We start from the raw sequence: 72089 nt of genomic DNA, 5'->3' as shown, positions 1-72089 counted from the left end.
CCACAGAAAACACTAGATGGACTATAGATCTTATCCACCATATAAACAAAACTAACACCCTTCCATTTTGTCCTTGGACGCTGAGAAGGCATTTGAGCACATTGGTTGGCCCTTCATGATGAAGGCTCTTGCAATTTATGGCTTCCAGGATCACTCTAACTGGGGTCTCTACCCTATATATTACAACCCCAATGCTTTGGTCAGGTAAATGGTTGCTCCTCCTTCCCCTTTCGAATCCAAAATGGGACCCAACAGAGCTGCCCTCTGTCCCCTCTCCTCTTAGCATACGTCATAGAATCTCTAGCTTGAGAAATACACATTAACCCTGAAAACACCGGTATACAATTGCCTACTAAACACTTATAAATTTTTGCACCCTATGCAGATGATATTCTCCTCACAATCAAACCCCCTAATATCACTCCCTAACCTATTTCAGAAACTCAACACCTTTTCCATTCTCTCAAATGTTAATTTTAACACAATTAAATTAACATTCTAGATTTCCATATCCCTCTCAAACTGAAACAGCTCTTGGAACTGAATTTCCCTTTTCATTGGAACACCGACCACATCAGATATGCTCCACCTAACTATCCCCCGCTCATAACTTGTATTAAAAAGATTTGATAACCTGGGACAAACTCATAATATCCTGGGTGGGTCGGATCACATCAGTGAAGATTAATTTACTTCCCAAACTACTGTACCTCTTCCACCCTCTACTCATCAGAGTCCCACCCCCTCAACCGTCAAAATGTTGCAGACAACTCAAACACTTTGTCTGGTCAAACAAACTGTCCAAAATCTCCACCCTCATTCTCTAATGCTCCCCCATGGCAGATGGCCTCGGTACCACCAATCTCCGAAATCACTACTATGCAGCTAATCTAGCCTAATTTGTGCAATAGCATTCTAAACCTGGAACCAGAATATTGTGTTGATATAGAATCATACCCACTAGAGGGATTGCTGATTAACTCCACTCTCTGGCTTCCTACTAAACAGCGCCCAAACCCTCACAGTTGTACCCAGTGGTGGCCCTCTCAATCTGTGTCCCAATGTAACAAAATGACCTTTCTCTCCCCTGCCCACTCGATTTTAATACCACTCTGGTCCAACCGTGCCTTCATACCTGGCCTCCCCCTACCTATGTATAGCAAGTGGGCGGGTAAGAACAAAGTACTACTTCTAAACTATATCACTAGGACTGCATCATTCACACAGTTCTCTGAACTGAAAATGCTGTGGATTTTACATGGGACAGTTCCATCAATATGTGCAGATTAGGCAATTCCATCAAATGGTCAAAATCCAGCTGTCAGTTAGAGCGCCCACTGTGCTCGAGAACCTCTGTCTGAACCTTCATCTAAAAGGTCTCATCTCTATGCTATATAATGCTATGCTTCCTCTCACTGGAGGCTATGGATGGTTTCCAGACAGTGGGAAACAGATCTGGGAGAATGAATAGACCAAGACGACTGGTCGGTTATTTACGAATGGACAGCACAATGTTCCATAAATGTATGAATTAAAGGAAACCGCCAATAAATTACTCCATAGATGCTACTATGTCTCCCTCCAGGCTTCATGCTATATACCTACAGAAATTGTGGCCACATTGGAATCTTTATGCATATGGTGGGACTGCCCTAAGCTCAGAGCCGTAACTTAGAATTCTAGTGCCCTGGGCGAGAAAGACAAATGCCGCCCCCCTAGCCCTCAATTTTAACCAAATTAACCTAAAAAATTCCTAAATTGCTCCCCCCTTCAGCGTTGCGCCCTGGGCGGTCGCCCCTGTCGCACAGCCCTAGTTACGGCCCTGCCTAAGCTACATCCATTTGGGCTGTCCTTTCACTAGCCTCGTCAATTCTCGATATCCCTCTACAATCCGAACCTAATTGCCTTTGCATGTTCTTAATCTCCCCTCTCATGCTCAAACTTTTTAGACATTGTTCGTGCAGCAACCCTTTAAATAGCAGCTTCCTGGAAGAGTCCTACTCCACCAACACTACAGATAGTCTGCAGTCGGGTATGGCACACCTACCAGATGGAACATATTAGTATTCAGAGATTCCTCCGTATCCTTCTACAAAAATTCAGCCCCGTGAGCTTCCTATCATAACCAACCTCTACTCAGACACTAATAGATACCAAATCCATAGCTGGATTGCCAAATAAACCATTCCAATATTTTCCTTGCGTGAACGTCTCCCCACACTCTTATTTCCCTATATCCCCTGTACAACCCCAAGCTTTCACCTCTACATCTTATAACCCCTTCTCCGACCTTTTTGAAATGTTAAAACTATATCACTAAAATACAAGACCAGCATATAGCGGGCTTCATATTGCAAAAGTATTGTTGAGTGTTGTGTACCTTAAAATGTATTATATAATGTTATTGCTGAACCTCCCTTGGATCTTTTTAATGTTTGTTCTTGTACTTAGTTATTAATAAAAAGTATTTAAAAAAAATATACATATTTGCAGTCAAGAATGCAGTTGTGTTACAGGTGGTTGAGCTACCATTGATCAATTACTTCCATGACTATCTGGCAGCATAAGTAGTGATCTATATATAATATTTCATCAGCCATTTAGCAAAATTCCAATTTCATTGTTTGGAGGAAGTGTCAGAATACATGCATAAGATCCATGTAAAACCTAATAAAAATATTACAAACCTTTGTTACAACAGTGTTTTTGCATTTAGATTCAGTAAACCCACAAAGGCTTTAAAATGTATGCAGAACAATAGTAGGGAAAAAAAAAAACCAAAACATTCTTATCTGGTATATATATTTAAAAAAAAAAAAAAAAAAAGCAGCAGAGTTGTTTACTTTTCACCCATAATAACACCAGTTTATAAATAACTGGATTATAAACAGGAGATAAGGGTTGCACTGCTGAGTGAGTACAATAATTAATGTTTGGTACTACAGATGTTCTCTTGAAAAATCAGAAGAGGCACTGGACAACTATAGAAACATTTCAGGGATTCAGGTGACTGAGTGCCTTACATTGATCATTCAATATCTATTTAAGGCGGAATCTACATGTAACGAATCTGTTACTATTTATGTATATCTATTCACAGTAAATTGAGACTTTATTGCCATCGTCTCAATTTGGAGGTGCCTCTCTATTCATTGACTGGGTTTATTAAGTGTTGGCCACACTTTTTTTGGTTGCGCAATCCAATGTAAAATTGTTTATAATTTATTTCACAGCCGCGGTTGTTTATATGTTACTTCAGTCCTGGACCTTATACCCTTATATCAAATTTATGTGATGGAGTGATTTCTCACACTGTTTTAATATTGTGTAGCAGTTCTCTGGCTTATGCCAGTATCCTGTGTTGGATATATTTTTATTAAATGTTTCTATAGTTGTCCAGTGCCTCTTCTGATTTTTCAAGACAACATCTGTAGTACCAAATATTAATTATTGTACTCACTCAGCAGCGCAACCCTTATCTCCTGTTTGTTTGTGTCTATGACTGTTTCTGGTGGCTGTCAGCAATCCACCACGGGTGTGCAGCAGCCAAAGAGTACCCATATTTATATTTTTTATATTTTTATTGTCTTATTATTTATCTTTTGAATTTACATTTATACCTAGAGTCGTCCCGAGAGGCTCTCTAGTGTGCGCCAAATAACCCCTAGTGGGCTACTTGTAACAGGATTATAAAAACTACAATTTTAAATTCATTTAGCTTAGTGGTGCACACAAAGCCCTCAACAAAAAGGTTTGTAGCCCATGAGAAGCAGTAGAGGTAGAAATACTGCAGTATTTTTTTTCAGAATCCATGGGCCTTGTCCCACATTGTGCTAGGTTTACACACTCGCTGTGGCTGAGTGAATCACCACCACCCCAGGCGCAGTGAGACCCAACATTCGTCAGTGAGGTCAGTCTGCCAGCGAATCAGAATAAATGTGCTTTGTTCCGATTCGTAAGATTTGCGTGGGGGACAATGAGCTTAGAGAATCTTAGAGAGGAGAGAATGCGCTGCTATGAGGGGAGAGCAGAAAATACACTGTGCGCGCTGCTATAGAGGTGAGGGTTGATACTACAGCGGTGAAAGCGAAGTGTGTTACTACAAAAGTGACAGGTGGTTACTAGAGGTGAGAGAGGCCAAATGTGAACCTCAGACCAAAAAAGGGTACACTCCTGATTTAAACAACAATTTGCCATTTCTCTGTAATTTCACATGATAATTTTTACCAACTTTAAAATGCAATTTTAATGTTTGTTAAAATTTTGTTACCCGGCCAACCCTCTACATAATCCAAGCAGAAAGACTATAATGCTATCTGTGTATTTAACGATTGTCTTCAATAAACGGTAGCTTTTACAATAGACAACATAAAGCAAAGGGATGCTGTGTGGTTGATCAGCCTTAAAGAGTAAATAAAGTCAATATTTGATGAGATATAATAGTGTGTATTACTGAGCAAAATATACACTGAATAATTATATTGTTTTAAACAGATGTAAATCTGGCTTTTACTCCTCTGCAGCAGCAGTGGAACAGTACCTCTTTAATTGCCTAACAGCCTTAGAACCATCAGAAATGGACTTCTAGCATTAGTAGATTCATACACAGCATCAGGGATGTCAAAATTCTCAAACAACTTTCACCTCCACTTTTTGACATGTAGCCGATCTTGGCAGGACGTGATCCTAAAGATATGGAAGGGTCTACAACTGTCTAATGAAGCTGCAGTGCAATATCAGGTTAATACACTTCATGGTTCACCCAAAAAAAGTTTCAGTTTGGTCAATAGCATTTTTAGGGACCACACATGGATATTCACTTGGTGGCTTTTTGGCATGTCACAGTATCATCACTGGAAGCCAGGGAAAGTTTGGAACACAATAAAGATACTATTTTTATTCTGGTTACATGTGTCTATAAAAAATGCAAAAAAAAAAAAAAAAGTTTATAGCACCACCAAGTGGCAAATATCAGTATTTATATTCCATATTTTACCATTAGTTGCATATTACAAATAAATGCTGGGATCCGAAAAGGTGTCAAACACTTCCAATTTATGTATTGAGTCTTTCTGCCGTAAATCAAACTGATTTAGTACAGGACAAAATATCAGAATTAAAGCTTAGCAAACAAAAACAAACAGGTGGAAGAAAGTACACTTCAAACAATAAAATTAGATTTACTTGCTTCTAGCAATAACTTTCCCTTTGTGTACAAAGCAATAACTTCAGATAGTACACAGGCAAGAAAAGTAATGGTATGGAGTCATATAAATATACTACCGACTTACACACCTAGTGTGACTTGTTTTTGCTGCCTACCAGCTCTGTGCACAGATCATACCCTGTGCATAACAGAGAGCATTATATGGGCTGGCTATGTCACTGTGGCTGATATATACCCGAGGTGTACTACTTTTTCCTGTAAGAGTCCTATTGAAAAGACTGGCTGTCGTTGAGATAAGCACTGCTCTTTGCTCTGTATACACTACCTCAAATTTGCATTACCACTCATACTATACCATCTCACGGGACATTCTGTAATATGGCTATAAAAAAATGCTGTAAACCCATCCCTTGGTCTGGTGGGTGGACCTTCCGCCCTTGTAACATTACCTGTACAACAATCTCATTCTACACACCCTCACTCTACTTCCATATTGTACAAAAATGCCCAAGAACAAAAACAACAACAACTCACAATCCTTGGTCAAATATTTGACTTCAAGTCATCCGACTCTGTCTAGGAGGGCATCTTCAACATTTGCCCCCAGCAGTGACTCAGAATTGGAATCTGTACTGGATGATCCCTCTGCTTACTCTACTAAAGTGGACATTGTCTGTCATTTCAAAAGGAGGGTAGCAAAGAAACCATTAAGGAGGTCACCAAGGCCATGTCTAATTTATCCTCAGAATTCACAGATCTTGGCACTCGGGTTGACACACTAGAGCGATCTCAAGAGATCATCAACAATCAACTGTACAAGAGTTTGCACATATATGCAATAGTCTCCTAACTCACGCGGATAAACAAGAGGACGCCAAAAACAGAGGCTGAGGTAACAACCTTAGAATCAGAAACATCCCAGAAACCATTGAAGGGTCCCAAATGGAGTATTATTTTCTACGCTTCTTCCATATGTTGCTTCCCTCCATATCGGAAAAAATATGTTTATTCTCGACAGAGCGCATGGGGTTCTTCATCCCCTCTCAAGATCCCAACACTCCTAGAGATGTCCATTTGCATTACTACAAGACAAAGGATCAAAATCTTTGGGAGGCAAGGTGACGCCCTGAGATTACGATTGATGGCATCAAAACTCTCATCTTCCAAGATCTAGCTTCCACCACCCTCGCTACACAGAGAACTGAAAAAAGTGACCCAAACCCTATGTGAAAACAACATTAAATATAGCTGGGGAATGCCCTTCTCCCACCAAGTCCAAAAAGATGGCCGGGTGCTGTCTGTTAAATCCCTTGACGATGCTCGGCCACTTCTGCAGAAATTGAACCTACAAATACCTACCTCTTCATCTCCCCCAGGGACATCTGAGGAAGGAGCCACAGCTTTACCTCAGAGGGCGCCAAGATCAGTTTGACGTGCAGTCTCATCCAAGTCAAGCAATCCTTCCATCACCTGAACAATTCTTAGTGATCCATGTTTACCCTTCTCAAGAACTCATGTTAGTGTCCAAGAAGACCCCAGACAAGCAAGCACAGCATTCTAATGGAGACATACCAGCTCACCAGAGCAAATATAGTTTTTGGACTCAATCCCCCCATGTATAATCTATGATGCGATTTTAGTCCGTTCTTTGTTTCTTGTTCTGCAGCCCCCTACCAACATGGTCGTCAACTGTTCTGACCTCCAACTTACAAGCCTACCTGACAAAGTCATCTGCTACCTGTTATTTGTTTATACTCTACCACAACTAAGTTATTTGGTGTACTTTCCTTTGTAAAACAATACACACTAAACAAAGATTGGTATTGTGTTTTCTATACTACTATATCTGTTTTGAACTAATGTTCCACCTCATACATGTATATTTGTCCTACCATGCACCTTGGACCACTGCTTTCAAACACACACATCAAACCAAGTAGTGGCTACCAGTACCATTAAGGCCAGCTGCAGCTTACTAGCCGCCCACCTACCTGGGTCCTATCCCTCAGGCTATTCACATTGATAACCCTAGCCCTCAATTTCCCACCCCACTACAGCCTCCCTCTCCCCGAGACATACCTCGTGGGGTGGCCCGAGACCTGCTTATCTACCTCATGGCAATTAAAATCTTGGCCTTAAATGTAAAGGGACTGAACTGTCCACGCAAGAGAACTACCCTGTTTCATACTATTCGACAACTAAAGGGTGACAGCGTTCTTACATGAAACTCACTTCTCTGGTTCATGCCACCCTGAACTCAAATCTAAATACTTCCCCATGTTCTTATGTTTGTGGTCAGATACGCAAAAAAAAGGGAGTTGCAATACAGTTTATGATACGCAAGTTATGCTCTGTAATGTTATCCCTTTTTATAATTGTTTGCCATTTTTTATTTGCATGTCAAATCTTTATCCAATTGTTTTTATTGTCTGTAAGCATTATACTTTTTCTATATTAAATCTAAAATGTAATAGTTCTGTCCTTATTGCTCTAAACAAATTCATTGCCTGTTTAGAAGAGACAGATTGCTCGACCAAGTTAACCCTTGAATGCCAGTGTGTGATTTGTTGATACATTTTATTAACAAACTGTGTGTGCTTGTATTTACATTTGTGTAAGTCTAGAGGTGTAATGGGGTAACCCCCTTTGTGTGCTGGTGTGGGTCCTGGTAGTCTGAATAGCTAGAAGCATGTGTGCCAGTGTATTGGGGTCCTATTGCCCGTAGTTAATAAGTGGTGGCAAACCTGAAGTGTCTGGGGGGGTGAGAGCGCTGTGTTTGGGGGAGATAGTGGGTCTATAACCTGTGTGATAGGTAGAGAGAGACTGCGGGCTGAAATCGTGTGTGACCTCATACATCGAACACCCCAAAGTCACGGCAGCTGGGAGCGTGTTCGTGACATAAACCATCTAAGGAAATCCGGGACCCAGAGGGGCACTACTTCTTGTAGTGTAACTTAATAACATCCCTTATACTTTCCTTAATGTGTATGCCTTCAACTCAAATCAGTCCCACTTTTTCTAATCTATAGGTGGTCTCCTATCCTTACATCACAAGAGCAGAGCAGTTCTGTCAGCAAATTTCAATGCCATGATAGATAACCATCTGGACAGATCCCAGCCACCCCCCTAGACCAGTGTTTCTCAACTCCAGTCCACAGGACCCCCTAGTAGTACGTTTTCCATATCTCCTTGCTGGAGCACAGGTGTATTCATTACTGACTGACAGTGTAGCAGGTGGTATAATTATTTCACTTGTCACCTGGCAATCCTGCACTGTTAGTGGGACCTGAGGACTGGAGTTGAGAAACACTGCCCTAGACCTACCATCCAAAGTGTGACTGCCAACTCCAAGGCTTTGAGAGCTCTTCTCTCCCAACACCTCCTGTTTGACACATGGAGGGTTAAAGAACCTACTGCTAGAAATTACTACTTCTCCCCAGTTCACGGGGTGTATACCCACCTGGACATGGTCTTTCTGTGTGTGGAGCTAACTCAGCATATTCTCAATGTTGACATATTCCCGAACACTACGTCAGGCCATGGCCCAGCTATGGTGGACCGTGCGGGCCCTCGGTCTGGAGAACAGCAGTTTACCTGGTACTTAAATGATAGGACACTGCTGAATCACCACTTAAAAATCACAAATTGCTAATAAAATCCAAAAATACTCCACAAACGCCAAACAATCGATTTCTCCTATGCTTCTTTGGGATGCTCATAAAGCTGCGATTCGTGGTAGCCCAATACGATCGGCCTCCATCGTAGCAGCAAAACAAAAACAAAAAAAAAAGCTCAAAAATTTCTTGGTCTCTGGGCGAGTTTACCAACTTGTTTTCCACAAATCCACAGGTCAACCAGAGGACTATGATAAAACTAGTCATGGCTAGGGGTTAGCTCAACTTTTTGCACTCTATCAAAACTGTAAACACACTCAAAAGTCTGAATCAGACCTTTTTTTTATGAAAAGGGTGATAAGACAGACGGGTTGCTGGTGTCCAGGCTGAGGGCTAAGATGTCCCATAGCAACATTACTTAAATGAAATCACACTTCAGTGTCACCACACAGGATCCTGACCAAATTACATATAGTATAGTAAATTCTATAACATTTCACTTAAGGGTAGCCCTCCCTCAGTGCCTGTGGACTCTGAGACTCCTTGTCCCAATGCCACATGCCTAGATCCCTACCTTGTGCACTTGAGGTGCTAGGTGCAGGATTCACTCCACAAGAAATTTTTAGCATCATAAAAAGCGTAAAACTAAATAAAGCCCCTGGCCTGAATGGCTTCACCACCATGCTACATTTATTGCCTGGTTTTCACCTTCTTACAGATTTGTTCAATACCATGCTAAAGGGTGGATCCTTCTCCAAAGAAGATCATGAAGCGATAATTGTTATTCCTAAGGAGGGCAAAAATCCTTCAGGTTGTGCCAATTACAGACTAATCTCACCCATGAACACAGATGTTAATATATATGTGAAAGCTCTGGCCGAGCGTGTTAATGAATTGTTACCTCAGCTAATCCATAAAGATAAAGTCTATTTTATACCAGACAGACAGGCATGTGATAATACAGTGTATAACATTGATGGTACATCTAGTATTAACACTTAAGACCCCAGCCATTGTCATCTCTTTGCATGCAGAGAAGGCCTTTGACCGAATCAGTTGGCCATTCATGCTGAAAACTCTTAAAAAGTTTGGATTTAGTGGTAATTTCTTACATGGATTTCAGGCCCTTTACGCTGGTCCCTCGGCAAGAGTCTTGGTGAATGGAGTACTCCTATCCTTAATCCCGCTCATGAACGGCACCCGCAAGGATGCCCACTATAATGACCGATTTTTGCTCGTGATAGAGCCCTGGGGGGTGAGGATCCATCTCTCTCCTCATATCATAGGTGTTGTGGGCGGTTCAGAGTATAAACTTAATTTTCAGATGATATTCTGCTCACACTGTCCTCACCTCATAGCTCATTACCAATCTTATCAGATGTCCTCGCTACTTACGTCTCTCTCTCAGGGTATAAAGAGTTAACTTTTCAAATACTGCAGCCCTTGCACTCCATCTGCCGCCTGCTACCCTTGATATAAATTGGTCTTAGCAGCGCTCCAAATTAAATATATTGGGAGTCTATATTAACTCCAATTATGGTACTCAGCAAACTTCCCACATGTTACCAACACAATTAAGCTGGATTTTCCCAAATAGCAAAAAATGATTTCCCAACTGTACAGGATTATCTCCCTTAAAATGATCATATTACCACGGTGACTACCTATTTCAAACACTCCTAGTGAAGGTACCGAAATCTATTCTGCTAGAGCTGCATTGCTAGTTCTCCCCATTTGTCTACCACAAGCCCCTACTTACCAAATATGCAAATTTACGTAGAGCTACATACAATGGAGGTAGGGGGATTTCTGGACGGTAACCTTTATTATAACACAACCCACCTGGGCCAGTCCAATAGCATTGTTCTCAGGAGGACTTTGCCCACGGTGGATAGATCTGGAATCCTCCGCTTGCAAGGTGTCTTTCTTGGGCTCGACAAAAGGGATGCCAGCAAGTGATAGCTCTAGGCCTATGAAACTTCACCATCATTTCCTTTACTCATTACATTTGGGACTATTGTATACTGGAGTTTAAGACCACCACAATACCCTCTCTTCGAGCGCCTCTGGGATATCCCTGCTTTTTCACCAGGGCAATGCCAGTGTCATTTTCAATCCTGGCACAAGGGGAAGCAAATTGATTAGAAATGTACTAGAGTCTGGTCATTGTATCCCCAATTGTAAAGTGCTACGGAATTTGCTGGCGCTATATAAATAAATGGTGGAATACCATCATCATCCTCGACGTCCCTAAAAGAAAACAGTTTGATTTCCCGGGCAGCCCTTTTGCGTACCTTAAGGTAAAACATTAAGTTGAATGACTGATGTTGAGAGCGGAACCCCCCTGGACTCTATTTGTGTCAGAGATCCAAATAGAGATCCCCTTCAAGGAGGCATTATTTCTAACTTCTATAACCTCCTTCTCACTTTTAGACATACCAACTGCTCAGCTCACGAACTTAAGTGGGAAGCCAACTTGACCAGGCCACCAGATGAGGACGCCTGGTCAACAGAAAGAGTCTTGAGGACCTCCATCTCCTCTCTTGGGAAAGAAACCTCTTATAAAATCAATTTTTTTTTTTTTTTTGGTGTTACCTTGTCCAGACTAGGTTGAAAACAATACACGGGGCCACTGATCTATGTTGGCATGTCACAAGCACCAGGTAGTCTTGTAAATATTAAGGAAAGCAACCACTGAAACTAGTTCTTTTGATTATACTAATGACAAGCAAAAGGTGCAATGTAATCTGCAATATATTTATGAATAGGTGCCATCCAAACATAATATGGCCTAAATCTGCGCCATTTTCAGAGCTTCACACAGCCTATAGCGTCTTTAATGCCTTAGATCAAACTAAATGCATTAGCCGACTGGAAGTCAAGGGAGCTATTAGAGCAAAAAAAAAAGTTGTTTGCAATGCAAAACACTTTACAAGTAATCCCTAACTCAATGCTGCTTAATACATTTGTTGGGTAAATGATGGAATTAGCATTTATTAAACATAGGAGGGTTCATTAATACAATGGTTCAAATACATAAATTATCGAAACGCTACAATATTTGAGTCACTGCTCCAAAACATAACAGATTAGTTACCGAAATGGTTTTGTTTACCCAAAAGACTTCATCTCAGCCACAACTATGGGTAGCTTCATTTTCCACATACGGTAGGGACAGGTAACAAAAACACACTGGATAGTATATAAACCCTCTTACCCTGTTGTCAGTCTTCCAAAGCTTACTTCTGAAATATATAAACACGATTTTACCACTACTACCATGGAGTCTCAAAGAAAATTAATCAGTGCTTCCAATGCGTTGTTTGGTCTTTTGGACTCCATAACTATGGTAATGATAACTATAATTAACAAACTCAGTCAGATGTGCTGCAAATTAAAAATTTATTTGGAACTGAACTATGAACAGGTCTTCCAAAGAGCGCATCTGAGGTGGAAAGGATATACAAATGATAACTACAGTATGAATAGATGACCATGCATCTGCTTTGCAACGTTCCAATGCAAATGTCTGAGCCTTGTTTGTCCACGGCGTTGCTACTACCGCTCAAGTTGAGTTGGCACCAGGGATCTACACACCATGTGTTCATTACTATTTTAGGCCTTCTTATTAACTTCTCTAATGCAATTAGAGATGGTTTGTGTAGGAGGGATCATTCCCTCTTCTGGGCCCAGCTGTGAACACAGGGAGTTTAGTCTTCCTGAATGTTTCTGTCCAAGTTGGCAGCACTACTTTCTGATTAATGTGGAATCTGAACACCAACTCTGTACTGATCCAGAATTCTTTCCCGAGTACTATTTTATCAATGTAAATGTTGAGAAAAGGTGTTTTGCACCATAGCGCTAGCAACTAACCCTTTCTGCAGGCAGATGCAATTACTATCAAGATAACATCTATTTTAATGAGACTTTCAGCAGAGGCGCAAGAGTCAGACATCAGTGCAATTAATTTGATTTTAAGATCCTCTTTACCAAATAGCAGAATCAACAAAATCTTGCAAGGCTAACTAAAGCTAGGTACACACTACAGAATTTCCCACCAACTTTTTAAGCCGATCAATTTTACATGCGATCGATGATCCGATCGCTCGGTCCATGGACTGCATACACACTAGCCCTGTTTAGGACGAGAAAGGGAAGAGTGGACGTCCCTTTAGCGACTTTTTACGGCCACGTTGTCGTGAGCAATGACTAATTTCGTACTCACGGTTGTGGATCTGTCAGAAGTTTCTACACACACTAATATTTTCGTTCCAATCTCGTTTCTGTTGTGTAAACAGTACGACCAACCAAATGAGGCGACAATCATCCATTTGGGCAGACTTTTGACCATCGTGTCACTGCACACACTGACCCGACTTTTGAACGAGTGGTCGTATGTCTGCTGATTTAGCCGATTGGATGAAAACGGTGTAGTGTGTACCTAGCTTAAGAATAAGCTTAATGTTCACACAAACTTGAGTAAATGACATGGCCTCTGCTGAAACCATCCTGGAGGAAGACAAGGATCATTGAAATTTTAGTTGCTACTGGATTCAATCTAGAGTCACACCAAGCAATAATACTTCAGATATCTATTATAGGATTTGGTAGAAGTTTACCTTATCAAAGCCAGCATCATTAGATTTGAGAGCAGAATTGGGACTAGGCCTCTTTCTCTTTGAGCATTTCCAAGGCTAATAGTAAATCTGACCAGACAGCAAGGCCAGAATGGAAGAATTGCTATCACTTCTGCCTTTTCCATACAGAACTTTTTTTAAGCTTTCGAGCGATCAGTGAAAATGGAAGAAAAAAAAAAAAAAAAGATATATATACATACACACACACACACACACACACACACACACACACACCTCCCGAGAATGTCAATGGAATAGTCAGAAGATTTGTTTTCCCAGGTTTGTATCCTCAAAACAGATTACTTTGCCATTTATTCTCGTCACCATGTCTATTTGACGGCGATACCTTCTCACCAGTATTGGAACTCCACCCAATGGAAGGACCACTTTACTTCAACCAAAAGCAGATTTACCCAGGAGTGTGCCATCATGTTTTAAAGGAAGGATGTACAATGCAGAGTTGTCACTAACCCTTACCACCAATGTAACACCAGCACATATCAAAAATATTTTTATTAATATCTCGCAATAAAAGCATACATTGCAACAATAACTGCTGTACTATGGTTAACAGATATACACACACACACACACACACATATATACACACATACATACATACACACACACACACACCATGTGCACACATACATGAGACAAAGGTCAGTTACACCTATAATACTCAGTTTTACAATGATGGAAACAGTTTTTATGTGGCTGGCTAAGCCTGCAGTACTAACAGCTGTATATTGAGCAAGTGAGATGTGTGTGGATACAAAAATCCAAGCACTTCAGAAATTTATTGTACAAACACGAACATGTATCAGCACTTGATTTGTCTGGATTGCTTATTCAACAAGAACGTTGATTGTAAGCCAGCTAATAAGTATTTATGACCGGAGATAATGGTCATGTGCATTATTAAAATTCAAGTTGGAAGGGGGGGTCTGGAAAAAATAAGGGCTGTCTTACATCTGATAATTTTTTTTATTATACCTAACCTGGAAAAACTAAGCTACCCATAGTTATGGCTGCCATGGAGTAGAAAGGAGATAAAGTATTCAATACACATCATGTTTCAGCAGGTTAGAGAGAAAATAGGTGCATGGAGTCAGATTGTTGTGAGAGCAGCCACCAATGCCACCATTACCCCAATTCTAAAAAGTTTACAATAAAATATAACAGATACATATCAATACCGAGACACTATTAGGTTTGCACTAATGGTAATTTCATCAAACACATAAAAGGGTGCTTACTTCTCAGAGACCTTGTAAAATAGTGTATAGTAGATGGACACAATACTACGTCCAACAATAAGGTTGGACATGTAATAAAATGTGATAATTGTACTTTATGTAATTTTTTTATTGGCCAAATCAAAAAAGGTGTTGATACATGTGGATTAAGGTTTTAAAAATTCTATTGTCAGTATTCAAATACTGGATGAATCACAATTTAATGAACTGTAATAGTAGGTTTTCTACTTTTACTCGTTAGCCATGTAACTTTATACAACATTCTGAATTTTGTGCAAATGAAGAGGCCGAAATTTTTACTATTTTTCTAATAAATTATTTTACAATCTCACATCTAACGATGCTGGTATCAACATGAAATTTTGCGAGTTATAATGTAAAAGGTTAATTTGTCTTTCCTTGAAGACCGATGCAATTTCAAGACTTACCTTTATTCTGTTTTACTTCTAAATGTTCCAATTCTCTTACCATCAGAAAAATCAATTTAGAATTCTCACCACCCAGTTTTAAAGAATAATTCACAGCTTAATTCCAATATATTAGTAGAGGAGGGCATTAATCCTCAAACTGGCATTTATGATTTTAATATTTAGTCCCCACACTTTTTACACTATCACCTTAATGTTTAGGGTTTAATTACAGAAAATAAAAACGTTCTCTTTCGCTGCAATTAAAAGCGGACATATTTTTAAATACAATTATAGTTCTATTGTTCACCCAACAAATTACAACTAAAGCTTCTAAGAAAAGTGGCGTTGAAGACCATAGCAACTCATCTAGTACATTCTAGAAAATGATACCTAGAATCTGATTAGTTGCTTTGGGCAACAGCTCCATTTTTACACTTTAGAAGCTTTAATAAATCTACCCCAGAAATGACTTGCAAAGAGAACAAATTTTCCTTTTGTATGTAATGTAAATCTATTTACAAAAAAAAAAAAAATAATATGACACTTGCAGCAGTAAAGAAAAATTACCCTTCTTTATTGATGCATTTCAATTGCTAAACATTTTGCCATATGATGTAGAAAATACATAAAATACAAGCTACTTTGTAAAACCAAAGACAAACATTGAATCCAATGATAAACTATGTTTTCACAATGGACCTTTATCCCATATAGTTAGTAATAAATTTTAAATATCTATTTTGTTTTCTTAAAACTGAGTTTACATAACCCTCAGAACACCGGCAACACAAACAGTACAATAAATTCCAAGGAACTACAATTCTAGCCACTTGGGGGGAAAAATAAAAATATATAAAAGCACAACCATATGAAATATGATTTGTTAGGTTCCAACACAGCAACTAGCATATCAAATACATTTAATAAAGACATTGCAATATCAATGATTAAAAGCAAAACACTAACATTACATATAATGTACTGCTACATGTAGTGATCAACATTAAGATGAATCAGAAGGAAATAAAAAATATTTTAAAAAGTTACCCAGAGTAGTAAGTTAAGCAAGACATATGCATTGCAAGAGAATGTTCATATTAGGTTTAGTGAATGCTTTATGTTGCCAATGACAATACATTTACACAGTATTTTTCTAATCCCAGACAGAAAGATGCCATCCCTTTTCTTACTTTGTTTCAGTGCTAGCCTATAAAACATTAGCAGAACACATTTCATCTTTACTACTTTATTTTGAAACAATTCAGTGTTTAATTTTAAAACTATTACTGCGAGAACAAAAATCAAATACCATTCATATACTTAAAGAAAACAAGATGCAAATAGCTTTTATAATATGATACTTTGAAATCACAATATAAATGCAATAATGATTTGATTTGTTAAACATGAAAGAAATGCGCACATTCCACTCTAAATGTTTTTTTGTATACTTCTAAGGAATGGTAAAAGCCATATATACCCACTGAATATATAAAATAAGTTTCAACATAATAAAAAGTTGCATAAAATCATACCAATCCTCCCCCTTCAAAAAAACACTAGAAACTATTCTACAGCTTTATAAGGTTAAAGTGGAGCAAAATTCAAAACAATGAGTGATATGTACAGCTTGCTAGTCTTAAAGCAGAGAGTCCATCGGTCCTGTGTTTTAAAATTACATCTCAAAAGAGCACACAAAACCCCCATTGCGTTTCACCTCTTCCTCAGACAGTGTGGAAAATGAATAGCCATGTATGATCTAAGCCTAGCTTTGTTTAAACAAGGTGGTACAGGAACTTATTGACAGTGTATAAACTTGCCAACATTGAATTCACCCCTGAACATTAAAGCTGCAGTAAACTGCAGGTGCTGGTAGACTACGGTGTGGATTAATATATATATATGCCAACATCTGCAGACTAAATTATTGTACAACAGGGAATCCACTGTGTGATACGCAAGACCTGCACACATTAGCTTATAGTTTATGTATTCTTGGTTGCCCTTTGAACACCAAGTTAGTGAAATAGTTTAAAACAAAACCACATCCAACAGTGAGTAAAAGTGAGCAGTTTGGCAAGACACTTGGGGGGGTATTCAATAGTTGCTTTTAACGCGCTAAAACAAAAAAACGAGCGCTCTAAAAATATTAGCGTTAATACGGTAATTACTCGCTGAATTTCATCTTGCAGCAAATTTAGCGAGTAATTACCATATTAACGCTAATATTTTTAGAGCGCTCGTTTTTTTTTGTTTTAGCGCGTTAACGGCAACAATTGAATACCCCCCTTGGATGTATAAACATTATACTGTGGTGTTAAAAGCTAGAATATGCGTCAACAGCACATACAGCGTAATAACTCAGAATGAATTGGTATAGGGGCAGCTCAATGTTAAGGAAAGTGAAAGGACACTGTTGTATTTGCCATTCTGAGCTAGTTTCAGCATTATGGCATTCATATGCTCTGTGAGGACATACATAACTGGTATGTTAGTATGGACCCATCGTGCCAGTCAGCACAACACAATTACTAGGTTAAGCTTTCTTTGGTATAAACTGCCTATAACTAGCTTGCATGTATTCTCACACAGACTTATTAACCAACAAGCACAAGGTCTGGTTATGAGGAGAGAAAAAACCAAACAAAAAAAACAGGTTTATTGCACAAATGAGTAAGACTGATCACTATAAAAACTTACACCAAGTCTGAAGGGATGTGAAATTGTTATCTAGAACACCTAAACAATTCATGTGCCTGTATAAGAACAGGAGAAGCAAAAAGACAGCCCGACACTTTAAAGCATCATTTTGCATTCCACTAAAAAAGGAGGATAAGAAATATATATTTGAAATTAAAAAAAAAAAAAAAAAAAAAAGTCAGCTTCAGAATATTAACCCAACAGTACATTTCACAGGCCTTATTTGACTCTTGCTTCTAGGATTAAAGGATTGCTTCTATTTAAAAAGGGGCTTGCCAGCCCTATAAGGCAAGCTTACTGTAAACTAATCACTATGTTGGCATTTAAGGCACTACATTAAGTGGACATACATGAAACAAGTAATCACCATACATACCTGTGCAAAACTCAGATTTATTTTCCTTTACTCACTACTATGCGAGTACAATTCAGACTTTATGTATAATATGTACACACACTAATTATATATACACACACCAATTATATATATTAATTAGTGCTACAGTGATAAAATTCTAACTGTTTCACACCCACAATTTAATTTTGGTTTTTAAAAAAAAAACAAAAAACCACACGAACAAAAGAAAAAACTATATATAGAAAAACCTAACTACTACATACCTCCCCATTTGCAATACCTGCGAGACAATTTACAGGTAGGTTCAAGTATCATAACTAAGTTTGAATTAAGCAAATTAATCTTTATGAATTTGGGGCGATTCAGTGATGAAAAAGCTTGACACTCGTATTCTGAATCACAAGGTACATATGTCTAACATAAGAAACCACTATACTTCTAAAATAATTTGAAGTCATTTAGGAAACTTTAAAGAGGTTCATCTTCGTGCTTGGGGAAAGCTGAAACAATTGTGACAAGAGCATGCTAAAGCGAGCAGGAGTGACTTTATACACCAATTTCGTTGACCACAGACCAAAACAAGTCATGTACACGCATGTAATCTCTTACATGTTACTCTATCTGTATTGATGGGATTTCAAATCACTGAATAGAGAAGGGATTTAATGTATGCTAGAACACTTCAAATCCCTAGACTCACTATAAAACTCATTAAATGTAGAAATAAAAAGTGGACACTTTGATCTTAAAGCATAATAGGAACACTAATATCCGAACAAACATTTTTGTAGCATGTACAATTACATGCTTACCCACTTTCTGGGATGTGCAATATTTTGGGGAGGTAATGACAGTCACAACAAACATTTAATCAACATATTACCTCATTCTGTTCAGCAATTTGCAGTTGATACAGAAAGGGTTAAAACAGATTTTAAATCATTACATTTTTGTTCAGGCATAATTTAAAGGATAACGCCACTATTAGTGGAGCTCCTCCTTAATCAAACATGCCATCCATTTATTAATAGAGGATCCCCAGCCCAGTTACCTTAATCCTAGAGCAGTGATGGAATAATCTTGTTTGTGCATAGTTCTTAAAGATATCTTTATGTAAATTTACTTGCAGGGTGCTTGCTTAACAAGCACAAAATAGAACTAGCTGGCTTTCTGATAGAGGTAATGTGGGGGACATGTTTGCATGAGGAGGGTCCTTTTTTTTTTTTAAATTATGCTATAATCATTTCAAACGTGAATCTACAATCAAGTCTATGTTTGGGGAAAAAGAAATTTGTGACATTCCAAGCATGCATCTTATAAATCTACTATAATAAATGGCAATACCTGCTAGTGAAAGGCAGCCCATTTCACCCATATACCAGTGTCACCCATAAAAAGAGAAATTTAAAAAAAAGGCTTCTGTTGCCAGCAAATCAAAGAAAAAGAAAAAGAAAAAAAAAAAAAGGAGTATTAGGGATCATAGAAGTTTAAATTTCATATCTATATATTCCATTGAGATTCTCAGCTAAGCAGCCACGTTGTTACATTTCAAGATGCCTTAGTTTTTGACCATATGGTGTTGCTTTGAGTACAAAAAAACCGAAACATCAGCCTGCTTTAAATATGGTATTAACCATATGCTGCTATATATAGTTCAGAAGATTTACACTTACAATCTGGGTTCATTTGCACACAAAGGAAACCAAAATCAAGGGCTAAAAACATACCTAATTAAAAAGATTGATTACATATTGCCCTGCCGAGAAACAGTCACATGTCCCAATGTTTCTTTGTGAAGACACAAAATAGGATTAAATTGCATAATATGCACCAGTGTCTTGTATTACCACTGAAATTAAAACTATGGATTCTGATGTGCATCGAGTCCATGAAGCAGCCATCACCTTAAAAATACTTTGTGGGAAGCAAAGGAATCAATCAGAAAAGCACAAAATAAAAAATAAAATAAAAAGTTTCCCCCTAAAATCTATTAATTGAGAGCATATAATTAAAAGCATCTTGAATACTTCATTTGTCACACTTTAAAAGATTGAGCTTATCTGTAGCAAAACACACAAGATTATTATTTTTTTTTTTTTTTTAAAAACACTCTAAAATACTAAGAAAAAAAATGCAGCAAGACAGTGGAGAATGTTATTGCAGTCCACATCTATCAGTCTTCAGCAGAAGAGAGTCCCAACTCACTAGCAATGCAGTCTTACACTAATGGAGCTATGCAAAAGGACACTACAAAACGTGTGATACACAAAACCACAGGAGGAGTTAACACTGAACAAGCTTATGTGACTACAACAATGCAGTCATTAAGGAACAGAGCCCATTTTCCTTCAAGCGTGCTTTTACTAAATCCTGTAGTTTAACAGTCAAGTCTTCAAAAAGTTTCCAGATCCTGAATTATAGGTATGAGTACTGGTTGATGTTTGTTGGGCTTAAAGGGTATCCAGTGTAGATTGCAGAACCCCTGGAGGCACCAATATATGACTGGGTGGCAAACTGGTGTGGGTACTGTGCAGGAGCCAGATTAGCAGAGGTCAGCAAGCTTGGCCCCACACTCACAGGCACCTGATGCACCAGAGTACTGGGGTGGGTAGCGTAGGTTGTGTGCCTTGAGGAGCCCTGAGGGGAGAACAGATGAGCTATAGAAGTAGTGGACCCCAGGCTTGCAGCTGTTGTGGGAGCATAGGTGTACATATGAGGCTGGCTCGTTAGGTGGCTGGTGGCTGACGCAGCTGCTGCAAGGTGCGGGTGCACAGTGGAATGTAAGGGGCTGCTGTGCTGAAAAGTGAACGGTGCCTGAGACATTGAAGGGAGAGGTGCAACATAGGCTTGTTGTCTACGAGGAACAGGATTCATACTTCTCTCTTGGGATCCCATTGAGACAGACTGCTGGTTCTGAAATAAGAAAACAGGAGAAAGTAGTCACACGGCATGTAAGAAAATATATTCATACCTAAGCAAAATCATGTCTTCACTGAGAGAATTAGTTTTATTGGTCTTACATGGGGAGAACATTTCTTTACTATGGTCAGTTATAGTATTGCGTGATAAATATGTTAGGACACCCACAAAGTGTGATCTACACTAAGCTCAGGTCAGCACTGTTGACACCTACACATGCGCAAGCTGAATAAAGTACAATATAGCTGCCATGTAGAACTTTTAAAATACTACAAGGACCAACTATCAGTGCTAGCAAAATATACTGATTTTGGCTTTTGACAGTCACCTAAAACACATTTTACCAAGCAAAACCCTTGATCAAAAATAGTAAAAGCATGAACACGGACAGCAACAAGGACATTATGGATAAGAGCGCCCAAACTATTAACATAGGAATATAGCATTAATATTGTGAAAAGATTACTACTTACCTGACTGAGGTTAAGAGGCTGTACCCCATTTACCATGCGGTGGGAGCGATAGCCTGTTTGGGAGATGCAGCTACCAGATGATTGTCCATTTAAAGTGGAATTTTTTGCCTTGCCAACACTGCCCATTATACCTGCAGGATAATTCAGAAAAAAATAAAAGCTTTACAAACAGAAATTCAATGCAGAGGCACATTTTGCTTAACAAGTTAGTTAACTTACACTTCACAGCTTACATAAAAAAACAAAAGACACACACACACACACAAAGCAGTACATTTATGGTTAGCAAATGCATGGACATGCTGGTCACCAATAGTATACCAGACTGCAGACAAAGCAGTGTTCATCTAAAATAAAAAAAAGCTCCTTTGCTAGTTTACCAACAGCAAAGGTCAGTGGTGGTGTAAGTTTAAGTACTCAAAAGGGAAAATTACAACACACTCTACTGGGACCGGCAACACTGTATATACCAGGGTGAAATAACTCGCACATAAATATAAAGCTATGAAAATCATGATCAAAATACATCATTTGTATGTCTCAACAGCAGGTCATGATTTTAGGATTTCTGTCCCACCTGTTTCCTTCTGCAGAAACAGGTGGGACAATTACTAACCCAGACAAATAGATTAACTCACCTGTGCATGATTAAATAAATCCTGAACAACATGAACCATCAATAGCTCTTGAGGATTGGGTTTGCACAATTCTGATTTAAAGTGTTAGTCCACTTAATGGACCTTATTTGTATTGGGGATAGTATATAGGTATATGTAAGCAAAGTAACTATTTTCTTGTACAAATATAGGATTGAACTATTTAAAAATATGGTTATGTTTTCCCAGCTAATTAGATGGTGTACCTCTATTCAGACTCAATTATGTAATTCACTAGCTAAGTTTGTAGCCGGAGACTCTCTGGATTGGCCCCAGCACCTCAGGGCGACGTTTCACATGGAGTTGAGAGACATCTTTGGAGTCTGGACCTGATCGTAGTTAAGACTACCGTTACGCCTGAAACTTCCACCTTCATGGGGACTGGTGTATTTACAAAACAGAGACTTTATATATGGTTTGTTCTGGTGGCCAAGTTTGGTCCTGTTCAAAATTTAGTGGCTAGTCAATTGAGCAACAAGCAGTATGGAATTTTAACATTCCTGTGAGGTCTTCATGAATTATACATAATAGATTATATTTTTGTATCACCATGACTTTGGCAAATTTTATATTATATTCACTTGCATGATTTATTATGATGTTATTCTTTAGTTTATTTTAGAATTATATACCAACATGTTCAACTCCACGGGGTGATTTCACTCTGGGATTTACCATCTTGCTGGTACATAATCTCACGTGTACGCATGTGTGTATGTCATAGAAACTTCTTTCTTAAATTACTGCTTTTATTAAACAAGTCACGAATATACAGCACACTTGTCAGGGTGGCACCAAGCAACCCTAGCTCTGGCTAGACATAGCTTTTCTGCCTAGTTGCTGGCCATCCTGCACAATACAACAAATCTGATTTAAAGACAATCAACCCCGCCCCCAAGTCCAATTACCTTATTAGACCCTGTCTTCTACCTGTGTATGTTCAACCTAGGAGTCTCACTACCAGAATTAAACCCCATCTGCTACCTTACCCCGCAGACTGTCAGTCTAATCCTTACAGTCCCTCTTGAAATAAGACAGCCTAACCTTCTCTTTGTACATGTGTCCGTAGCTCTACAAACTACCAGACATTGCTTGTCCAACCTCCTGCATTAGACAGAGTTGCACATCAACTTGCAGATTTTAGATCACAAATAAAAATCAATATTTCCTTGCCTAGATCTTTAAAATATAAACCCAAATGGCATTGCAGTTTAAAGTGAATAAGAGAAAGCCTAAACTTGGATAACAGTACAGAAATACAAGTGCTTTCAGTGGAGGGAACATACCTGACAGATGGTTATCCAGACTGCAATCATGAATTTGAGTCTTTAATGGAGGCACAATAATTGTGCGGGAGCCATGACTGTGTGTAGGAATTCCTCGGCTACCGGGAACTTCAAAAACTCCACCGACTCCATTCAGAGTAGAAAGGTGGTCTGCCAAATATGGGCTGCTGACAGAGGAGTCTGAATCCGGAGAGTCGTTCACAGTCACATAACTGATCACATTGGACCGCAGCTTCATACCACTGCTAGGGGAGGAAAACATTAAAATAAAAAAATAAAAAAAAGGAAGGAGTACATGGATATAGAACAACCCAACTTTTTCAAGTACCCAAAAGTGGTCATGGTTTAAGGATTTCCCAGTGTGACCAGGTCACATCCTGGCAAACACAAATGTACAAGTCAGTTTAAGACTATGAAAATCCTTGATTTCTGCCCTGTAGCAGTTACTTGAAGACCACATCTGAGAATTCTTGGTATAGATAATACTATATCATCAATACCGCAGGCATACCTTCCTGGCTTGTACTTGCTGTCTTCTTCCTCATCTGTGTCACTGCGAATAGTAATAACGCTCACAGGAGGGCTCGGTGTATCTGGGATCACTATGGGCTGCCGCTGCTCCTGGATTGGGAGGAGTGGGTTGTATGTAGAGGAAGCATGGAAAGGGCTGCTCCCAACTAATGAATATACTTGGGATGGGATGACATCTAAAGCAGAGAGTGTCCTGAATGATACAAAGGGACAGAATTAGTGCTCAGCAGCAAGTAAACATGTAGAAGCAACATTTTCACACAACTGTAGAATGAAATAAGCTTCAGGAAAGTGGCGAGTACATTTATGCTTGTTACCTTTGGATTTAATGGCACAGTAGCAATGCCCTAACACTTAAAGTCTTAAGAGTGCAATTACAAATCTATTGTGCTAGAACAATTCCATACAAGTACACAAGAAACAGACCCATTCATTTTTTGTCACCTGGGGGGAAAAAAAAAAGTGTTCTACAATAGAATGCATAAGGGCTCATACAGTTTAGCTGCTAGTTTAACCATGCACCCAAGGTCCAGTAATGTGTGGTAAAGTTCCTGAACTAATGTAATAGGACACAATCACCATTTTAAAAAAAGGTCAATACTCACCTGTGTTTGGATATCATCCCTTTTTCAAAGTTTGGGGAAATACACCTATACAGACAAGCCACTTTCCAATGAAGTATCAATGCCCTGTTACGACATTTATGCTATACTGGAAAATACCAAGTCTGTGTGCAGCCATTATACTCTGTTGTATATCATACTGTGACTACACAGCAGTCACTTATGCTGCTGGTAGGTACGACGACAGTGATGGTTGTCATGTATAAATTCAAACGCATGTCTGCTCTATAGCCCAAACGAACGATTCAATAAATAAAGTTGAATTAGCATTATTGACTAGATATCAGCATGCAAGCAGTTGTAATGTTTTTGACATGCTTATGTCAGGAATATAGATGATTGGCAGCTTGTTTATTAGTGCCATCCTATATTGTACATTTAATGATGGATTATTATGGGATTACTATTAGTGTAGCATGAAGCACAATGACAATGGATTTTTGGAAAGGCAGCCCTTACTTGGCATTGTTCTGTGTTTGGTGCAGCTTGTTTTTCTTTCCCGAAACGTTTCCATTTTGTTGTCGAACAACATGAGCAACCCCCACATTTAGAGGCTGAGCCGCAGCTAAAGTCACATGGTTGGCAAGTAATGACGGCTGCTGCATCAGGGCGCTATACTGGTTTCCGTGGGAATGTACATTTCTATTAGAAAAAAAGATAAGCATACTCTAAGTACAACAACTTTTCTAGTTCCGATACACTCTTTTCGATTCTATATATCTTTGTCAATAATTTTTGCAATACTATATTAAGGGCCTGCTTGAGACTATAAAAGGCTCCCCCAAACATCAATCATGCCACATCCAAACTTCTGCATTAGACAGAAATGTACATCAAGTCACGGATTTAAATTACACCATGAATAAAATCAGTATTTATTTTCTAGTTCTTCTTTACAATCTGTTTTTATCTCTACTTATTGGTGCTAATTTAGCGAGTAGAGCCACACTCACTGCACATGTACTCAAATTGTACCAGACATATGGGAGATAGAGGGACACACAAAAAATAAAAAAAAATAAAAATTATGTCACATAGCAACATGATGTTAATAAAATTAAAACACTTGACTGTTAATGACCATTAGTGGGTCCAGTGCTTGTTTAGTGTTGAGGGGAGGGAAGAGTATGGAATGCTGGACTGCAGCAAACCTAATCATATCCACACTTAAACAGTGAATATATTTCTCTTCCTCTTTTGCATTATTTTTTTCTTTTAACACCCGATACGATCCTGCCACTCGAGTGAATGAGCGTTGACCACCACAAATAGGCCTTACACTTTAGCGAGCATGGCCAAAAATGATCCGATTGATTGTGATCAGATGGTCGGGTATGGTATAAATTGTGGGGGTTTTTTTTTTGGTGGGTATGCTTGTATGGTAACTTACCTTGTAGTATCACCAAATCATACAGATTTTACACAGGGGAGATGAGGTCCCCAAACTTGTGTATAAAAGGTTATAAATCTTGTATTCATGAGAATGCAGTCACAGAAACAAAGGCGTGACATCGATGAAGTATAAAATATTAAAATCAGGAGAATTAAATATTCTCTCACATTTAGATGACTTATTATAGCACCAGTACCCCATCACATCTAAATGATAACCAGTCAACCAGGTACAGGGCATCACCTTTGCTGTGGCTTTCCCCAAGTGTCATTAGCCTGATGGAAGACTTGAAAAGGTGGCACTCTGCTCCTGGTCGACCAGCTATCATTTGGATGTGGTGGGGAGCAGCCAGAAGTGCTTAGAAATACTGTACTAAATCTAAGTGAAAATTATATATTTGCATTTTCATATTTCACCTATGGAAGCTCCTGTAATTCTGTTGCAGCATGTTTCTGAATACAAATTACACCTCCCCTGTGGGGTGGAAGCTGGAGTGGAACTAGCCTGGTGCAAGAGCCATGTGCAGAGGTAGCACAGCAATCACAGAAGATTCACTGGATAAGCAGCCAGATACAATGTATTTATCATTTATATGGTAGGGCTAATGTGCAAAGTTTCTAAATGTTGTTTGTCGACATTTTATAAACAGCAACGTGCCTGTTCCATTCTATGCTTCAGAGACACACACACCTTCTAGCAAGGAAAAGCAGTCAAGAGTTTGTGAAAATAGATTACTTCCTCCATATGCATTTCATGTAGCATTATGTGCACTTACCGCCAGTCTGTGAGCTGCTGGTTACTTCCAATGGCCTCAGGAATCACTGTGGTTGGCTGAACAGAATTGTGTAGAGCGACACCTGGGAGTTGCTGCCATGTAGATGGCAGCAAGATCTGCTGTGTTCCACCAGGCCATGCCTGCTGGAAAACACAAAGGAAGGGGGAGAAAGAAAGCAGTTTTAGTCAAAACATATGCAACTTTATTTTCTTAAAAAGACAGTGGATTGTCATCTTGCAGAGAAAGAGCTATGATTTAACAAAGCAAATCAGTTGACTGATTAAGTGCTCATGTGCTGCAGAAAAAGCTGTGACCAGAAATTCACTAATACATGCCAGCCAATAACAAAATAAAGCTAGTTAGGTTTCATACACTCTACTTGAGCCACATAAGCACCAAAATGTGCTGTATTAAACTGTATTTTAGATTTCAGCATAGAATATAAAAAAAGGACCATTCAAACTTTTGAAATGGTACACACACCGGTTACCATGTAAAAAGAAATTAGCAATGCTAAATACGCCTTCAAACATCTAGCCAAGCACAAAACACTGTCCTCAGATAGGTCTGGTACAGGACGTAACAGACCGGATGTCTGGTGTGAGCAGGATTGAGTCGTCCATTTCCCTATTTATAGTAAGGTACATAGTTCAATATACAGCGCCTCTCACAATAGTCCGCATAATAGATTGTTTCAGAGCATCTGGCTTTATCGTTTACTGTTTTGCTTGTATCGAGGTAACTAAACAGTCTTGCTTTTATAAACTTTTTCCAAATGAGCATTTAACCAAAACATGTAGTGAATGTAATCCACTAAGAGGCAATGGAGACAGACACCATTCTGAAATAAAATCCTTAGAAATCAACACTCATGCCCTGAAACATAGGCAGCAAAGGGGTTAATAGTCAAACATGCACAAGCAAGATAATTGATGGCTTTAGGGAGAGTGCCCTGGAAAAACACTTCAAAAACTATTTATGGAGTGGCACAATAAGCAATTATGCATTTGGTGTTGCTGTGAGCTCATTACCATGGCCACAATTGTGCTACCAAGAAGCTAATCTTCTCATTAAATGTATGATATCACTGCTTCTTGATTTACTTTTTAGTCAAACGTGGCAACTGTTCAAGCCTAAACAAGGTTCACAGGGCTTAATACTACAGCTACTGAAAGGGAGTGGAGGAAAATAAACTATTTACATGCTGGAACTCCGTAATGGTCTAGAACAGTGATGGGCAACATATGGCCCTAGGGCCTCCCAGCCTTCACCTGCCTCCAACTCCTTCCTGATTTATCAGATTTGTTTGCTATTGTTTGTAACACTTATTTAAAATGCAGATATGTTATAAGCGTCTTCCTTTGATAAAATGTATCACCTTTTCTTATGGAGAAGGCAATGTGTCTTGAAGGTTAGAGGGCCGCACTTTGCTGCTCCTAAAAAGTATCATGTTGCTTATCTTGGCTCTAGATTGCTTCCACTGGGAATTTAAATGAACTTATTCATACATTTTCTTTAGGCTACAGTAGCATTTTGTATGCTAGAAGACCTACCCTAGGTAGCTTGGGAATCTCAAACCTGCTCAGGTCTAATGACAGCACAAAACTCACCATCATTGGCTAAAAATACAGGGTTTTCCCATAGGCCGACTTAACGTTAATTACTACATGGGATACCTGTATAAGTTAATATATGAAGGCAGTCATTTTGAAGACTGTAGTAGTATCAATATGAATTCTAGCAAAATGATGGGTTAAATATTAGTTCACCTAACAAAAATAGTTCCATCCACTGTGTATACAGAAGGACACCATAAACATGCATGGAGGTTCCCATACACAGAACCTATGCTGATTAACCATTTTACAGAAACATCTTTCCATGTGTTAACATGTGCAGATACACAAGATGCTGAAAGGGACTAACTTACACTTGCTAAGGCAGAGAAATATTGTTTGTTTACACAGATTAAACAATAAAATGTGTGGATTAAACGTTTAATCCACACATTTTTTACAGTTCTTTCAAGACAACAGCTGAAAATACCAAATGGTTAGATCATTTCTACATGGCAGTTTTTCCGGTTGGCAACAAGTAATTCTGCAGCACAGCACATGTAAGGAGTATATTTTACAACATTAACAAGCCTTGTGAACTGTACTTCTACAAGTGACAGATCCACGTCTTATAAACCACTGGTCCTCGCAAGCACCATCAAGCAGAGAAACACAAAATGCAAACAGTGGAGAGAAAGAAAAAAAAATTAAATAATCAGGTTTAATATAAATGTGAAACCACACCATGCGTCTTTCCAAAAAGCCAACACCTGCACAAGACAAAGCATATAGTTTAATACAGAGCAAGAACGAACATCCCAAAACCTGATGCAGAGATCTGACGTTCCAAGTGACGAACTGTTTTGACAAAGGAAGGACAAAATGTGCAAAGCTTTGCAATGGAGTAATGCAAACTTAAGAAAAGCAGTAAAATAAATAAAAAAAAAGGCAGTCTAATCCATTGGCAAGCTGGCTGGTAAACTAAAGGTGAGCTGCATTTAGATTACTAGGTAGAAATAAAGTCTTTGGAATACATAATGTTCTGTCATTTTAGGAATAAGGTGTTCTAATCCTGATCTACTGTTTTGGAAAGCAAAATGACCTCATGTTCACAGTTTCTTTACAGGCTGGCCAGTAGAGCACAAAAAAAAAAAGTTTATAAAAGACTAGTGGAGTTGTGATCACTCACAATGTGCAACATGTTCTGTGTAGAACTAGACAAGACAATATCTGAAAATATTGCTGGCAACAGATCACTGATGCCTGCACATGTCTGTTTACAATATGTCTGAGTTATGCAGAAACTATACTGTCATTTTTGACCAGTGTATCACACGGTCATCTGTGTGAACAGCAAATGGTAAAAGCACTGTTATTAGTGATCTGTGCCTTTTTACATCCTTTTTCTCTCCCATAAGAAAACAAAGTGAGAGGATGCTCTGAACCAACCAACCCTTTGAATAAGTTTAGCTCAGTGGACTTTTCTACATCACCATATATATGTATCTATAGGATTGTGATGAATACATACAGTCACGGAGGGAATCGAATAATAATGGCGGTGAGATGACCAGACATCAAAAGTGAATGCAGATGGTGGGGGACAGAAATATGCCTTATTTCTATTGGTGGAAGCACATTGTATGCTGGGAGAAATGCCAGAATTAGGAGTTAACAAATCTCTTCTTACCAATTCATATAATTAGTTAATGTATTTGGAAAGGAGATTTTACCACCAGCAGAAAACATTAGATCCAAGCTGAGCGGCACAATATGCCATTTGCCCTTAAGGTGATATAAAAAAAATCAAATGTAAACACTGTTCTTTTAAAAATGGTCATGAGTTACGGTGGGTGGAGAGCCAATTAGACATGTGAAATCATTGATTTGAGACCTATGTGATACAGAAAACAGACCCACACGCAAGATGTAGGTTACTACTATTTAGGACACCAACATCTGTTACTTAACAAAAGTTCAGAGTCTATAAAACCTGACTTATCCCGAGACATTACATTCCAATTGGCTTACTAAGCCTGTGGCCATGATTACTACCGGCAAACCAAACGATCTACTGTGCAGTGTAAAGAAACAGTATGTATAATTAATAGGATTATGAGGTCAGTTTATTGATGGGAGTTTCATTTGTTTAAAAGGTTTGTACATATATAGAGTGGGTGCAAGATCAATCCAAAAAGGTTACTCTCTCAGAACCTAAATTGAGCTCACCTTTATGATTTTCAGCATCTGTGGAAAAGCAATATCATTGAGGGTACAGAACAAGCTTTGATTGGGTTAATGGCTGCACAAAGTTTTTGAGGGGTACGTTGGTTAAAGGTCTGCTGAAGGAAATAATTAGAACTCCACACAGATAAGAAGCCTTAAATGGTTTAAGCATCAGCAGTACACCAATTACTAATCTTCGGGCATTGATAAGGTTAATCTCAAAACAAGCATATTGGGGGGGGGGGGGGGGCGGCTTACAAAAGAGAGCTACTGGGATTTTACTTCTGCATGAAAAAAAAAAAGGAGGGATTTCCATTGTGGCCCAATAAGGAGCTACTAGGCATATCAGTGACAGGATCAAGACAAGGACAGCCCCTACACATCTGTCATTCTGGTTCTAACTGGAAGTTATGAAAATTGCGAGACGGAAGTTTGCAAGAAAGTCTTAGATGGGAATGACCCTACTCTCCTCAAACCAATTGTGCTTAAGAGTTTTTAGAAACTGTCAAACATTGGTTCAAACTGTTTTTAGCAGCTGTAATGGAATTGAAGTACAACAATTACGCTCCTTAGCATTGTAGCTTTCCCCATACCATGTGATCAGGCACATGTCAAAATATTAAATTGGCTACTGAGGCAATCTCCTGATCTCTTCATAGTAAACTCACTTACAGTACATGGTTTCTCAGTGCCTTGCCATAATGGGGAACAAAAAAGTGCCAATCACTCCATGGCACATTATGGCAGGTTGCACATGTAGATATTTGTATTCATCCTTGACCACAAAAAATTTAAGAGATTTATATAATTACAGGGGGGAAGGGGTGATCATTTATTCCCTGCCATGTGTCAAACATAGTGGCATTAGTTACATGAAAAATAAGTTTGCTTAATCTTCATCTAAGTGCAAGGAAAATAGAAATGCCACTAAACTAACTATAGGATACATTCATTGTGTCCTTTTAGGATTCTGTTTCCTTAAGAATGTCCTTCATTTTGGAGGGCACTACATAGCTGGAACTTTAGTGTAACAAAACAGGAGGACGAATTATCGAAAACCCATCTGAATGTCCAATGCAATAAAAACCTTAAGACAAAAGCTTAGTTGGAAGGATTAAAAAAAAGGAAAAAAGCTGCATTGTAGGAAGCAAAAACCAAAATTTAGCCCCTCATTGGAACTGCTACTTTAAAAGAAAGCCAGGCTGAAACACAAGAGGCATATAGCGCTGTGGCAATCATTTTGAAAGAGAAATGAAAAGGAAAAAATAAAATAAAAAACGACATTAAGAACGAGCCGCTTAGAATGTTGCAAGAACACAGCCACAAGATGGAGCTCATGCTTCCATGCTCTTCTGAAACGTTCTACGATCAGGAGGAAAAGAAAAACAGATACACATAAGGAGACTGTTAGTGTACACATTCAAGTGAAACAAAATTACCAGTACAGCAGCAGTCTGTTCAACTAACGCCGGCCGCCCGGCTGCGCAGTTCAAGGTAAATGGTACCGCATACTGCGGCGTGATGGTGGCTACGTGTGGATGAAGAGTTGTTACCATTAGTGGGGTACAGCTTCCCTGAAATGTAGATTAGGAGGTGAGTGAAACACTGTACTTATAGCAGTATATATGTTTTAACAGTACCGCGAGAACTGGCATGTGGAACCCTTTACTATGTGTGGAGAATAGTTTTCCTGGAAATGCATCAACATGGATTTTATTCCTGTGTATGACTACCCATGGGCATACACACTGGCATAGAATCCAAGTCATTTTCACGATGCATACAAGGATACATATAAGCACCATTGTGCTCAATGACCAAGGGTCAGCTTCCAGATGACTAAATATTTGGTGTCTTACACTTTCCGCAAGCTTTTTTTTTGTAGCATATAAACCTTTTTCCTCTCCTCTGATCTCCTCACATACAGTGAGAGGCCATAAAAAAACAAAACAAAAACAAACAATTTAATGAAGACTGAAAGTATAAATGGAAGGCTTGTTAATAAGCACATAACCGTATGAGGGACACATGCTGGATGTCCCTAACTGTTCTCTCCCATTCACGTGTATATCAAGTTAAAGTTTAATTTATTTAGGTCTTTAACAAGTCTGGCTTTACCAGTAAAGCCATTTCACGGAGCTGACGAAATCTACACATTTTCACATTTCTGTAAAACGTGAAATTCATGACTGAAGGGAAACCTGTAAATGGATGTTCATGACCCGAGAAACTTTTCATGTAGCCGTTTTTAAAGGTAGCTTAAGTTTAAACAGTGTGATTTTTGGACCAAATCGCCTTTCAGCAGAGAGCCTTCACATTTAGTGTATGGCTCATTCAACTTATAACTTGAAAATAAAAGAAAGTGTTAGTTATTCTCATTTACCTAAAGACTAGAGTGGAAGGGCCATTTTTTCACTAAACTAAATACATCCTCAAGTACATAAAATGTCTGTGCCGTATAAAATAGCTGGACTCAAAATCTGTTTAACTATTGCAAGATATTTTAATATGCTCGCGTTTAAAAAAGATCGTTAGTTCTTGCTATACGGCAGTTGTCCAAATAATAAAAGCTTATCAACGCATTTTATACGTTTACGAGTTTGTGTTAGACTAACAAATATTTCAGCCCATAAGACAAGCTAAACTACTCTATAGGAGAGGGGTGTGATTGTACTTCCTCCCTTGGTTCATGTTACTACTGGTGCAGTTTAAGGTGTTTTTTTTTTTTTTAAAGAAAAAGTATAGTGGCCAAAATAGGATATGAATAAAAACAGAAACAAATTTAAAGAGATGCCAGTGTGACCCGTTCGTGCATAATGCTTAAGGCATAACACCGAAAATGCCAGAGGAGAGGATTGACTAAAACAACCCCTGACATATGAATAGAGGGAAGATAGGAGCTCACATAAGACATGTTGGGATGCCTGCTCTCACTTTTAAAAAAAAAAAAAAAAAGCTGCACAGAGACTAGGGAAAGTAGAACATGTTAATGGTCAATTCGTCTATTAAGGCCACCTCAAGCAGCGATAGAAAAACCAAAAGCTACCACTCTACACAGACAAAATGCAGAAGATGTAATGGGCACAAGTGCCACTTTTTTTGTAATTCCAAGTATGAATTACTTGTGGCACTGTCAGGCTTTGAGGTGTGGAACTCAAAGACCCACCGGGTCAATCCAAACTTTCTTGGTGACATCTATTAAGCTATTGCTAGTATCACAAGCACCAGTCTGACCATTTAAGTAAGTTACCATAAAGCTTTACATTGATGCCAGCACCCCAACACACATCTTTTGACAACAGTCATGAACACTAAAATGCAATACAAAAAAGTTTAGTTATGTGTGGTAAGCAGCTTCATTACAGTGCCCCTGACAAGTAAATAGTAATTGGAACTGGTGCCAGTGATTAAATGTGGCAAGTCAAGCAACAGATTGGGGGGCCAAAGTATAAAAACACAAAATAAACTTAAAACCTATGTATAAAATCAAATATATACTCGGACTAAAACTGATGTACATGCAGGGTGCAATAGTAAATAAAACAACATATGCAGTTTAAAAAGCAGACTAGTTTGATATGCCATAGCTGCTTATGCAAACGTGCTATGGAGAAATATTTGTAGTGTCTATGAACCAGTCAAGTCTGGTGAATGTGTAGCTCTCAACTAAACAGACATAATAGTCACAAGACCACAGAAAGGTCCCTCAGCCACTAGTACTAATGAATCATGCTTTTATTAGGGTTTTTTGTTTTTTTTTTCCTTAAAGTATCATAACATGTACATGCTGTTAACAGGATGAAACCGGTGAAGCAACTGTCTGATCCCCCTCCCCTCCAAAAAAGGGAGGCGGCCATCTTGTGCTGAAAGCAAGATAACGACACACGGACCGTTATATTGCAGGTTTATTTTTGCCTGAGTTAAAGAGCACAGCTTGCTGTACTCTTTATCCCTTCATTATCATGGAGTCTATTGTGGCAAACTTAATAAAATTTGTGTTAATCTTTTTAAAAAGTTTTGGTTTTAAAACGAAATGTAAAAAGAAAACATTTAAAAAAACACAAATTAAAAAAATTTCAATGCGAGTCTTTTTATTCTTTGATGGTAGAAAGCCAGTTTGTGTGAATACCCTTTTACTGTACCCTAGCATGAATGTTTATTATTGGCATCCCGTATGGACAATTCATAAGGCGCACTGTTTTCAGGAGTCATTTTGCCATTATGAACTCAAAACCACTTATTCCAGGCATTTTTCCTCTCTTACAACAAAAGATGCCAGATTTATTTTTAGACAAATTACTTTGTCTACAGATCAATGGCTGGGCTAAACCATGATCAGTTTTCACATGGGCACAATTAACTTGAGGAGAGTGGATGCAGAGAATTGAAAGGACTCGTTTTCTGCAAGGACATGGTTGGAAATTGAATTTAAAAAGGATAAATGGGGTTTTCAAAAAGCAAGTCTTAATCCGTCATAGCTCTTATGGAAGTTCTTAAACAGCAGTCAGCCTGAAAAGTACTACTTAATGTAAAAATATATAAGTAATTTCTCTCATAGTGCTACATGCAGAAGAGAGAAGGATTCAGAATATTAATTATAACCATCAGGGATCGAGGCATTAAAACAGATTATCTAGTTAAACAGGTACATTATTAATAAATACATTGTTTACAATCATAGAATAAATTATATTCTGCAGTGACATCACACCTGACTTTAAAGCGGTGATTAGGCAGTTGCTTATATCAGATATTAAACGTTACACAAGTCTGCATAGTCAAAATTCTAAACAAAAAAGGTAACTCATTACAAAACCTGTATTGGGACATATTTATACTAAGCTTTTACATTTGAGTTCCACTTTAAAGAAGATTTAAATTTATAAAAGCAGATCTATTAAAACTGCTGCATTAGACTGAGGCACATCACTTGTATAATCAAACTTAATTGTAGTAAACTTTGAACATTATATAAATTGGATGACACTCATTAAGAGGGCAAAGTCTGGGCACATTTATAGTGATTTCTTAGTGACTGGAAGAATGTCATAAATGGACTGCATTAGTAGCAAAGGACAATTCTACGATTGATATACCAGTTATAGTCGGATAAGTTTATGGTTCAATACAATATTCATAAAATGATAAGAATTTGAGGCACACCCATCCTACTTTTCCAATGAGGCCATCAGAAATAAAAGGATGCCAAGAATTCTGAAGCTGTGACTCAGTGACTGGCAAGAACTTTGCAGCTTCTAAAACTTACTGCTGTAATATTGGAAAATTCAGACAAACTTAAAACCAAAAACACCTCTTAAGAAAGTAGATTGTCAACATTTAAAGACATTTATAGCATGCTGCTGCAAATACCATTACATGACATCAAAATAATTATGTCATCACCAGGGTTTTAGGCAAGCGAGACCACTGGAACACACGTTTGTTTGGGAGTAAACCAATGGTCTCTTTATTGCCCGAAGTGCAGCCTTAAAGACACATGGAGAGCAGTTTATTTGGTACATTCTGTTAATATATTTGGTAAAACAAATATATTTACTCCTAACATTCACCTTCTCATTGGTTTACCTAAAATTTGGAAAGCGTAAATTGCAGGTAACATCTCCTTTAGTACATTGGCTTCATACACAATTTAATACGAATTTACCATTAATGTATGTATTGAATTACCTGTGTCAGGACTCCTGATTGGATCTGGAGAGGTTGAGGAGCAGCCGTTTGGGGTACGATAGGGACACTGCTGTCCATTTGAACAGGAAACCCGGAATGCTTCGCAGTAGCTTGAAGCCCAGCTTGAAAAGCAAAACACTCCGTATTTATCAAATGACTGGAGAATGTCAGGTCTGAAAAAATATGCAGTTCAAAACTAAATATGTTCAAAATATAGTTAAGCTGGAGTTTAGTAAAGATTGAGAGGAACAGCAATTACCGCTTTGTTGCAAACAATGTAATTTTTATCCTATGCAAAAGTAAATGGTGTAATTCAGTTATCTAATCGTGCTTTTAATAGACTACAAACAACTTGGGAATTTGTCATTTGTGGTATCTTCTTTCTTGGAACCAAACATTTTTGAAATGGCCAGACATGTGACGTGTCCATTTCTGGAGCACATATGTACAGAAAGGCCAATATATCAGAATCTGCACTAGAATTACAAATGTATTTATGGAAAAGATAATTTACATATTATATTTAAAAGTAGTTACAGCTACCAAGTGGAACTTACTTCATCTTAAAGATAAAAAAAGCCAACAGGCTAAAAAGAATGTCTGAGAATAGCCGCAAAATATATAGGATCAGTTTCAAACACTGCACTCCTCTCCCCCCCCCCCCCCCCCCCCCTCCCCATGTGACGCAGTCACTTGCCTTAGCCTATTCTGTAAAGTTTGATCAGCCACAACCAAATTAAGAACTGGGCCTGTTATTGCAGCTGAACAGCAGGAAAGATGTGTGTGGGCAACTGCGATTCGATTCAGTACTGCCATGTGACTGAACATGGAATAGGCCACTGATGAAGAACCACACTATAGTTTGCACCAGCCCTTTCTACCAAGTGATTGGGTAACATAAGAATATCACTAAGTAGGTTACCTTGAAAAGCTGGAGGGCAAACAATAAAAGTCTGCTGGAATGGATCAGTTTGGGCGCAGAGCTGTGTTGCTCCAGGTTGTAGAGAAACTCCCTGTTGAGCAACACCGGTCACTGGTGCTGCCGACGGTGGGTAGAGCGCTGACTGGTAGTTTAGTAAAGAGACATCGGAGTTGGCCAGTGAAAGAGTAGCTGCAGCAGATGAGCTTGATGACAGTACGCTCGCCTACAAATGGGAAAGCAAGCAGCTGTATTTAACAATGTGTAGACTTTAGGAACAGTGTACAATACATTGTACGGTTTAGTTTTAACAGCTCCTTATGGAAAGAGACCTGCAAGCTGGCCTGGAAATCATTTTGTGCGAACATGGTTGAGTGCTACATACCTGATTGTGCACAGTATTCAAATGATTACTGAAACTCATAGTTAGATTTGTGCTTGTGTTAGGTGCCACGTGAGTAGTGAATGGACTTTTAATCTGGTTCACTGTATCATACATGTTGTTCCTCCGCTTACAGATCTCCATGTTCTGAAAACATGACTTCACACTGCGGAACAGGAAACAAGATATCAATAAGATAACAAAAAAAAACAACCAAAACAACTATAAATGAATCGCAGACAGGCAGTGCTGAATATAGCATCTATTACTATACAACCTCTTTTGAATATTCATTACTCATCACTTCTGGTAATACATTTAAGGATTGACTTCCAGTAAGGAAGACTGAGCAAAACCAAGTCTCAGTCAAGATTCAGCTACTACTACTGTAACATCACAAGTGCAATATGTTAAAACAAATAGAACGTGTTGACACCAATAAGAGTCAAGGAATATTAGTCAGAAAGTAAATGTGAAATCCTACTGAAATGTAATCAAGCTCAAATATGAACAGTGCAACGGTAAGGAAAATGCTATATCCCAGTTTGCCATTACTCAGTTAAATTTAAATATGTGGTATATTTTGGGACAGGCACCACCCCTCACCCAATGTGCACTCTCAGAGCTGTGCGCTTTCAATACTGGAGCCATCCTGGGGATTCAATCTGCTAGGATGGGAGCTATGCACCCAATGTGGCAGCTTACTGGAAGCAGACAGCTCCTAGCCAAATCGGTGGCCACATTTGCATTCTTTATAGGCAAATTTTCAGTGTGGAAAGCTCACTGCGCTTGTAAGCGGCATGCTGGCTCTTCTCCAAAGCCAAACTTCCTATTTGCTAAACTAGGGTTTAGAGATTTTGGACATTAACAGAATTAGGATATACATAAAGGATTTCTATACTTTTCACAGTCATTTCTTGGGGGTAGGGGGTCTTTGCGGGAGTACCTGACATTTTAAATAGATCTACCCACCAGTTTTATTCCTTAGCTGCTAGATATCAGGATAGCAATCGTTACTGTTAAATAGGTTTTGCTAGAAATAGAAGTTAGATTAAAAAGTAGCATTTTGAGAAGATTGCAGCTTGAAGTTTGCTGGAATGTCCTTCAAGAGGAGATCTGCTTGTGTCTATAAACATACTTACTGGTTGCTGTGTGGAAAATCCAGCAAGTGAGTCATGGTCACAAAAGGATGGTTTAAGGTTTTCAGTGGAGTGATCCTTTTATCTGCATCAATAGTCAACATTTTCTTCAGCAAATCTATATATTCCCTTCTGTCTGCCTTCTCAGCCAACATATCTGTGCCTTCCAGGTCTGTAGACATATTCACCTATTAAAAAGAAATGGGCAGGGGGAATAATGATACCACATACATAATGTACATATATTCTCTGGTCATAGCCCCAAGTCTGTGGCAGTTCTGGAACTTAAGTTTTGGAATAAAGCCAATCACGCAAAGGCTGATCCGGCCACGCAACCAAAAATTTGAGTGTCAGAATCATCCTATTTGAGAACTCGTGTGTTGTCAGAATGCATGAGACCCGTCACCCGTCTGGAATTTTAATAAAGTGGGAGAACAAACTGCCTCCGTTGCAGCCTGCTCATCACAATTGATCTTTCAGTCGCCTTTTCTGCCATGCCCATAGGATTATCAGTCATTGCCATTCTCACAATATTACAGCACTCATCATCATTGGTGGTGTGAACCCAGCACATTATTATGTAATACATACACAATGTTATTCTATACATTAAATTCACCACTTGTGCACTAAAGAGTGAGCTCTGTTAAAAAAAAGTTAAACCGGGTGGCAAATATTCATGTGTGCTCAAAAGTCTATAAACTGGATCGATTAGCAGTTTTGTAGCTGCAGGTTACACTAAGGGGCGTAGTCAATTGTTAAGAAGTCCTGCAGCGTTAAAACTATTACCGTTAATACGGTAATAGTAAGCTGGATTTCAGCTCGCAGCTCCCTGAGCTGCGAGCTGAAATCCAGCGAGAAAATTACCGTATTAACTGTTTTTCGCGCACTATTATCGTAATAATAGTGCAGGATTTTCTGCATTTCCGCCGAGAATTGAATATGCCCCTAAAGGTGGGTGGAGATAAACTGGTGTCAGAAAAACCTAGAAATCAGCTGATCTAGAGAAAGAACTCCAGTAAGTCAGGGGATAGCAGTACATTAGTTTCACGGCTACTAGGGAACCATTCTGACCAGAGTTATTACATCTTATGGCGCCACAATGTGGCACCTGTTCCACTTTATGTATTGCTTGTTATAGCCAATGCAATATCTGTAGATTAAAATTACTTTAATTAATGTTATTTCATGAAATGAGGAACAGACTAAATGAAAGATACAGGAATGGGATATTTTATCAGGAAGCTCACTATTTTAGATGTTAAAAATACATACAATTTTATATTTATATTCCTCAGCAACAGTCACCAACTGTCTCCTATAGTCACCACGAGGAGCACTGCTAAACAATTTAATGAAGGGTGTGCTAAGGGAAGTATGAGTAAAGACATGAGCAAATTTTATTTTCCCTCTGTTTTATATTTTAGGCGTGGTGCTTCAATTCATATGGTAAGAATAGCGCATGTGGTTTTTTTAGCAGCCTGATTATGCACATTAAAGCCACATACCCACTGGTGGGCTTTAATGCACTTTTTATATGCAGTTTAAAAATGTTAAAACTGTATATAAAAATCTAACATTAGAAATAACTTGCCGTGTAACCATATCAATTCAATAGTTTACCTGTGCTTTAATCAAGTTTGAAGGCTTGAGAAAGGATATAAATATAAACTACAAATCAACATGTTTACCAGATTTCCCTAGTATTTTTACTAGCTTTCCAAAATATAAAAAAAAAAAAAAAAAAAAAAAAACTCTAAAAAAGGTCAGTGGGTGAGAGGCCTAACTCCACTCTTCGTAATATCTCCACATTGTTGTACTCCCTCATCGCAAATGCGCTCAAGTTTAATCAATAAGGTAGATACAGTCCCAGAGAAATAAGTGCACTAAAAACGTAAAAGGTTAGATTGTGCAAGAAAAGACATTCCCAATACACTAAAGCACTTGCTATGTAGAGTGGGATCATTTATAGGAGACAATACAATGACATTATGGAACAGAGTTCTTCCTTTTAGCAACATTAAATAAAAATAGTTAAGTGCATTGTATAGGTTAAAGCAGTCATTTAGCACATATTAAAAAAAAAAAAAAAAAAAAGGATTCTCCCCATCGTCATTTAAACAAATTGGAGCATCTTTGTAAAGTTACAACATAAATGTATTTGCTGGTCCTCCCAACTATACCCAGTTTGTACATGTTTTGTATTTTTTTTTTCCCTACTTTTCTAATAATTATGTTTTGTAAGTTATAAAAGGCCTAGAAATAAATGTAGTATTTTATTTTTCTTTAATGGATTCCATCTCATTTCACTCTAATGCAGAACTGAGATTCAGAGTAAACTTTATCCAACAGCAGCTAACAGGTTAGCTACGTCAGATCCAACATCCACTGAACCAATCAGTGTTGATGGGCCACTAACTGGGCTTCTCTATGGACAGAAATCCCAGACTGCATCACAAGATAGAGGCTGTGCATTGCAGCTCACATCCACACTAGTGAGCACACTTAACAGGTGGGTCTTGGGCTTAGCGGACACAAGTGAGGACAAGAGGTCTAAGGCAAGCCAGGAAGTAGTTTTACCCTAAGCAGTTTATGAACCCCACTAGGCCTCATAGCATGTGCTTTACTGTATACAAATGTGCAGGTGACTAGTTCATAAAAAATATCCCTGTAAGTGCAGGTGGTTCAGTTAAGCTCTAAGTGAGTCATTATCATTTATACATGCACCATTAGAGATTGTCGAAGCAGGGTACACAACTCTGATCCACTTGAAGAATCCTAAAAACGTTTAGAGACAGCAATAGGGTTAGCAAGGCAATTCCCTCTTAAATTATTGAACGTCAAACAAAACAGTGGTGGAGTTTTTGCAAATACAACAAATTAAACTAAACTACAGGACAGAGCTCATGAAATCCCAAATCCACAATTTGATGACATTTAGCTTCGATTTACCTGAGCCATGTCATCCAAGCAATTGAAAATGTACTTCCGAGCCTCTTTCGATTTTATTCCAGTTTCCATTTCATGCTCGTCAGGTGTCTAGATGATGGGAAGGAAGATTGTACATATGAACAATTTATGTTTAGTGCAAAATGTCATTTAAAAACCATACTGTCTTCTTATAGTACCAACTCAATGAAGTTTAAATCAAGACCAGAGGAAGCCAACACGACAAGCTTACAAAAATGTGTATTCATGCATCATAATTGGCATGACAACCACAAAGATAGTAGTCTGCCAAATATTTGCTTCCACACATCGAAAATAAACGCAAGAAAATTAGAAACGAATTTAAATTGTATATTTGATAGACGCCTAAGGATAGGGGACATGTGTGAAAGCTCTCTACGGACTAGTTCATCTGTTTATGGCTGGTGTTATACAAGCTTCCACACACCTCTGTTCATCAGCTGAACTGCAGTGTGTGACACAGGAACCTACATAAGTCATAAGTTATGGGTATAAGGCTGCAGCTTTGATTTTTTTTAAGGTGCAAAATGCTGTTCTACGAGTGCTGTGTGTACCTGCAGCTTCTAAATCTGTTTACCAGCTAAACTCTGTTTACCAGCTAAACTCTGCACATAGCAGACATAAGTACCAATATGCTGTATAAATTAGCTTAAGGGTAATTCTGGGCTCCAAATCATTTCTAACAAATTGCATAAAGTAGCAAATCTTCCTGACATTTGTTCCATACAGTAATATAGGCCATATATTGTGTGAGGATTATTAGACCTCAAGTCAGAAAAGATCTGGGAAGAAATAATGGGAGTTTGGGGTAGACAAAAATTAAAAACCCTTCACTGTAGGATGTTGCTGGTCAGCTTACAGAGCTCATCATTCAAACTAGCTAGCCTAGTATAATCCGTATATACATTTGTCCATTGTAATCTACATTAGAGAAGGACAAAAAAAAAAAAAAAAAAGAGCTAGTGTCCCTTTTAAAATAATCACATTGTCCATTTATATAGAATTGTAAAGTTAAGAAAGTTAGTGAAGATGTAGCAGCATTATGTAAACAGCTCTCATGTGGCAGGTGAGTAGCATGTCCCCTTTATTTCAACCAGTCACCAAAGGAATGATGCAGATCTATTAACAATAGCCCTTTCCTATCCGGTGCTAGTGTTCAAACTGTCCGAGGTTGTGTGCATTGGGGTGCTGGCACAGTGTCTGGTGCCATGTAAAAGGTGGCAGGTGTCATTATGAAGAGACAAAGGCATGGGTACAGGAATTCAGTCCAACTACACCTTAGGCCCCCAGCTCCCCACAAATGTAATAAACTACCATTTAGTATGACATATGTATCAATAGTCCTGTAAAGAAAGTTGATTCACATTGTCAATGTTACAATTCCAGATTGACCTCTTCAAATACACATTGATGTAATATTGTCACGAGCTTACACAAAAAAAATGCATTACCATGTACATTTAAACTTTCCCATGGTTTAAAAATATACTGTGTAGTCAATTATATGTACACAGTAACATATCATGGGGAGAACATATCAAGCAAGCCGTAACAGACTACTCAAGCACCGTTCATTTAAGTATTCAAAATAAACATTTTTACATTTTTTTTTAAGGTTTCTTTGAAAGAAGTGACGTTTCAGTTCTATCAAATGTTACAAAATAGTTAATCCTTCAATCAGCACTACCTTTAATCTCCATAAAGGGTAGCCCAAATCTGGATCTCTATTGAAAAATCTGGAGGTCTTTGTTCCCGCACTGAGGAGATACTCTGCAGGAAGACCCTGGGTCTGTGAGATGTACCTTATCTGAAAGACAAAACAGAAACAATGCATCATGTGTGGATGGCAGCTTTTCACATTCACAGTATTATCTTTTAAAATGAAAGCAAAGTGTCCTTGGAAGTGTTGTATAAGGGAACAGCTGCTAATAAATTAAAATTATATATATTTGAGTACATCCTTCAAGTTGTTACAAAATACAGTTTTCAGGTCGAAGGGAAGCAGCTGTGTTCGACATCTAGAAAAAAAAAAAAAAAAAAAACAACGCCGATACAAACATCCTGCCAAGACTCCCCACTTAAAATGATTCAACAAGAGAAGCAAACATGTTTCTTCTACTTTCTTAAAAGCACACACATGCAAGCTCTGAAGAAACTACAATGTCACCTGTAAAACCGCAACACAAATGGAGACCTACCTGTCCAAGTACGCAGCATTAATTCAGAGGAATGTTGTAATATACTAGTTTGCCACTTCTCAAAGCGCTCATTGAAATTAGAACATAAATTATCAGTACAATTTAAAGTCAAGAGAATGCTATAAGATGAGAAACAAACACCATTTGGAAACTGAATCACCCCATTAGTGACCTAGCAAAAACAAGATGATACAGTGTGAACTCTGAAAAATGGACAAGTGCCACTGAAATGGTCATTTACGAAGGTTCTGGTCATGGGAGGACTGGAACCAGTTTCTTTGCAACTTAGTCAATTTCTCCTTCGCTTGGTGTGAGCCAAAGTCTGCAGGTTGGATCATGTTCAGTTAGTTTTGGGTGCAGATCAACTACTATCAAAAAAGGGGGGGGGGGGGGGGGGGAGAATATTTTTTTTTTTATTCAAATCCAAACCCCACACAAAGTTGGCACACCTCCAAAGGGTTTACAGGTGCTCAGTGAAGTGGACATGCAGACCAAAGACTACCACCCAATCTGTATTATCACTATGCCACAACCTAAAATGTCAAAGATTTGTCTTCGCATATAACACAACTTAAAAAAGTTTACATCACTTTCCTATGTCACATGAAGTCACACCAAGGGCTCCACCTAGTTTTACTGCAAAAAAAGGTTTTATAAAAGTGCTTAATTCCCTATAAAGCATTATCTTCAAATTAGACACTATAAAAAGCAACATAAAAGGCTGAAGAAACCTAGAACATCCTAGAGTGTTCATCCACCTAGTGCAAGTTAGCTATTGAAAGCAACTAACTGGCTTGTAGCACAGTCTTGTCACTTGCATGGTGTTATGAAATAAGCCTGTTATTTATAACCTAATAAAACACGCACACAAAGTACAAAAGCAGACTGCATGTCAAACACTGAAGCATAAACAAAAACTAAAAACACAAAAAAACCCTTCAAACTGTTGAAACGAGATAAACAGCCACTTTGTGGTACTGACAGAGGTGGAGTTATTTTAAATCAAACCTATCTGATTTTAGGGATAGAAAACAAGAAGCCTTCACACCAACAATAAAGATATGATTCTCAGAACACTGGCATATTCTCACCATAGGAAAACACCCAACTTGAGCTGCTTATTTTTAACTGCTTAAGCCAGCATATTTCCTCTGTTGTCACGGAATCATTTACAGTTTTGGCAGTAGTCACTTGAAAATACTACCAGGATACCAAGAATAACTTCATTAGTTGCTTTATGCAAATAACTGGGCATTTGTATCTATAAGTTAATGAGTTCAATATGTTCCTCTTTCCAAAGATATAACCTGAAGAAAACTATGATAATCTTTTCAAAAACATCAAATCTGGTTAGTAGAGTGGAGTTGAGGTTTGAATATTCCATTAATCCTTGGTTGCAATGTGAAATACTTCTCAGGTGTCAGACAAAAATGCAGACTGTTTCTTACAAATTGCTGCTGTGTGTATCCAAGATATTACTGAACAATAAGTCTTACACAGTGTATGTTGGCAGACAGAGTGATGGTATGGGCTTATCTCCGTTCTATAAACAACTATTTGAACAGGAGAATATTTATAGGATTTGTACCAGCATTGAAGTTTGCTGGGTGAAAAGTGTAACTACGTGTGTTGGAGGGGGGGGGGGGGGGGGGGGGGTCGGCAAACCAGAGTTGTGGTACCTTTGGTACTGTCAAAGGGTGGGGTACTAAATAACGGTGTGTAACACACCGACACTACTCACCCCGACGCGGTTATTCCGAAAGTGACATACGCAACATGTTGAGGTAGGCGACTGTTCAAAAAGCTGTCTTCTAAGACAGGCGCTGTAAGTAGGAGCCTGCTGGAGAATACAATTTACGATTCCTTGCACATTCTCCAGCAGGCTCCTACTTTCAGCGCCCCCTTAAGACCGCCAGCAATAGTGTTGCATACACAAATGATGTCATCGTGTGTGCCGGACAGTGAATGTGTACAAATTGTTAGAAGACAGCTTTGTGAACAGTCGCCTACCTCAACATGTCGCGGATGTCACTTTCGGAATAACTGTCGGGGTAAGTAGTGTCAGTGTGTAGCAAGTCGTTAAAATGACTACCACCGCTGTCAAAAGGGAATGGGAGTTGGCTCTGCACCAGGTTATGACCTAGAGCCTTTAGTACTATAAAGGCACAACAGACATTAGATTATTCCCTGGCCGCTACTTTCAGAAGCCTTTATATGGGAAATATAGTAACTGCTATAAGTTCACTGCATACAATGGTTGTACATGTTTAGTTTGTTGCCTGGCAAACAAAAGGGAAAACAAACCTTTATTACTAATAACACAACTGGTATTACTAGTAGTCTGTACTCTGCATTTACACTGAGAGCAGGACATATATACTATTGATGCATAATGTTCAGGTGCAACATCAAGCACTATAAATAAAAGTCACTTCAAACTACATGTTCATTTCTCAGTGGTTTCACTTCAAAGCATTTTAGTATCACTGCAATGTGACGTCACGTAGCAACAAAAGGTTTCAGTTAGTGTTCTAACACAGGTGCCATCCAGCAGCTGTGTGCAGTCAGACATCCGCACAGAAACTAGAGCGCAAGAAAACAGTAAGGTAAAGATTCAAATTCCCAAATCTACATACAAGGTTGCTTGATGAAAAGATACTGTATCAGTAGCCTAAAGAAAACCACATCAGGATCCACAATGTGACTATAAAAATTACACACCAATGTTAAAACGGGGTGTTCTCATTTGGACAATTACTTGCGAGTCAACATGATTCCCCCTCTATTAAAATACTGAAGTATGAGTCCACTCTACATATCGCGTAGTGGTATCTATCTACTAGTTAAATATAGAGCAATCCACCTCATTTCATTTTCACTAAGGCCTCTGTCTTATTCACCCATCTCCGAGAGACTAGCATCTAAAGGGGAGCCAGTTATCTCCTCAGATAGCCATCCATCTCAGCAGAACCCTGGGGTACAGTGGTAATTTAAGGGCATGTTAGCATAATTGCTGCACATTCAGAGGAAGAAAGCACCTACAGGTACGCCTGTTAAGAAGCATATCTGCTACGGGTGCAAGACACATACTGGCAAGTACCAGCACAGACCATGCTAAAGTTTACATGAAAGCAGATCGGAGCGCCTAACATCTGCATATATAGAACATATATAAAATGTATATAACGCTTAAATGTGGAGTTAGAAAGTCCCTCTGTTTGGTTGTGTGTATCTAAGGCTCTAGCCAATCAGAACAAAGCTATTGTGTGGTTACTGACAAGTCAGGAGCCTTGCCATTCGCACTACAGCTCTACTTTGAAATGCCCCCCTTTTTCTTAGTGCACCATGGGCCCCAGCTAGAATTTCATTATGTCTTGCTGTTAGGTTTCCTATATCTCCAAGTCATTTAGGAAATCCCAGATTGATGCAAGTTTTGTCAAGCTTAAAAATTGCATTTAAATCCATGTTTAGAGAACATATTACATCCTGATGCTAATCAATGAATGCAATATCTCAGACTTAGTGGTGCCAGGTAGGAAAGGGTGCTGGTTTACCCCCAGCCAACATGTATTGGCAACAATATATAAAAGAGCTCTGTTTGACCATGTAATGCATCATATCATTTATACTTCTTGATAGCCACTAGTACCTCCAACTAGTGTAATGGTCCTTGCAAGTACCCCTTGAGCAAACATCACTGCTTATAGAATCTGGCCAACACCTATTGCCTGCTGTACCCTGTGACCAACAGATAAGAGCTTGCACTCTAATCGGTTCCCCAGCTGTCCTGTGTTGAACCCAGAAGTATGCATCAACACTCTGCCTGTGTCCAAGCTATCCTGATCCATAACAAGTGGTCAGGAAGTACCAGCTACCCCAGAAGTAAGTAGTTCTAGGCACCGCAAAGGAGCCTAGTGGTGGCAGAGAGATTCTCCTACAACTATTGCACAGTTGGCGAGTGTCTGGTGGCAAGGTGACACCAGTAGGAGTGGTCAGTAACAGTCTGCTTCTGACTGCAGCAAAGAAACCAGATAACCTGTGTAGGAAGACCATTGCTTCATCCTTCTTTCGTCAACACACCGGGTGGTGGAGAAAGCCCATCCAGTCACGCTTGGTCACTACTATTTTGACCGAATCAATTGTTAGAATTATCAACTCCTTCTGTGAAGACTCTTAAGGCGGTTATGTCCAATTCCAAGTACATGCTTCCTTGTGAACATTTGTAAAGTGGCACACAAGAGAAAAGTATGTCTGTAAAAAGCAGATATTAATGTTGCTCAACCTTTCCTGGAAAGTCATTGCCACCTTTAACTTATAAAGTCATTTAGAATTTGCAAAATAAGCAATACTGTCTCATATCTAAGCAGATACGTACTACATGGACATTTAAAGCAAGTGTCGAAATTTTTGGTTGAGCTCCATTTTAACACTGGGCAATCTCCTTAATCGGCTACATCTGAACACTTGTACGTGTACAAGTCAGTCTTGGCCATAAAACACAAGGGTGATCTCACTTTTATACATCAACAGAATGATGTAACAGCACTAGCAGAACACAAGCAATGCTGTTCCAAGGACACCTAAACAAGGCTGGTTTTCATCTACACATTAATCAAAGCTGGGGTTTTCAGATTTCTACATTTAAAGCGGACCATTCATCAAGTCAAACAGTGTATGCTACCTTACTGCAACTTTCCTTAATTTGATACTGACTAAAAGCTACACACCCAAACAAGTTTAAATACATTTCTGAAGTGTTGCCATCTTGAACACATCTCAATCATGGTATAATTATGCGTCATAACAAAGCCATCACCTACAACATCCTGTTGCCTCCAGGCAACAGAAGTTATTTTATACTTTACCAAGGATCAGTCTGTAGAAGCGTTAATAATGCTCTTTGCTGGGCAGAATTAATCTGCACTGCAGCCGGTCAACAGGACAGGATAGTTAAAAGCTAAAACTGTTTATAAACTTGTCTTGGGTGATTTTAGAACACATACAAGAACAAAATGTGTGTAGATAACAGTAAAATAATGTTGCATTTAGCTGAAAGTCCTAAAATGACATTTGAAAAAGCAGACAAAAACTGTAGGGTTATTTCAGCTATTTTCATTCACGCATCACTTACCTGATCATACTCTGATGCACCAGGGTAGAGAGGCCAGCCTAGGAACAGCTCTGCTATAACACAACCCAGTGACCACATGTCTATCGCTTCACAAAACGGCAACCCAAGAATTATTTCAGGAGCTCTGGAGAAAGACAAAAAAAGAAAAAGATAAGGTTAACTAATGCATGAGTAATGTTGGCAGCACAGTGGTTAGCATTGTCTCACATGGGGGTCATGGGTTAGATTCTGACTGTGTGTGCACGCGTGCATCATATGTTCTCCCTGTGTTTGTGTAAGTTGTGTGTTGTAAGCTCTAAAGGGGCAGGGACAAGTGTGAATTACTACATATTCTCTGCACAGTGCTGCAATATGAATGGTGCCACAAGAGCCAAACCAAATTCTAGTATAAAACTACTGTACTAAATTAAGAAGCAAAAACACTAAGCGTATTATACAAGTATGAACCAGAAATGTCCAACACCTGTTTGCCTAGCAAAGCATTCCAGTGGTTGTGGTCCATGCTGTACCTACACAAAAGGAGGTATTACACTGTACTGTCACAGGAGGCAGAACATTATACTTACAGAAATCCTCATAACAGTAGCTTTAACGCACGGAAAAAATATACAAAAAAGGTAAATAGAAGGTGACCAACGAACTCAAAATGATCAATATTTTCTGTCATATAACCCTGGGTTACACAGATGCAACAAGAACTTGCTTAAAAAAAAAAGAAAAAAAAAAAAAAAAAAAAAGGAACACCACACAAAAACCACAGCCTTATTAAAACGGTTATTAGTTACTTAGGAACTGCACGGAGATATGCATGGCCAGTATAATCATCTGTTAACAGCCATCTGTTACAGCACCATAACTCAGTAAACACATTAACTGCAGTACAACACCCAAGACAGTTGCTGTGACAACTGTAAATTACCTAAAAGCTACAGGACATTGTGAGAGTCTCTGCATATATCAAAAAGGAAGAGCAACTATCCTATTGTCAAAGTGACTAGTGCACAACCTACTCAAAACCTAAAAATTATAACCCAGAGACATTGTCAACTTCCCTCACCAATTAGATGTTATCACGGTTCTGTTTGTATACAATACTCCTAAAAGGAAATCTACATTTGTGGCTTCCTGTTGGGCAGTGTAATGACATTAGTAGAGGAATGGAGACCATGTCACAAGATCAGCACACTGCTATGCTGACAACTTTCTAATAAGCCATCGGCTACAGGTTGTTTTATCCCAGTCTATGTTATGACAAACTGTAGATATAGAAAACATTTAAAAAAAATCCTACAAAGTTTATGAATTTATGAAAATTGTTTGGCGTCATCTGAAATTGTATGGGGTTGTCCTAAGTTAGCTGTGCACAAGTGTTCTTGTAATCCACAGCAGCCTAAAACAGAAAGATAAAGAATGTGGTTGTTCTGGGTTACAACCCCTTTTGTTCAGATTTACCTGTGCAACACACATTGTTTATCATCAATCAGACTTGACCAACACAAGCCAAATACATGGTGAACTGCTGCATTGTATAAAGGCAGTTGGAAGATTGTCAGTGTGGCGGTCAAATTCCACCAGCACAAACAGGCTTCAGTGATGCCGGTGATCTGGTAAACCAAACAGTGAGCCTATTACTCAGCTCTCAGGCCCAGTGACAGGATTGCAGGATATGGCCAGTTGTAAAATGTTGTGTCTGACTATATACCAGCATGGTAACAAAGTTAAATTTAAAACCGTGCCATTTATGCAATGGCAGGTACTTTAAACTTGCGAGACAGCAGCCCAGATTGTGACAATTTGTGTCTACGATTATTTAGGGCCACATTAAATTGGGTCACAAACCTTAGTTAGAATTGCCATGCCATTTAAGGGGCCAACAGGCCTCTTTACTGATTACAGAATTGTGTTATTGCCTCAATATAAAATATTGGAACTGCTAAACAAATGTAAGAGTCACCCAAGGTGATACAGGACAGTTTAAGCGTCCAAAGACGACAGCTAGTAGCAAGCAATCCACCTAAACACGAATGCCCGATACAAGATATCTGTTATGAAGCTTCTATAACTCAGTGCAACAATCAAGTAATCAGGACAAGACTAATGAGACATAAAATGAATATCTACACACATTTACAGGGATGCCAAGGACTCCAATTTACAGCACAAAAACAGGAAATGACAGAAGATACAAATCTTACTGTCCACTTCTGTTCTAAACTAACAATTGCCCATCTAAGGAGTGAAACAGATTTTTGAAGACATTCCTCAAGCCATATAAATTAATGGGCTCTTGTCAATGCTTGAGTTTCCACACCTGCAGCAGCATGTCGCTTCATCAGCTGCCAGGAACACTCCAGCTTCCATGACTGACACTGGAAAGCTTTGACGAGTTAAGCAATCATTTCCCAAGTCAGAACTGTGTTTAAGCATGTTTAGCCAATGGGCTGCAGTAGAATGTAATGAGCTTTAGCAAAAAGAGCTGGAATACAACAGCTGACAGTTTTCTTTCCATCTACCAAAAAAGGGTCAAGCTTCTTAAAAAATGCCATTTAGTTTTTTGTGGGTTTTTTTTTTTTTTAGCCAAAGCAGCTCAGGAATATTGCAAAACTAATCTGGACATTAAACTTCTGCAAAACATGTATGGTTTGTTTTTATTCAAAGCAATCGATTAACATTTTCAGGGCTCAAAACATTTCCCCTGCATATACAGCAATCTAGAGGGACTGGTACATTTGTTACATTAATAATCTGACAGAGGCATACATTCTGTAAAAGTAAACTATTTAACATTAATATATGTCAAAGGTTGTGTATTACAGAGCTAAAGAAAGAAATATGGGAGGTGTACATTTGCCTAAACATAACTTGCAAAAATTGCAACACATGCAGCTTTTAAAACCAATTTTCTAGAATGAAAGTAGACCAAAAAAGTCAAATGCTGTGTAACCATTCATCGCCACTGAACTGGGGTTTAACAAACACTCAAGAAGGTAAAGAAAAACTTTGCCCATTGGCTCAATGATGCATGGCCAGCTCACAGCTCCGTTCTCTACTAAAAGTCAAGCAACATTGAAGAGATATTTATTAGAGAGGCCCAAATTGGGAATGCTCTGCATAAAGTCAGGAAGGTATGTTTGTGGATTAAACTTCTTATACATGCAAAAGCATTATACTTGACCTATATAAATCAGTCCCATTAACAAAGCTGGCTATTGGGTGTCATAACACTGGAATCTTCTTTTAGCAAGCAAAGCACAGGTTTTGACCATTTCAGCACACCTTTTTAAAGATCTATTCAGATAACATTTTATAAATATGTTTTGCACCACTATCTAGTGAGAGATTAAAGTTGTGTATTTGCAAGCTAAAGTAGCATACATTGACAAGACATGTAAATATTTTAGGAATGACAAATCTACCACCATCCACTTTCACATTGCAGGTAGGCAAGAAATGAGCATTTTAGTTCCAAAACAGAGCTTGTGAGAACTTTAACCTATGTGCTAACATTTAAAAGAGGACACCAGTTGCTTGGCAATGATTTCCAGTCACACCTCTAGGACAACAAAATGTTCCTTCCCAGTCAAAACATTGAGAAGGTTTACAAATAGTGTTTCATGTCAAGAGTAAAGAAGTGTTCCAAAAGCTCAACATATGAAGTAAAATGTCACTTCAAATTTAGTCCCAACCTGCAAAGAATGATGTTTCAAGCAAAACTATGAGGAGGAATAAGACAACTTTTCGAAGTGTGTACCGAATACTACACCTTTACTTTAGAGATCTCAGCTGTGTTTAGCAAGTTGAGGAAAAGAGCATCTGTCTACATGCTTTAGACAGCACTATTTTGTAGCTATACCAATATGGACAAGCATGCAGCCTACTGACCCACTAAGAAATGGGAACATCAGAGGCTCTTTAATAGATTGCCTTCCATGAATGTTGGGTGGTCCAAAAAAATAAAATACAAATCTACAGTGGAACCTTGGGGGGGGGGGGGGGGGGGGATATACATCTTGTAAACAATGCCTTCATAATACACAAGGGCGGAAAAACCCCCACACGCTTGTCAGCCCATACAACTAACATTCATGAATGGGGTGTTGGGGCCCAGAACACAACTGACTAAACATGCTTGGGGAGAATTCAGTTCAGAGTGATACCAGGGCTATGCATACTTCCAGGTATTGTATAAACAATGACACCTGTAGCAAGTTACCAAGACACAGACTCAAAATATTTACCTTATGGGAACAAAAATAAGACTTTCCAGCAAACTATGAAATATTCAGAGACCAAAGAAATGGATGCAGTTGTCGCTGTCATTAGTACACCATCTTTATTCCATGCATTTATCAACCCGAATTGTTTTTCAAGCCTAAAAACTGGCATACACCACATAAGTGATCATATCCAAATATGCTCTACTACTCATAGAAAGCCATTGTGAAAGACTTATGGGAAAGTTCACACAATCAAAGCAACAGTGTACAACTCATGACACACCCTTGGTTATATAACTAAACAAAAGGGTAAAGTCTCAAATATAATCCGCTTGGGATTTATTAAGATGTTAGGTGTGGTGAGAATTTCTTAAAAACTAGGTCACTGGTGCAGCATCACATATATAATTCTCTCTGGTCTGCATGGTAATACATAAGTGCAAAGTTGGGCTAGCAAAGTAGTTCCAATCCTATAAGGCTCATTTAAAATAAAAAAAAATAAAAGTCTTCAAGTACAAGCTTAGATCTTACTTTACCATACCCATAAGTGATTGTATCCTACAAAATGGCCAATTTAAGAATGTTGCTCTGTGAATGCAAATGGCACTAGTGGCTCATGAAGGAGCCAGGCCTTGTGAACATTAGCCCTGGAGTACCTCAGCAAACTGACCTTCATTTCCACCCTTTGCTTATAATTAGTTTACATAAAATGCACACACCCCAATCTAACAGAAGCCTTTGGAGAGTTGGAGAAAATAAATTGGATAGAAATTCCCAAAATCTGAAAACGAACCACAATCAGTTTCTGGTTTCCAAATGAATAATGTGATGTCACATTAACATATAATTTAACACACATTACAATTAGACACTGTTCATGAGATTAAACCGCTTACAAAACACTGACTCTATGCAATTCATTTCATGACATTAATCTCTCAAAGGACTGCTGGGGGTAAAGGGGGGGCACAATCCTATTTTCTATTTCAATGAGCACTTCCTGCTCAGAATTTCCTAAAATTCTCTTAAGTAAGCGATTAATCACTCATGGAGATTAAAACCAGAAGGTTATACAAGGTGATTTAATTACAGTCTTGTGTGAATGAAGGTCACCACACACAAAAACACTACACGCTTGTGTAGTATGCCACGTAGTAAACTGAGCAATCTAATAGATTATTCCCAATATTGGACAATGAAAAATTGCCTGTGTATTCAAGCCTTTGGGATTTCAATCAAAGTACATAATAAGTATAATGTGCATCACAATTACAGGTCATGTGTATCCAAGTTTTACGTACTCTTAAACACTATGGCAAAGCTTGTACTTGCCTAAAAAAGCCAACACCTATATACAGACTCACAAAACATAAAACCCCCCTAGGGATAAAACAAAAAAAAACAAGTAGACAATAGAGTTTATATTGTAAATGCTGTGTTTAGAGTCTACTATAATGTAATTCTTAGTGGTTGTCAAACAGACTGTCTTGTCTGTTTTATTCATTGCAATATTTTAGATACTGGTATAAGTCACAAAAATAAGATTGGAAAAAAAATTTGTGTCATTTGTTTCAAAGGGTGTGAAGACACCACAAACATTGGGAAACCACTGACCTACATATTGCGCATTTGCTTTCACAGTTCAAACAAGCTCGAAAATAAAGTGATCAGTATGCACAGAGCTAAAAAATTAAATAGAAACCACGTTGACCCTAATTTTTCTTACATGGCATCTACAATGACAGGAACACATTTCTGGCTTCCCCCCCACCACAAGTATTTTGTGTCTGATGCATGGTCTGTTCAAGCATAACATTATATGACCATGCACTACAACATGGGTATCCCATGCTTAGTCTCCATCCTGTTTCTTTTACTCAATGTATACCACTTTTCTGTAATTAATGCTCAAATCTGAAGGTTTTGCTGTGCAATTTAACACCCCATGTATGAGGCATGTATTACATAAGGGTAAAAGGGTGTTCTATACAGACTTGCAGAATTATAAACTCCGCTTTACATGGGGACAGGAGCTACCAGGATGATTTTTACAAATTGGTGCTCCTCCTTCAATTGAAAGAAAATTTAAATGCTTTGCTACAAATGACTTTTTTTTTTATAAATCTCTTTATTTTAAACACGAAAATAATTTACTAAAACTTGCAGATTATAAAGCTCTATTTTATTTAAGCATGGTTTTGTCATTTCTATAAGAATTCTATTTACAGCAAGGAATTTGGTTGGACTATCAAACCCTACGTAGTTCAGCATATGTTGCTCTAGCTCCAAGATCCTTAAGCTTAATACCTGAATTTCAATATTTCATAGCAAAAGATGAGTGTAATATTGCTTGAGGTAAAGAGTGAATATATTTATTAAGCATAACCTTAAACCTGTAGAAAAAGTAACTTCTGCTGTGAACAGGTTTAAAATAGTTTATGTTAGCATATAAAGGCATCTGTTGGATGTAAAGTCACTTAGTCAGCATCTCAACAGTAATGCTAGAATATGTGTAGATTATACAAAAGACAAATTAAAATCTTACCTGTAGTACCGAGACTGCAAGTAGGTGGAGCACACAGCTTTTGAAACATGACTGGCAGAGCCAAAGTCAATCACCTTCACTCTATATGGTTGGCGTGCTGGATCAACCAGCATAATGTTCTCCGGTTTGAGATCAGCATGAATCAGTCCCAAGCTTTTCAGCTTCATTAGAGCAGTGGCAACTTGCTGCAAAATGGGTCGTATGTACTTCAATGGAAGAGGACTGAACTTGTTTTGTTTCAGGAAGTCATAGAGGTTCTGCTCCAACATTTCAAACACAAGGCAAGTGTGATTCTTGTGCTGGAAGCACTCATATGACCGCACAAAGTTGTACTCGTCTGCATTTTCACTGCTCAGGCGCGAGAGGATGCTCACTTCTATCTGACCTTGCCTGGCATAGGAAGGATGATTCTTTAGGATCTTAATGGCCACAATTTCCTTTGTGCTCCGCTTCCAGCATTTTGCCACTTGCCCAAATGTCCCTCGACCCAAAAACTCCAAGACCTCATAGCTGTTTGTCATGGAACACAGGATTTCATGTTGAACAAGTTGGTAATCACCCTCTCCACTGGAACTGCTGCTTTTAGTGGTTACAGTGGTGGTTGTGGCAGCTGCACCCACCGCGGTTCTGTTTTGCAGCATTAGAGGTGGCCGTTCATCAATAATCTGCACGCTACCGTTGCTGCCCACCTCTTCACTTTTTCTTTTCAGTCCGCATTTTTGGTAAGGTTCCAACAAAGAAACGTTGCTTCTGTGGTTTAAAATCTGGCTGCTCTGAAAGGAGGTGGTGGGTCCGCTGCCTGTGCTGTCTGCGGCAGTTACCACTATGTGCTCTGCTGCAGTGGCTGGGATAAGAAGACTGGACTCATATGCAGGTAGACTGAAATTAGCTACCTGATGAGATGAACTTGTATGCCCTTGAGCGACGGAAAGGTTTTTGCTGTGCGCGTAATACTTGTTGTTATTACCCTGTCCCGTAACATCCCAGCCAGAAGGCTCAACTTTGAGTTTCTTTGCACTACAGAAGGCACTGGACGATATTGAAGGAGGGGAGAACACCTGCAGCTGTGATGCCATACCTGAAAAATAGAGTTACTTGTTAAAATTACAAAAATATTGAAGATTAGAACGTATTACATGCAGTTACATATAGTTATTTGTTAAGAACCATGTGTTACCACAGAGTGGTTGCCAGTTTGTTTTAAGTTTTCCTTCACAAGTAACCTAATAATAAACATATCCTGTCAACAGCACAAGTTACCAGAGCTGCAGATTGAATACAGTCTTGGTAGCAGCATTATAAGCAGATCAGATAATGCTGCAAAACAGATTTAAGAGAATATATATATATATATATATATATATATATATATATATATATATATATATATATATATATATATATATATATATATATATATTTTCACACACTGCAACCTCTGATTAGGGTTTTAAACTTTAATATTTTTTTACTGCTCTGACCTCCTAGGGAAGGACATTGTGCTAGGGCCTGAAATTCATAGTATTAACAATACAAAAAAAAAAACCACTAAACCCACCACAAAAACAGTGAAACGGGTGCACTCCTGAATAAGGTCACAGTTGAGAGCCCCAGCAATCAAAACAGCAAAAGGCAGCAACTTTTGTTTATTTGGAAGCGTGGACGAGAGGGGGGAGGGGGGGGGGGTGTGTGGATGAAATTAAGTAGTCACATTAAAAGGTATCCAGTTAATTAAAGCCAAGCAAAATGCCCATCTTTCAGGCTTATTACACAAACCAACTGAACTTTTAAAAGGCACTACCACCAAGAACACAACAGATGTCACGATGCACCCTACAGCCAACCTTACCAGCTTTCTAAAACTCTTGTTAGGCATATCAAATACTTTGGACTGGTGTTTGATTGAGCAAGTTTTCACCCACAATGAAGAAGGCATTGAACACAAAAAAAAAAGAAGTGCTTAAGCCACAATGAGAGCGAACAGTTTTGTTCATGTGAATATTCACCCAAACTTATTGCACTTTCATCATCATCAATATAGCAGCAACATATTCTGTAGCGCTTTACAATTGGGGACAAAGAGTAAACTAATAAACAAACTGGGTAAAACAGACAAAGAGGTGAGACGGTCCTGATCACAAGCTTACAATCTATGCTCCTTTACAACAAAGCTATTCCCCATTTATTGGGCAGATGACACCAACTCAAATTTAATTTTCCTCTGTTACAATAAGGTCTCCCTGTCATGCAGCAATATTTTAAGTGTATAACAATGGATGAGTAATGTTCATTTGAAGCCCAGCCCAGAGAGCCCTGCATCCCTTATCTACTGCACAAGCACATAAAAGCACATTTTAAGACCTCTGCAGTTGCAATATCACCGAATCCTGCCTGTCCCTTTGGATGCAAGGTAAATCGGGAGAAAGCTGCATTGATTCACGTCCCAGTAAAGTATTTCTTTTTTTGCAAGTGCAGACATAGGTAACCGCCTATAAAACACTGACAGGACATTTGCATATAGAGAATTGAGACTTTAGAATATGCTCCTCTGCAGCTGCACAATAAAGCAATGGGATGACAAGTTTCTAGTTCTGCTAATTTCATATAAATATTACTCACCCAGCCATTAAACATTCAAATAAGGTGCTGCACACACATGGAGCCTTGTTGTAAAATCGGTACCAAGATATAGGACTGTTTACAGACACACATGCACCTTGACAGACTTCTGGGCTCAAAGTAGAACACAGGTAATAACACACTAACCATAATAGTAAGGGTGAATTACATAATAGAAGATGAGGGACGTAGAGTAAACCGGGAGTTTCTACACACAAACAGAAAACATGGGCAGAGATTTGCAATGTATATGCACAGCGTATGCCGCCTGCCTCTCCCAACATTTACCCATATGCCAATAACTTAAAGATTGACCACAACTTAACTACATCCCAATAGAATAACTCCTTAATATAAATCAACACCATGAAAAGACTGGATTACTTTGGCTAGTTTGACAAAATAGGATTGTATAAGGCATCTATACAAGATATAATGGGGATGTACAGTATTATAGAGAAGTTGGATGCAGTAAAGTATAGGCTATAGTGGGGTGTGATATACATATTATATACTGTACCACAAATGTATTACTTTATTTGGAAGTAGTTTCAAAACTACAACATAAAGTGCAGGACGAGGACGTCTAATATAATCGCAGCATACACAGTATATAATGGTGTATGACGAGGGTATAACATGCTTTTGCACGGATCAGTCACCTGGGCATGGCCACATCCACGTGCCAGGGTATCGTGCCCATTCCATTCGCCTCATCGTCACCGTGTAGCCAGGATAGGGACAGGCGTAGTAATCGGTTAATACCCAGACCCATAGGTCCGGGGGGCGTCCCCAGTCCATTGCCCCGATGATCGCGGCAGTGTCGCCAGCATGAGGAGCGGCGCTATCATCGGTGTATCCTGTGATGTCTCCTCTGGACTAACACAACCGTCCAGGAGGGGATTAGTTTCGCCAGACTACTGCACTATGACGCCGGCAGCGCTATACCGTCACCGCGGCAGACGCTGCGCGGCCGCTTTATCTGCTCACGCAGAGCGATTTCCCGTAATCATGGCGAGCTCGAGTCTGCTTATGGGCCCGGGGGAGTGATCAGAGTGAAGAGCTCCTTTAATACCGCCAACTCCTCAAACGAGGAACAGGATAGAATCTCTTTAGCCATCAAGTGCTGTGTAAAACATAATACTTGAACCTCTGACAGAATGAGATTTTTTTTGTACTTATCACTTCATAACATTTTAGAACCACCATCACCTTAATTTGGCAGCATCTGTGTATTTAGAGAAACTGAAGACACACACACACACACACAATTATTTAGCATTCACAACAGAGCATTCTTCTAAATAGAATTTAAGAACAAACACTTCTGATTTATCTCTGACAAATCAACTTTCTATTTAATATATTCCTTTTAGGAGACGAAAACAAAGTATTTTTTTTTTTCACCATACAATAGCTAAAACTTCGTTTGGATTTATATTTTTTTTTGGCTTTCAAGTATTTTACAAACCAAGAATTTTTATAGTAAAAGCACAAATAGTTGTCTCAAACATAGTACAAGACATATCCAAGCTCCCCCTAGTACCCTGATAATTGTGGCATCCAATGGCAAGGGAGCCTAGACAGCAGGTTTCAAATAGCTGTGAAAGCAAAACCTGTAATTCACCCCTCTGCATTAATTAACTGCCCCTCTAAACACAGATGAGCATAAGCCAGAAAAATAGGAGTCTAGTCTTGAGGTCAGAGACCAAACGAGCAAAGAAAATAACACTAGTGTCAACTTGTATTCTGTAAAGGGCTGAGCAAAGGAGAAGCAGAACAAACCGACCTCTTAGCTGATTAATGCAACCCTTGGAAATTAGTAACCAATGTCCTGTGGGGGTTATTTCATTATTAAAAGCTGAATGCAAAGAGTGCAGCTGTGTAGTGACATTCAAAGAAACCGGTGGCGCTTTTTCCTATAACACGACACCCTCTTTTATTTAGAGTCACAGAAAAAGCTCTGACTGAAGGCCACACTTCATAGCTAAACAAACACAAGTTTGAGACAAATACATATATATATATATATATATATATATATATATATATATATATATATATATATATATATATATATATATACACATACATATACACACACATATACATATATATACATATACATATACACACACATCCAATTTCAGGCAACTTTGCTTTAAAATTCATACCAAATTTCAATGACTTCACTAGATCATGGTTTCCAGCTATTCAGTTGCCCTCCCACCCTACACTGACAGATTCCTCATTAGATAAGGCATCAAAATGCAGTCTTCTGCCCAGCACATTTTTCCCTGGGTGCTCTGGTGGCTGCTTTTACTTGCCACCCAGCTCTTGGAGCCCAACAGAGTCCTATTATAATAGAATAAACCATTGTTTCTCCTATTAGAACAGGTACTATGTGAGCAGTACAGCCAGCAGTGTGTGTTGGACCACTGACCACCAGTCTGACTAGTCCTGGCAGGTGTGTTCAATAACTGCCAACATTTTTCAATATTCTTGCAAAGTAGTCAGCTGCCCACTTAATGCCACCCAGCTGACAACATTTTCTGGGGAATGACTGAAATGGTGCAATAGACTTAGTCAACATACAGAGAGAGACACAAATGCAATGACAAGTTAGTCAAGCCATTAAAGTTTATTGCCTTTCACAACACTGCACAATTGGGCCAACACCATTTCATAAGAAGGGTGCGGGACAACTATATGTTTATATAATTCTGTCGCATGTATGCTGCTCTAACCTCCACTTTTTTCTCTTAAGGGGGCTCCAGTTCCATACCTAAAGCCTCAGCCATCAGGTCCCTTGTCTACCCCCGACAGTCACCCATTACTTATTTCTCACCAGATGTACACCAAAACTGTTATAGTACAAAGTCATTTATTCATGTACAACTTGTTATATAACCTTACCCTGGCTAATCCTTATGCAGGGATAATCCTTTCCGGTCATTCTGTTTTCAGATTTTCATTTCTATTAAACATGCAAGTTTTGTCTTCACAGACTGCCTACAATAGTAAGCCCACCACCCTTCAAAGACAGTTTGCATATAAGGCCGTTTGCTACGTAACCATTGTATGTTCTATCAGAGTTAACCTTCACTGCAGTTTGAAAAGCTGTCTACAATAGGGATAGTTTAACCTTTTCAAATACATTGTCCCCAAATACTTAAGACATAAGAACTGGCCAAGTATTAAAAAAAAAAACACACAAAACAAAATGGAAATTCTTTTAATTTTTAATTGTGCTAGTAACCAAGTTACCTATACTTGAATGTATATTGCAAGGGAAGGTATGTACTACTTGGCAGTTGCTCACCCCATTTACACATTTGTCATTATAGTGTAGTAATGTTGTCTGGGAACCTAGGCATCTGCTGAATTCTCATAGCAAGATGGAAATCACTTTAAATTCCTGTGGAATAACAGTGCTTCCCTATATGCATTTGCAAGGATGTCAGTAGCATACACACTGCTAAACACCAAGGGTTTTATATGTACTGACCTTTAGATTTGGAATTTTTGTTACTGCAGTCTGAAAGGCTAAAGTATAGGTAACAAAGAGAATTGTATTATTGGGTTAGCAGTCAGCATGAGAGCTTGACATTCATTTCCCTTCTCAGTGGTAGCAAAAACAGCTAGTACCAACTTCAAAAGATCAATATTTGTGCCAGCAGCTTTGATGTCACTTTGGGACAAGGGTTATTCAAATAGCAAAGAAAGTACAGTCTGAAAACAGAGGATAGTCTACTGCTTTAGAAAATAAAGTAATTTACCAAGGAAAATTCCTGCAAGGGTTAACTGAGCAAATTGTTATAAAATGTCAACTCTTGCAGGAACTGAAGACCTAACACACACTAATAATATAATATATATATATATATATATATATATATATATATATATATATATATATATATATATATATATATATATATATATATATCCCTTGTCACCTCTTCCCACTCCAGAATCCAAGACTTTTCACGTGCAGCCCCCCTTCTCTGGAACAACCTCCCTCCGTCTCTCTCCTACTCTGTGCTCCTTCAAACGTGCACTCAAAACTCACCTCTTCCTCAAAGCCTACCAACCATCTACTTAACCCCCATCTCCTCCCTTTGCTCGTCCTCCCTTCTCTTCTCTTGCCTCAACTGGCTCCGCTTGTGCCTGGTCTGTTTACCATCCCTTAGGATGTAAGCTCCTATGAGCAGGGCCCCCTCCCCTCCTGTCTCCATACCTGTTCTTCCGCTCCGTCTTTACTGCATATGACTGGCCGGATTGTCTGAAGTATTGGTACTTTTTGTTCATTGTTCTGTATGGTTTCACCATGTATAGTCTGTTAGTACTGTGTGCGGCGCTGCGGATAACTTGTGGCGCCTAACAAATATATATATATATATATTGTCACACATACACGAGATGGTGTCTCAGGTAGTTAAGAGCCATTTCTAAGGACGCTTAATTCTAGATTCCTCATGAAAAGTCAGTTTCTCAGCTAGGAATATAGACTACAGACTGAGGTGACCCCCACGACACCTCATTCTCCATATTGCCACTTGTCTGTATTCATAGAGAACCTTAATCATTATGTATATAGCGCCACTAATTCCACAGCGCTGTACAGAGAACTTATTCACATCAGTCCTTGCACCATTGGGGCTTACAGTCTAAATTTTCTAACACACAGGGTATTTGATAGCACCAATTCACCCACTAGTGTGTTTTTGGGGCATGGGAGGAAACACACGCAAACATGGGGAGAACATACAAACGCCACACAGATAAGGCCATGGTCAGGAATCGAACTCATGAACCCAGTGCTGTGAGGCAGAAGTACTAACCACTAAAATAAAATTTCTTAAACATTTTGGCACAGAAGGGGCACATTGAAATCCAGTAGTTTAGCCTCATCTCCTAACACAAAAGTACTTTAAGGAATGTGGTCCTACATAAAGGCCATGTTACACAAGATTCCTCAGGCAGTGTGCTGCCCCACTAAATCACACTGCTTCTGGCCACTATGGGTTCCACTGCACTTCTGGGATGGTCCATTAACGCAAGCAACTGTCCAGATTACCACACTTTTAACCTTTGACTCAACTAGATCAGCTTTAAGTTGTGCAACAGTTCTCCAAGTTGGTCAAAAAATTCTAAAATTAGCAGACCAAATCAGTAGGTGTAGGTATTAGCAAGTATTTTTAAACACTTACCAATAGTGGCTGCTTACCAAGAAGAATAATTATATATATATATATATATATATATATATATATATATATAAGCCTGACGTACATAGAAAGAGAAGCAATGTTTGAAATTCTGTATGCTGGCTCTAATAAAAAGGATGTGGTGTTATAGAAGAGTACCGAGACCCTAAGCTAAATCACATGCGTAGTTAACATTTCCTTTCAAATTATACTTAAAAATTTGAAGGAACAACAAAAACAAGACACTGCAGTCATTTCCCAGACCATGGCCGAAAGATTTGGAAAGCAAATGAGTCTAAAATAAACAAACAGCAGTGACATACTGAACAAGCAACACTCATCAGTTTTTATAAGGTCTGTGCTCGCTCAGTCACGCACACTAAAACCAGAGTCCCTTGCCTCAGCCTTAAAATATATGGGCCAGTGTGATCAACCACCACAGCTGCTAAATACACAGCATCTATGTTAGAGAAGCCAAAAGGGCCTTTAAAGTGTATACTGTTTTAGGAGAAAGTTATAAGTATTGTAACTCAGAGGCCATAGAATATTTAACATTTTACACCAGCTTTCCAATATATTGCCTCAAACTAGTCTGAAAAATGAATACACCCAGACAAGTAAACTATTGGGCAAGTAGATGGTCACAAAGATTGCCTCTTAATTATTGGCTAGGCAACAATATATTTCACCAAAGATTAAGAGACTGATGAGCAGTGAACATACCAAAACCCAGCTTGTAAAATCACCAGGCTCAAATTTTAGCTTTTCCCTTTTAAGCAGTTCTAGTACAAATTGTTCCACACAGGGTGAAGGTTAGTTAAAATTATATCATAGTTGTATTGTGGTAGAGTTCCTCAGTTGTATCAGCAGGTATTCGTACCGATGGTATGGTCATCACCAAAAATAATTCACATAAGAGGAAGAAAGTTCATATTTTGAAGAAAAAGTCCAACCGTGGCCCTTCAACAAGTCCAGAACATAGAAAGGAGAAATATATATATATATATATATATATATATTTATTTCCAACCAACATGCCCTTCTTAATTCCTGTGATACTGACTGGCTCCAGGATTGCATAAAAAGTACCTTCAAGAGAGCAGGGCAGTGAAATGAGAATAGAATTCATGGCTTACTGCAAAGGCTAATGATCTGAGAGAGAGGGGCTCACACAAGTGATTTTAACAGATTTCCACAAAGTTCTGCTTCAAATTATACATGTTGCATAAAAACATTCAGATGCTGCAAGCTGAATAGTTAGGGAAAGCAAGAGAAAGCAGTCCAAAGTTAAACTGGAAAAGAACCTTTGAGCTACAGCATACAAACATTGGAAGAACATTAAACCACTCTTAGCTTCCTTTAAAGTGCCACATTATCCCTCACTACAGAGATCAAGAATGTACTGGATGTATGAGGTAGAGGGGCCCTGGGGAGCAAAGCTGCACCAGCTTGATATCTACTTATAACAAACAAGTGCTTATATGACAGAACACATCCCCCAGATTAAGCAAGAAACGTATGAGTAATGTGATCTAGACTGAAAATAGCAGAGTGCAATTTAAGGCTGAAGGAAACCAGGGGGAAGGTTTTGTCAGACAAAAAAAGACCAGTGTACAAATTGAAAGATTACATGTGTAATAGCTTTACTATTAAAGCACAGGACAACTCAAATTAAACAAATGTGACCCCCTCAAGATAGCCTTTATATTCTTCCTGAGAACATTTAACTCATACTGTCTTTTGAATTACAAATATACACAGTCCACTTTTTTTATTTTATATACATGTACAAATAGTCCTATTACCACCACATTGGCAGCAGATACACCTTATGTTATACTGTAAGAACACCAAAGGAAGGTAGCAAGGAATACTAGTGTGAACTGACAATTGGCACAGGGACACCCCAGGACACTGAGGTGTGTGTGGTTTCCCCAGCTATGGATTGAACATGCAATAATTAAATGTAAGACAATTAGTCAGTTTGAACAGACCTCACAGCTGCAATATTCAGATTCAACAGTAAAGAAAAAAAGCCGAATACGCAAACAAAGAATGAACAGAGAAAACTAAAAACAGACAAATTTAATACCACTCTTCTATGGAGGAAACATGTCAAGAACAAAAGACACCATGCTTGGATTAATATTCTAAATAAATGGGTACAAAATTCTAAAAGTAAGCATGGTGGTTAGCATTGCTCTCATGACACTGCTGTCCTGGGTTTGTTTCTTGGCTGCCATCTTGGAGTTTGTATGTTGTCCCTGTGTTTGTGCCACAAAGAGGGGTTTTACTTTTCTTTCCATGATTGAAAAGATGGGTTGGCAAATTGCTAGTGTGTATTTGTGCGCCTGTGGTAGGGAATATAAAATGTAAACTCCACTAGGCCAGGGACCAATGTTAATGATTACAAGCTATCCATCCAATTGTACAGTACTCATACATATACACACATAATCATGGTAGCACCCTATCTCCAAAGTAGGGCTAAAAAGCCAAGGTAATGGAAATCCTCTAATTTGGTGTTTTATACACAGCTTAAATCAAGGTAAAATGGTATACAGCAGTGCAAGTTCAACCCAAGGGAGGAAGCAACTGCTTACAACTTAAGGGCACAACAGAATTCCCAATGAAGAGACTTCTGACTTAGACCAACAATTTACAATTAAAAAAAAAAAAAAAAAAACAAACAAACAAACAAACACAAACAAAACAAAGCAAAAAAAAAAAACACACATGTCTGTCCAGGACATGAAACTTCACTATTTGACAATTAAAAGTGAAGATTTAAGGATAAGGGTTGAATGTTTACAGTTATCCCAAATTATTCATTCCCTGAAAAGGTTTCACTTAAAACAATTGAAAGGACTACAGGGTTAAAGTCAGGATACTCTCGGGAGTTACAGGTTCTCAAAGGCACTTAAATTAAAAAAAAAAAAAAAATACCCATGTCCCAATGTCCTGCTATGATGAAGTCTGTTTCTTAGAAGCAAGCTGCATTCTTGACTCTAGGAAAAACCACCACCCTTTTATACAAGAAGTGACCTGACCCACAGACTCCACGACTAATTTGCATTTTAAACTTTTGCAAAGATTATTTAAATCAAATACATTTCATTTGTTATTAAAAACAAAAAGAAAAATGTAAGACTTCTCACTACCTACATTATGAAGACCACCCAAACAAGTCAGAGGTCACTGTGTTAGAATGTAACCACTCTCCACATGAAATTTACAAACTTTGGAAGGATTTCTATTTTTATTTTCAATAAAAATCTTAGACATTTCAAAGGACCACAAAATCCCAAATTTTAAAATTTGTAGAAATGAGCAATGCAAGTGACATTGTCCGAGGCCAACCCGACATTTCACTGCTGCCTTGTAAACAAATACACCCCATTACCTTCCCACTCCATTAAACACAGCTGCAACTCCTCCGGCATCTTTAGGACAGTGCCCTGATAAGCTCAATATAGGTCAAAAAGCTGAGACTGAGTTGCTGTGAACATCCCTGGTCCCACCCCCGACTATAAAACAACCAATTCACATTAGGCACAGCATGTGTGCCAAGCTTTCAGTTGCTGTCTGCTTGTTTTATTACAGATGCACCTCCCTCCCAAAATGGCAAGTTTCTACAGAGGAGTGAGAGCATGGCTGACATTTAGTTAAATGTAAACACTTTTTCCACATCTCATTCAGCCACTCTTAAATAGTGACTTTACTTACAGTTTAAGTAAACCCCCCCCCCCCCCTCAAAGATGTCAGGAGCATTGCCCATCAAGCCTATCACCGTGGTTTGAAAGACTGATATATTGGGCTGTCCGCATGCAGATTGCTTTATTGACTTCTTACTTAAAAGTTAAAGTAGTGGATGTAGAATACCTACAACCAACGCCAATTCGAGGAATTAGTATAGAAAACGAAAGCATATTATACAATGGCTCAACAGTCCCTGCCATACTCTCTTTTAGAGATTAGGAAGTTTACAACAGTCTGCTTCTTTGAAACACTGAACAAGATGATAAGAGCAGTACACTGCGAGACAGTCACACCCACCACAAACCCTGGGGCCTTGCTAAACAGCACACCCAAGGCTTCCTTCTTCTGTTTACTGCTTCAGCTCCAACAACATTATTTTGTGGGTGTTATTTAGTCTGTCTGGCTTCTTTATATGCTTTTCAGTCATGTCTGTATATTATATAATGTTTATTTTTACTGCCCCGAGATGTGACCAAAGCTGGCCTCTGCTTTTTTTGTATTGGGTAAAGTTTATGCACAGTTGTGTTGCACTTTTGGCAAAATTGTTTATAATTTCCCTAATCTATATAGCAGAAAAGGAGGAAGACAGGAAATTCAATGCATTTAAAAGCACATGCTATAGGAGAACTTGTACAAGCCAATAGTCACATTAAGGTGGTAAACTTAAGTGGGGTTTAAAAGCAAGAAACAGACAACTCTACTCAGTCAAATAACTTCTAGCAAGGTGTACTGCCATCAATATCATATTATATCTCCAATAGTTTACCAATCGCAACATTGGTAGTATACATACTGATAAGAGCATCAGTATAAGACTAGAGGACAGCATCAACCTACATGACCAATGTCTGGGTCCAATTTTTGTAAACATTTGTACCAATAACCCGATTCTCAGATGACTCATGTATAAAAAGAGTCCTGCAACATGTAGCCTTGTGATTTCTGCAACCAAAGCACAGTAAATGTATACTAAAATAACCTATGCAATGAATATATTCACACTTATAATTTTGCATTTGTTGATCATCTAGCTCCATCAAACACACCGTTGCATCCCAGTGAAAATGATATATCATTAAATTATAAATCACCCAGGCATTTAACATATTATACATCTACAAATCCCTGGGTGCAGATCTGCATCATAAAGACCTTGTACTTCCATGGCAAATAGGTTAAGAAAAGGAAATTATTGACACAGGACATGAAAGGTCTATTTAAGAGAAAACAATGACTGAGAAGGGAATTAAAAAAGTGTCATTTTTGTGACTACATTTCTCTAAACTAAATATTATTCCCATAGCGCTGTCAATCATTTCTGCATATAACTGATAGCACAGCATTTAAAAAGAGATTAGAATGTTCTTTGAAAAACAGGCTGATATTCTACAGCTTTTAGGAGATGTAGAATAAAGGGCTGTGACCTCAGAATCAATGCAGCACATGTTGGAGTAGTTTTAGAAGCATTTAAAAACAAAAAAATTCTATGAAGAAATTGACCAGGGGGTGGGGGCAGTAAGTTAGGAGTATGGCTTAACTTTTGTTAGATGGTCATGGAAGGTTGCACATATGAACCCCTCCTAGCCTACAAGTACGTTTCCAGAATTATACACAATATAGGAGCAAATCCAAGAGAATAAAGAGGGAATGGAAAGATGCAGTTTAAGTACTATCTGCATATAAGTCATTCAGATTACCAGCTTTGTTTTCTAGCACTTGTCTGATGAACAAGAAATAGGTTTTCGAAAACCTATGGAATGGTTTCTCTAATGGCTGCAACATATAAGCCTCAAGGATTGTTTACAGCTCAATAAATACATAAGAGAAACAAAACACATTCACATACAGAAACCATATGTCACACCCTGATCCTCTTTTAGGAGCTGGAGCACCCCTTGATGTATGTGGGGGGGGGGGGGGGGAATCAGAATTCTATCTGCCATATGCCTGAACAGCTATATGGGGCCTTTGCTATCCCCAGTTAGTACACATTTATAAAAACAAAGATGCTAAAACGCAACATTCACAGATTAAAACTACAAAAAAAAAACCATGAAGCATTTTTATGCAATAACCTCGTTGGCAAAGTGAAAAATACTACGATGAACTTAAAAATTGTGCAGCAACATTCCTAGATGCACACCTTTCACTCCCAGATACAATATAATAGAGAGAAAGTTTAAATAAAATAAACTTTTGGTTACCACTGATCAAGGGAAGACAATGTATTTTAAACACAAACAATACCAATGACCACTATAAGAACAGTTTAGCTCAACTGGTTTGGTCCCAGGGGTAGGCTGGGGATCATGGGAGAGGGGAGGGTGTTTGGGGCATCTAACCCCTAGGCCAGTGCCATAGTGTGCTACCTTGGGCTGGGCAATCTGCATTTTTTTTATCCCCCCTTAATATGTTCCCAATAGGCTGCTGAGTCAAGTCTTGCCCTGCCCATCCTCCCCTGTCCTCAAGAACAAACAGAAAGCAGTCATTCATTACCTGGGATGGTGTAGACATTTTGCCAATAAACCCATGTTGCCCTTCTGTAGTTGCTCTCATTTACATATGTAACAGAGGAATCTTGCATTTCTTAATGGCCACCAGGTGTTTCCGAATAGAACAAAAACAGTCATGGAACTGAGCCTTTACAGGAAAGCATCCTACTGTAGTCCTGTCATCTGCCAACAGGTAGAAGTCCCATTGGTAAATTTACTGAGCTGAATCAGAACTTCAAGAGCAGCCACACATGGCTATCTTTATTGTACAAAATAACCCATTATAGCTTATGGCCAATTGTTTCAAATTAAGTGGAAAATATAAACCCCTGCAAATTTTGCACAACAATGCTAATACTATTTGGTTACTTCAAGGAGAAACCAGTAGTTTCTTAATCTGCTTTAATGAAACAAAAAAAAAAAGTTACCTTATTTGTCATTAAAGACGTTCTTTTGACATTTACTGTATGAAGCTATTCAAGATTATAAAAATGTACCACAACTTAACTGCAATATTAATATATAAAGAGGGTGGGTGTTATTAGATGGTAGTCACCAGTTTATATACAGTACTAATATTTTATACACATTTAATGGTGTGTGTGTGTGTGTGTGTGTGTGTGTGTGTGTGTCAGTACTGTAAGGTGTGTGGCTAAATAAGAGTACACAAAGAAACAGCCCATCTTGATAAAGACTGTTTCTAATATTCAACATATAATTATCTCTACATCAGAAGCCAATAAACTTAGTGACCTAAGTGTCAAACCTTTTCAGTCATGGAAGTTTACTAATAAACAGCTCTGCATTTACTGCTCTGCACACACTAGAGGTCTTTTGCAAAAACAATTCACTCATCTAGAAAAGTGCCTGGTGACAAACCACCATACAAGCCATTCTGCTCTAGAGCATTGTTTTTATCCCACTAGGTTGCATGCTCCGGAACTTTAGTTTATGGAGTATATAGTGCGCAATGTGTGGTGTGACTGGCAGTGCCTACATCTAACCACATCATACTCATACGCTAAACAATCGCATCAAAGTAATTGAGCCATGACATTTGCTCCTCAGCCTATGGCCTTACATTTATCAGTCTGTTATGGAGGATGTCATGGTGGGACTATAATACTAGCAAGGAGTAGGGGGATCACATTATAAGCCGAGTAGGACCATGTCACTAGAACAATACCTGCCAGGCCAGGCCCATATAAGACCAAGAAGGGCAGTGTGTACCATGGTCAGATCACCTGATACTTCCAGCACATTACATGCCCGGGTCAGATAGGAGACTCACACAATACCCCCTCTGCGGTTTGGCCGGTGGATACTCACCGCTGGTGTGTTGTTAGGCTCAGCCGCTGGTGAGAGGAGCTGCCGGGGAAGGTCCGGACTCCCGCCGCGGGTTCATCATCAAACCCAGGGGAGGAAACCTTAGTCTACCCGCCCCGGGATAACTCCGAGATCGGGCCGAGCCTGTCAATGTTCTTCTACGACCCAGCAGCGTCCCCCGCCCCGGTGCTTTCTTCACGAGTCGCACAGGCCCGGTCACCGTGTGTGCGACTCTCCGTCCCCCTGCCGTGTCCGGCTCCCCGTTATTAGGCTCCTCTCCTGCCACCCTCTCCTCTCCCCCGGACTCCGTTACTGGGCCCCGAAGCCTGCCGGACCAATACACAATGCCCTACAGTCCAAGCGCCGGCTCCGAGTGACGGGTCCCGGGGGATGAGGGTCCGTTTCGGAAGACAAGGAGCGGCAGAGGCACCGGGAACCTTCCACGGCCAACGACACCACCAGGCTCGACGAATGGAAGCTGGATACACCAATGCAGGCGTTACCAATCGATCAGGAGGACACTGTTCCCTTTACTAATGGAACTTTCCTAAAGACGTCAGAGCAGGGGGCGGAGAGATGGCTAATGACGTAGGCAGAGGGGCGTGTACAAACATTCTCCCACGCATGTGTACTCCAGTATTTCCCCGAACAGTTTATATACAACATATTGAGACGAAAGGCTTGTGATAATTAGACCTCCTGTACCACACAAGACTTACACATATTGCGTGATACCAAATAGAACCATTTAGTTCCTGGATAAAGGAGGAGACACAGACATCGCAATGTTACTCAACTATATACAAATATAGCTGGCTTGGTACACATTGTAACCTGGCAGACTATCAGGTCTTTGAGCAAACTTCAAGTTAGAGGTCATAAAACCCAGCGAGTGCCAAAACACATAAAAC

The 72089-nt window shown here is 38.8% G+C and overlaps 1 protein-coding gene across 8 annotated transcripts; it reads right to left on the bottom strand.

The window, feature by feature from the left end:
* Positions 1 to 17942: 17942 nt before the first annotated feature.
* On the bottom strand, positions 17943 to 71708 carry HIPK1 (homeodomain interacting protein kinase 1). 8 transcript variants are annotated; one of them, XM_075196272.1, is made up of 16 exons: positions 71182 to 71707; positions 55773 to 56850; positions 49011 to 49134; positions 43369 to 43488; positions 41664 to 41750; positions 38715 to 38899; positions 37576 to 37738; positions 37194 to 37416; positions 36272 to 36444; positions 32023 to 32157; positions 26802 to 26944; positions 25093 to 25275; positions 23991 to 24203; positions 23480 to 23724; positions 21538 to 21668; positions 17943 to 21058 (listed from the first exon to the last, which is right to left on the bottom strand). In XM_075196272.1, the coding sequence occupies exons 2-16, from the start codon at positions 56846 to 56848 to the stop codon at positions 20561 to 20563; spliced, it is 3699 nt and encodes a 1232-aa protein (XP_075052373.1). In that variant the 5' UTR covers positions 56849 to 56850; positions 71182 to 71707; the 3' UTR covers positions 17943 to 20560. The 8 variants fall into 8 exon arrangements, with proteins under 8 accessions (XP_075052373.1, XP_075052375.1, XP_075052374.1 ...); XM_075196274.1 differs by having other exon boundaries at positions 23480 to 23721; XM_075196273.1 differs by having other exon boundaries at positions 26802 to 26941.
* Positions 71709 to 72089: the final 381 nt, after the last annotated feature.

The sequence above is a fragment of the Mixophyes fleayi genome, chromosome 2, assembly GCF_038048845.1.
Source record: "Mixophyes fleayi isolate aMixFle1 chromosome 2, aMixFle1.hap1, whole genome shotgun sequence".
Taxonomy (NCBI): Eukaryota; Metazoa; Chordata; class Amphibia; order Anura; family Limnodynastidae; genus Mixophyes; species Mixophyes fleayi.
The sequence above is the reverse complement of the archived record's forward strand: the minus strand, read 5'-3'. Positions and strand labels throughout refer to the sequence as shown.

What these genes read in the sequence shown, in the direction of transcription:
- HIPK1 (XM_075196272.1), bottom strand. Translation starts at nt 56,848, where the DNA reads ATGGCATCACAGCTGCAGGTGTTCTCCCCTCCTTCAATATCGTCCAGT. An exon ending in TGAATACTGTGCACAATCAG is followed by an intron (nt 37,417 to 37,575) that starts GTATGTAGCACT and finishes TCCCATTTGTAG; the next exon opens with GCGAGCGTACTGTCATCAAG. An exon ending in AATCAGGAGTCCTGACACAG is followed by an intron (nt 32,158 to 36,271) that starts GTAATTCAATAC and finishes TCTACATTTCAG; the next exon opens with GGAAGCTGTACCCCACTAAT.